Below are 72,089 nucleotides of genomic sequence, written 5' to 3'. Positions count from 1 at the left end.
CAATCGAAGCGGCTTTTTTCATCCCCTTTAAAAACGACGCAAATAGTCCGGCATGGAGACATCGTATATGCGGAAGAAGACGCAGCGTTCCGTGCTTGACTGGACCATCGAACGTTAGTGGGTACCCTTATCAAATACAGAATGAGCTGGTGACTTAAATATGTCCGCCGACCTCATTGATCTACCCCCCCCCCGGAATTTCTCTTGTACTTCCTGTTCCAGGTAACTTTGAACAACTTGTATGTTTGTGATCACAAGACGCCAGAATGTTTTGTGTGAGAGAAGCTGCCGAAATGTAAACGTACTTTGCTCAAATTCATATTTGGTTTTTTTTCTTTTTCTCCCTGTTCTTGGTGATGTAGAACAATTGTTGTTTGAATGCAACTTTAGAGGTGGTCTGATTTTAGATTGTTCCACTCCAGTCTTATAGGTGGCGATAATCACGGACACAATTTTCCGTGTTTGAAAGTGTTAAAAAGAAGTAGTGGTCTTTTATGTTTGCTTTTTTAATTTATTTTTTGCTTTGCCACAGTTTCTGATAAAGATTTACACCCATGCATCATTATGCATTTTTTTTCACATATTTGTTCCTAATATAATATTTAGCATTGGATTTTAGCGTCTCATTTATCGTACGTCTGCACTAAAATGAAATGTGACACTTAAAATGTAATATAATATAATAATATTTCATAAATTAGAATATATATATATATATATATATATATATATATATATACAAGTGGGAGCAGTCTGTTTATTTAGCCGCGGGACATTGTACGTAGCTGCCGCCGCCGCGCATGCTAACTTGTGCATTTTCTAATTTGTCCTTGTCATGTTTATCATTAATCTTTTGACCGCGCGTTGCAATTGTCCACGCGTCCCGAGGGACCAGTCAGGAAAAAAAAGAGAGAACCACATTCTGATATGATAATGGCATTATGGCCTCGTCAGTGGAAACGTGTGTGATATAAATGATGCGATCCGAGCGCGGCGCTGGCACGTGTCGCTCCTGATGACTTCGCCGCGTTCCCTCGACTCCTCGCGAACACTCATTGGAAACCATCAAACGCGCTTCATATTTATTCATAGACGTCGCTTCACGCACAACGTCAAACGTGAGGAATGAATGACGCGGGCTCATTGGACACTTCATTAGGTACACAATATCTTTTGAGTCAACACAAAATTGGTATTGCATTACATCATAAATGTAAATCAATATTTTGTATCAATGTTAGTCAGAAGACCTTGTTTCTGGTCTACGCAAACTCTCCTCAGACAGCACCCATGTTTTTTACACGCCCTGTTCCGTTAAAACTCAAGGCCCGGGGGCCAGAGCCGGCCCGCCAAATCATTTTATGCGGCCCACGAAAACAAATCATGTCCGTCAAATTCCACGATTCTTGCTAAAAGTTTCAAATTGTCCTACATTATAAAATAATTCGACTGAAATATTTCAAGCACCTCTTTACAGTAACTTGAACAATAGTTGAACAAACTGCTATTCTTGACATCTGATTTCAAAACTTGTTTTCCATCAGTTCGCTGTCTAGATGTCATACTATGATGAGGCGATGAAACATTTATGTGTTTTCATAACGGCCCTCAGAGGGAAACTGAAACTACGGTGTGGACCGTGGCCAAAATGTGTTGGACACCCCTGCATTAAACTGTAAACAATTGTATGCTATTGGCCAGCAGGTGGCTAAATGTTTAATATAGCTGTGACAACAACATTTTTTTTTTCTTTTGTACTTCCTGTTCCAAGTAACATTAAACAATTGTATGTTTAGCTGCTCAATGTTGGGTATCAGTGTGACAGTAGCTGCAATGCCAGTCAGAAGACCTTGCGCACTGCATTCTGTTATCTGCTCTATGCAACCTCTCCTCAAGACGCACCCATATTTTGTGTACTTCCTGTTTATGATCGCAAAAAGTCGAGTATGCAGCTGCTGTGTTAGTCAGAAGACCTTGCGTACTGCAATCCGTGCGTGTGCGCTACGCAACCTCTCCTCCGAGGTTATTTTTGTTCGCCCTGCTAATGGTAAACAATTGTACGTTTGCAGTCACAAGGCCACGCAATGTTTCCATCTGATCGATGAAGATTTGCTCTGTCCAATCTCTCCTCATGCTCGCGAGGAATAAACTAGAACTGAAATTTGATTTTGTTTTTCTTTCTAGGGTTTTACCTCAGACCCATGTAAAATATTGCCACGTTATGCATGAAAGACAAATTGGCTGGCAGAGATGAATTAGAGCGGGAAAAGCGCTGGGGGTGGTACTCGCAGGTGATGTGGTGAAAGATGAGGGGGAAAAAAAGGGAACAGAGGCTAAAGAGTTTGGGCTTTGTGCGAAATGGGACAAAGTGTAAAATATATTCCAACGAAAGTGTGGACTTCTCCAACTTCAGAAAGCCATTTAGCTCATCCATCCGCCTGACGCGAGGGGAAATAATATACTTGACCCTTTTGTCTGCGCACTCTGAGAAGTTTGTTAGAATGTAATAATTCAGCGGGCCCTCATGTATATTAAGTAGAACGCAGCCGCCGCTTTTTATGATGAATTGCCAGGGTAACGCCGGGACACCTCTTTTGCATTTCAATGCGACACACAGAGAGAAAGAGAGAGAGTGTCAGATTCTTATTTCATTACCAGGCGACACATTAGCTGATGGATTTTAATTTTGTCGTCTTTTTCTCCCTCTCTTCTCACGATCCACAGAGACGCTTTGAAACAGCCGAGGTTTGAATATGAGAGGAAATGTAATAAATAATTACACATCAGTGTCAAGAACCCTTATTGCAATTTTGAAGCAATCACGAGAGGGGGGCGAAGGACGACTTTTTGCATATATTGGCCGTCCACACGCGAGCGCAGGTGCTGAGTGGACACAATGTGCAGCCTTAATTCAGACTGATGATAACAATCAGCGCGTGCTGGAATCTAGGCCACGCCGAAGAGGGCGTGGCGCCTACTTTGAGTCACACTGCGAGTCCGAGTGTCACATTTCGTACCGATAATCTGATTTGAAAAACGTTGCCTCAACAACACGTTCGATAACTGACGCGAAATTAGATGGGCGCGTCTGTCACGACAGGACACACGAAAAGGGAGTCGGCCATTTTCATTTTTAAGCAGCCATTTTAGGACAAATACCGGGGCGGGGTTAGAAATGTTTTTTTAAAAATGACATCGGTTTCATCGATCGACATAAAAGTGACAGGATGCGTGAAAAAGTCTCGAGGACGCACGCCCGAAACGGAACAGGAAGTCAGCCGCTTTGCGCCGAATTCCAGCGCTCAGATTTCGACCAGCTCCGACAAGGGAATTCGACCAAAGGAGCCAGAACCGCATGCGGGTATCACAGACAGACCGCCGAGGCTAAACTGTGAAGGAATTTAGCCTGCACCGTATCATGTGGGTGGAGCATGGAATCACATTTTGATGATTCAAATTTGTAATTATTATACCATGTGTATTGTACTCCGGAATGACAAAAGGGAGAGGAGTGATTTTAAAGGCAGTGGTGGGACTGTGCGGCACGTTCCCAGCATGCATTGTGTCTACATTAACCGTAGGCTAGCGCAAAAGTAATTGGAAAGAGCCGGCCGGCCAAAGCTTCAATTAACACGGCGCCGTCGTCTCTCTGCCGCCGAAATGGTGGCATAATGGTTTGATGTTTGGGAGGGCGCCCGGTCGCTGACGTTCACGCTCACAATCCCCACTCGGACGTAATCTACATTTTAAGTCGCGTTTCTGATTTCCCCCCCCCCATCTCTGATGAAGACGGCGGCAGCGGTGTCTTTGCGTCGCTCGCGGTCACGTCGAACGGGAGGTGTAATTGACTACTGACGACCACACCGCAGCCGCTCTTAATTATGACTCGGGGGGACGGCGGCTGGCCGGCGCGGGTTCAGCTCGGTTAGCGCTCCAGCTAACGCGCTCATTTTACTCCGAGAATATTGAAATGTGGTTTTGTTGGTCGCTTTTCTGCCTCACACGCCGATATTTGGAATAAAGGGGGCCGATTACAAATAAAATGCTGGCTAGCTATGAGAAAACATGCGGTCATGCGGTCGTTATGATAACGACTGTGTTCGTATATGTATATATTACTGTACACGTTTCTATATTAGGGCTGTCAAAATTAAAGTCTTAATGCATATGATGATTCACAAAAAATGATCGCATTAATCATGTATTAACTCAGAATAAACACAATTTAATTGGCCCACACGGGCTCCTTTACCTTAACCGTGGCTGGACATCTGAAAACCGGCGCCAGGTTGCTATCGGGTCAGTGATCAGGCCAACGTTGACGCCAGTGCAAAGATGAGTGACGAGACTCCGACGTTCGTGCTCAGCGGCAAATGTTGCTTCAAAAGTCGCCCCAACGGGACCTTCGATAACACCAAGGTCATTTGCATATAGTGCAGCGCTGAAGTTTAAAATGCCAGCGCGAAGCAAAATGCGGTATTATGTGTGGTATATTTGGTGCCTGTGATTAATCGCGATGAATCACATTCAAAAGTGCGATGAATCAGATTTTTTTTTTTTTTCAAATGAATCGGTTGGCAGGCGTAATATATATTTATTTCCTGTTGTTGCTCCTGTGGTACTATGGACAGGTTGATTGTAAAACAGAATTGCCCTTCTGGGACTGCAGTAATAAAATACTCTGAATCGGAATATATTGTAAAAAAAATATATATATATATGAGAAGAGTCACTGATGGTGTAATGGTCCACTCGCCTGACTTTGGTGCGGGGGCAGCGTGGGTTCAGTTCCCACGGTTGTCCGTGTCCGTATGTGCCCTGCGACTGACTGGCGACCAGTTCGGGGTGTAGTCCGCCTGTCGGCCGGGATGGGCGCCGGTGCCCCGCGACCCTGACCAGGAGAAGCGCTGTTGAAAATGAGAAGAAAATAAGTCCATGATACATCACGATATCAATTTAACAAAATCAAAGAGAAAAAAAAGGAAAACGAGCATTGGTGTTGTGTGCCGTGTATTTTTATTCGTTCGGTTTTCAAAGTGCGTAAGTAACTCAGCCGTATCGATAACCCTTTCAAGAAGACGTTATTTGTTCTTTTTTTCTCCCTCCATTAACGCAGCGTATGAATACGCACTATGATAGTTTTTTTTGTTGTTTTTCTCCACGTCCCCGGCTGGCCCGAGCACGATAAGACGCAGGCCGGCGTCGCTATAGCGTACTAGCGCGGCGTAATTCCTCCGCTTCCTGTCGAGCGCCTGCCGTCCGCGATACCGCCTCGGCTCGGGCGCGGGCGGATACGGGCGAGGGCGGGCAGACAATTGCACAAAATGGCCCCTAATGTGCTTAAAGAATCTTGTGTCTTTAATCAAAGGCTCGCACACATGCCGGCACAAAAGCGCGGACGCTGGCTCATGGTGGTTGTTGTTGCCTCACGGACACAGCGGGGATTTGGGCCTTGAACGCTGGACGGGAAGCTTGTGTTCTACAGATTAGACGCCTTTGTTTGGTTTGTCATGACTCCTTACAAAGAGCACAAGATGAACTGCCTTCTTCCACACACTGGGATTCCAACCCAGAACTTCTCGGCTGGGAGGCGGACTTGCTAGCCATGACCTCACCGTGTCCCCCTCCCTGGTTTCCTCTGGGGAGAAATTGTTGTTTTGTGTTTAGGTAGCGTGTTTGAGTCACCGAAAGCTGCATTTCGAGCTAAAGTGACAGGAACTTTGGTACGAGTAGTTCACGGAACTAAAAGAGCTGCAGAGCTGCAGACCCTAACCCCAAAGCTTCCTGGACCTCTCAGAAGTGTTACCCTCATCCCAACAGGGTCTTCTTCGAGACAAAAGCGGCAATTCCATCTAGAGTTCCTGGAAACGTCTTTCATTTTAAATTACAGGAACTTCTAGATCTTGGTACTTGTAGTTCCTGGAACGAAAAGGTTCAGAGTTTCAGAGCCCAGCTCAGAGGTTCCTGGACCTCGCAAAAGTACTACCCTTCTCCCAACAGGGTCTTCTTCGGGCCAAAAGCAGCAATTCCATCTAAGGTTCCTAGAAACCTATTGAATTGTATTATTAATTACTGAAACATTTAGACCTTGACACTTGTAGTTCCTGGAATTAAAAGGTTCAAAGATTTAGACCCCACGCCAAAGGTTCCTGGACCTCCGTAAAGTACCGTACTACCTCCGCTCCCAGATTTGTTATCGTTTGACGATGAAAATAAGCATTCCCACCTAAAGTTCCAGGAACTGCAAGTTATAGGCACTCACAATTCGGTTCCAATCGTCCAAGTCCAGAGCTGCCACCCCAAAGGTTCCTGGACCTCTGAAAAGCAGCATGGTGCTCTTTTGGCCAAAGTTTCAGGAACCTCTTCATGCTTTGTGCTTGGAGTTTCTGGAACTCAAAGTTTCAAAGCTACAGACCCCAAGCCCACAAGTTCCCGGGCCAAAATATCACCACAGAATCACCAAATCTTGCGATATTTGATGTTTAGGCTTCATTTGTGTTTACATATATCATATCATATTTGTGTAAATAAATGCTACACATGTATTTAACTTTTGTCTGAAGACACCAGCCGTCAAGAAAACCAAATTGTAGCATTTCTGCTTGAAGTAATCGTGTAGTCAAGCCGTGGTGATGCTCGTTAGCATAGCATACACAGGAAGTCAGGTAACCCGTTCTCCCGGTTCGGTCACGTGACCTTCCGCATATTGCGGACTACCCGAGAAACTCAAAGTCAAAACGCCTTCGTGTTGAAAGAAACGAAGCATTTGCTGGTGGCCCCTAGGTGGCGCTGAGGATGAATGAACAGTCAGCTCCGTGACTTTCGGGGTCGTGGGGGTGAGGTTCACGGTCTCTTTTTAAGTGATTATCTTAAACCCTACGCCGCCATCCCACTTCCTTTCAAGAGCTCCCCGTCTGCAATGTGAGCAGCGCACACATTCTCGGTGACCCTCAGCGTAACATTCCAGAAGGCAGACGGTCCCTTTGTTACCTCCCAACACACACGCTTTTCTTCTTCCTCCTCCTCCTCTTCTTCTTCTTCTTCCTCCCGCCTGGCAATTATCACACACTCCACTCGTGCTGCCCTCCGAGCCAGAGTTGGAGAATAGCTACATTTCTAATCATTTTTTTTTTCTGTGTGTGCCCATAGATTAATTTTCCAAGAAGTCCTGCTGTCATAGGCAGGAGTGGTGGTGGTGGAGATTGGGGCTTTTTTTTTTTTCTCTCCTTGACAGATCATTTTCCATGCGGGGGTATCAGGGGGTCTGGCCGATAATTGGCATGCAGATTGCGGCTGATGGCGTCCCGCCACGGAAGAAAAGAGGCCGGGCTAGTTAGAATAATGAGCCGGCCCGCCTGATGGATGGGCCGAGGAGGAGGAGGTCATACAAAATGTCCCCCCCCGCCCCCCTCACCCCGCAACAACACAAACCCTTACACCCCTCCTACCCTCCCAAATGTTATATTTCTATTCTCCACAAAAGCCCCGATTTTTCATGATTTCCTCCGTGTAGGGCAAATGAGAGCGTCCCGTCGTCCCTCTTTTCTTCCGCCCTCTCTCCCTCCCTCCCGGCGCACCTTTTTTGCTTTTTCCCAGCATGCATTGCACCGGTGAAGCAAAAAAAATAATAAAGTCACAACTCATTAGGCGTCGGGCGGCCTTAAGAGACGGCGGAGTTGTAATTACAGCCCAGGAGTTAATTGCGGGCCTCCCGCCGGATTTGTGTGTCACGCCGTGCCCGTAGGGGGACTCTTTGGCCTTGGTGGAGGTCTGCACTGCTCACTGCAATTCTGGTCAGTTAGTTGGTTAGTTTGTTTGTTTGTTAACTGGTGAAAAAAATTCAAAACACAGTCCGTTTGCATTTGCGTGATGTGGTTGATTGCTCGGTCACTTGGTTGGTTAACTAGATTACAAACGACGTACCCGATATCAAGAGAATTTTGCAGCGGATTAGAGTCCACCTGCATAGGGGCCCACTGGTTGGTTGTTTGGTGAAAGAGTGAGTTAACTAGTTAGTTGCTTAGTTGGTTAGTTAGCTAGTTCATTAAGTGGATTCCTTGGAAAACAGCAAGCCAAAGTCCCCAAAACTTTGTAGATGCGTTACAGTCCACTTGAATGGGGGCCAGGTGGTTAGTTAGTTAGTTAGTTAGTTAGTTAGCAAACTGGATTACGGATCATCTACGCAACCAATAGGATGGACCCATTAAATTTACAGTATTTTTCAATTTAGCATATCTGCCATTATTGTGAAAACAATATGTTACCTTTAAAAGTATAAATGTAACTTATGTATTTACTCTTTAGGGACTAGCGGATTAAAAGTCGCTACCGCTTGGTGCGCCGGTCATCCACACGCACAAGACACAAGGGAACAAATTGATGGTTTCACGAGCATTCTTACGTATCGGTATACAGTACACACGGCCGATCAAAGGCCTAATTGAAGAATAATGATTGGCGCTTAATCACGCCGAGCGGCGGCGGAGGAGGAGGCTAATTGAAGTGAAAACAGCGGCTGAGAAAGAGGATATTGTAAAAAGCTCCCATTGTCTCGCAGATTAAACAGGAGAGAGCTATTAGCCCAGTTAATTGGTTCGCTCATTTAGATGTGAAAGCGTAACGGATGCCGGCCTGTCGTCCGGCGACGGGCGCACTCTGTCATGCTGTCCTGCCGTGCCCTGATTGGTTAATTACTCGGGGGATTTTTCTTTTTTGGGAGGAATAGGTGTGGGGTGGAGGGAGGGGGAGGAGTTTGATGCCATCCTTCAAAGGTAACAGGACGGATGAGTTTGTCTTCCCAGCTGGCCAGGTCGTCGCCATTGTTTGGCTTTCTCGCTAACGTTGGTATTCACAATGATGCTGTTGGTCCACATATCGATACACACTTTCTCATTGATTCCAGTCGATATCCGAATGATTTTTTTTTTTTTAATTACGTCATGAAATGATTTATTTGTAATCAAGGCTTTAGTTACTTGGACTTATAATGAGTAAAATACACTTATTTATATAAACATTTCTTAATTTGACTATGTAAAGTTACAACATCAGTTAATTACGTAATTAAATTATTTCTTTGTGGTCAAGGTTTTTCAGTAAGGTTATTACACTTTATTTAATGTTTTTTTTATTTATTTATTATTATTTATATATATTTTTTAAAAACAGAAAGAAATGCACTGAAGGGGAGAAAGTTTTATTTAAACAATTCTACAATTGTTTCATATACTTAACGGGGGGGGGAGTTGGTTTACTTGTGTTTTTCTACTAAAAATAGTCTTGTAATTTGTTTACAAAAGAAAACAAAATTGTGATTAAAAGAGAAATGTAATTTCTTTTATTTTTCTAATGTTCTTGAGGGATATTTTTTTTTGCATATTGCTCCAGATATAGCCTATACTAATGTTGTCGCGGTCCACTCGCCTGACTTTGGTGCGGGCAGCGTGGGTTCAGTTCCCACTCAGTGACGGTGCGAATGGTCGTACGTGTCCGTGTGTGCCCTGCGACTGACTGGCGACCAGTTCGGGTTGTGTTGTCCGCCTTTTGCCCGAAGTCAGCCGGGATGGGCTCCGGCGCCCCGCGACCCTGACCAGGAGAAGCGCTATTGAAAATGGATGGATGGATGTTCCAGATAACGATACCAACATAAGTATTGATACCAATCCATATCAGTGTGATGAAATTGTTCTTTTTATTTGTATTACTTAATTGAAATATTTGTAGTATACGGCTTTATTTATTTTAACTCTATTTATTATTATGTTTTCAAAGCCAGAAAAGAAGTGCACGAAAGAGATTGTTTTGTCTTTCATAGTTTTCTACTATAAAAATTATTTTTTTGTACCTTTTTTATAATTTTTCAAAAAAATCCAGAAAAGGCACACTGAAGTGGAGCATTTTAGTTTTTTTGTTTTGTTTTGTTTTGCTACTAAAGTGGTTTTGGAACCTTTTTATTGAAGGAAAAGAAAAAAGTTATTCTTGTATTTGAGTAAACACGGCTGAAGTGATAATTTAGTGCACATGTTTTTGTTAAAGACCCAAATATCGATATTAACGTTGGTATTGCAGTATCAAAGGTATTGTACTTCCTGCGGCGTCAGGCCTCCTCTGCCCCCTAGTGCCCGCCTGGGGGAAGTGCACCTCGCACCTCAAAGCATTAAAACCCATTTAGGCTTTTTTTTTCCCCCCCGTAAAGGCGGAAGAAGATAAATGGGACATTTTGCTACCATTTCCTGACACTGCCTTTCATCATTTCCAGCGCATCTGTCGCTCTTTTCTCTCCGTAGTGTTTTCTTATTGTGGCCTGGTGCTAATGGAAGCTCTTGACTGCGGTCCCCAAAATCCTAAGTCGGCGTTTTTGGAAAAACTTTTCCCCTCAGCGCCCGACAAAGACGGCAGAAAATGACGGGAGATTACGCCGCAGCAGGTCCCGCTTGTCTGCGTTGCGGGATGGACTCTCATTTGGGGCTTTTTAGCCTTCCGTCGGCGAGGGAGCGAGCGGGATACTCGTGACAATTTGGGTGGGTGGTAGGAGCGCTATTTTGTTCCAGACACACAAAATGACGCTATTCACATGCAGGAAGGCTTTCAGCTCTTTTGAAAAAAAAATTCAACATTTTTAGTCCCAATGTCCGAGAAACTTTGTAGAGGGTTACTGTCCACTTGCACCGGGGGCCATGTATTTGTTTGTTTGTTTGTTGGGTGGGTTAATTGGTTCGTTAATTAACTGGATTATGGATAAACTACACAAGCGATGTCCAAGTAACTTTGAGAATTGGATTCACTTGCATCAGGGCCGTATGGCTGGTTGGTTAGTTAAGTTAATTGCAGGGAAAGCGTCATCAATAATGTCCAAGAAACTTCGTGGAAGGGTTACTGTCCACTTGCATGAGGGACATGTGGTTAGTTAAGTTAGTTAGTTAGTTAGTTAGTTAGTTCATTACATCTGACCATGTGTTTTGTCAATCAGTTAGTTAATTGGATTGTAAAAAAAAACAACAACAGATGTCCATGAAATTTGCACTCCACTTAAAATCTATCCAAATAGTTGTCTGTCTTGATACGGCTAGTTATCAGCTAACTAGCAGCCCGCTAACTATTAACAAGTGAAGACGCAAAAAGCAGGTAACCTGTCGGAGGCAAAGGTCGATATCGTGTATGTCGTTAACAGCTAATGAGCTAGCCATTACCCTGCTAGCTGCGGAGTCAGAGGATAGCTAGCTTGCGGCTACTCAGGGAGTTAGCAGGCGGAGTCCAGATTCAAACCCTGAACTTCAGAACTGTGAGTCAAACGCGCTAACCACGATCTCACCGTGCTGCCCTTAACGATCGTTGTAGCGGGAAATTTGTTTCAGTTGAGCGTGGAGCGGCCCCAAAAAAACTAATGCTAACAATGGGATGCGTGTTCGGGGCTATCGCAACAGAGATGATCAAAACAAAACATCAGGGAGCAAAACAAGCAATGTGTTGTTTATCCTATTAGCGTTATCGTGGGTAAACGCAGTGGTCATCACGGTTTATCCACGCTCGTACGCTACGTTATCTGCCGGCCTGCAGCACAAGCGCCGCGAATGAGGTAATTGGCGGCCGCCTCGTTTCCGAGCCGTTGATTCAAGGGAGTGAGCGCTTTTATTTCTTTTTTTTTTTTTTGTTAATAAAGGCTTTGTTGCAGCGTGACGAGCGTGTTGCTTCCCCTATCCCTCCGGGAGGTGTCTTTATTTCCCAGGGAACAGACTTTAAAGGCTTTAAAATGGTGCGCGTGAAATCACATTTCTTGATGGGCACAATTAATGGAAGTAATAAGTGTGCAGCGAGAATGGATGAGCTAATTCTTTAACATTTTGTATTATTATATATATATTTTTTAAAGTCTCACCACGTGGAGGCAGGAAGAAAATACCTGGGAGGTTAAAATTTGATATCCCTTACATCGTTCTCTTAATTCAATCTCTACTTAATTAGGTGTACAAAAACAGTGGTTTTCCAACTTTTTACACCTAGTAGCGCCTCAAAACATATTTAGCACTCCAAATACTGACATAATGGCCAACATTAAAATGCAGTTTAAAAAAAATACATCCTGTTGGTATATATGAGGTATTAGTCCCAATAATCACATTGAATGTACTTAAGTTCAACGCAGCTGAATTGTGCTTTAAAAATATTACTCTACACGTGAATTTAAAAATTTCCTGTACTTAAAGTTTAAAAAAACATTTATTGGATTCCTTACTAAAAAAATAAATAAATAAAAGTTTGGAAGCTGTTGCATAGCTACAAGCTTCATTCCATGTTTGATTGTATTTCATGTTTTAAATGTTCCTAAATTGTTAATGTATTCATTCAGTGATTCTTTTTGTGTATCACGAGAGAGGGCGCGCCCACCATTAATAGTACTCAAATTAGTACTCAAATGTTGAGATTCACGCTACGAAAAAAGAAATTCAAAAACAAAAACAAAACTGATTATAGTGTAATGTCTCTGTATGATGCAACTAAAATTGTAATGGAACTGTATGATATATAAAAAAAAATTAAAAAAGGAATGTAATTGACTGACAAGTCATTGTACTACCTGACCTGTAATTAAATATGGTAACTGTGTACTGTAACTGCATGATGTAACGGTCAGTGTCCTGTAATGTAACTCTATATGCTATCACTGTATGGTGTAACTGGCTACTATATGTCACGTGACAATCAATGTGAAAGTATGACGCAAATTACAATCTATTATTATTATTATTGTAATGCATGCTCTAATTGGATGATGTAACTGAAAACCGTTACACGTTACAATGCATTACACCGAAGTCTGTACAATGAGTTCAACATAAACATTTGATAACTCTTAGCCCAAAGCCAACTGAATCTATTAATGGGTTGTCGTTTTCCCCCCCCCCCATGTTAATTTAACTCTGCTGCCATCTAGCGGAAATGACCGCCATCGCACCTGTATTCATCAATTTTAAGGATACCTACTTGTTCGACTGCATTGTATCACACTAGAAGTGACAAAAGTTCTCAGTTTTAGGTAGAAGTACACTCTGGTACATGCAGATGAACTATTTAAATTCCTGCACTTAAGTAAAAGTTGTTGTTTTTTAAGTATAGACTGAAATGTACTGAAGTACAAAAGTAATACGTCAAATTATTGTTTTAACTAGCCTATTTTGACAAAGTAAAGGACAGAAAGTGCATGTATTTGTTTTTTAATATAAGGACTAGAAGTAAAAAAGTCATCAGGGAAACAACTACTCAAGTACAGCTATCTGCAAAATCTGCGGAACTACGGTGCAGTATTGAAGTATTTGTACTACGTTACTTCCCTCCACTGTATTTAATAACATTGAAATATGCCTACCATCGAATGGTATTGTATCTTCCATTTGTAAAATTTAGAAGGTAAACTTATTAAGAGTAAAATAATATGCAGTACGTATCAGACAATAATTATGAATTTGTTTTGGCTCCAGTGTGTGGCGTACTGCAGCTCAAACGCTGGATTATCTTCCTACATTTTCACACGAAGAAGAGCGATGCGGAAATGACGTCACGTACGCGACTTTCTGCTCCAAGCTAACATCCGATCTGCAACACCAAACCAATTGTTTAATTCGCTTTTGGCTCCAGTTTCTTCACGTTCGTATCAACTTCATGTCTAATAAACCAATTTCGGTGGACTTTAAGCTTTCGGCCCGGTCAAAAATGGCCGTTTGTGATCAGAAATGTGAGCATAAAGTTGACAACACCACGAGTAGCATGTAGCACAGATGCTAACAAGTTAAACCCTTATCGAACTGCAGATTTGAATCTCTAATCGTGAGGGCGGAATTATTTTAGTTTGATTTACGTGGTCAACGACACCCAGCAGTGACGGTGCCTGAGTCGGCGAGTCATTAGCGGACCGGGCCGGGGGCTGTTTTCCTTCCTTGCCCCGGTGGTGATGCTCGTCGTGGATGCTTGATGGGGCTCTTCAGGGTCATGATGCCGCCCAAGTTGCAGCTTTTGGCCGTGCTGACCTTCGCCGTCACTATGCTCTTGATCGAGAACCAGATCCAAAGACTGGAGGAATCCAGAGCCAAGCTCGGTAAGATAAGCACTAATGTGCAAAGTTCGAAGTCAGGACTTGGCGATATGACCTTGGTTCTCCACAAAAGTCAGATATTTATTATTATTATTAGTAGTAGTATTTTTTTCTCCCCCTTTTAGCACAAAGAAAAAGCAAATTACATTATTCAAAACAAGTTTTATGTAATAAATAAAATTGTAAAATGAAATACCCCCCCACCACCTCGATACCCTTTATTTATCGTGGAACCAAATACAAACTTTTTTTTTCTTCCCAGCATTAACTTGTATCAACTTACACAGAAAGAATATATATATAAATATAAAGACTATAGTAAATAAGAATTTCTTTCCTGATGATGTTAAAATACAAATGCTTCTTGGAGAAAATGTTTGGGGACGCACAGAGCAACATTCCTCCTTATCCGCTGCGTTTCTCCATATCGATATTGAAATAATTTGGCCGTGCTACTCCGTTTCGTTGCAATAGCCTCAGACCACACATTGCAAACCCGAACCAATTTCAAATGACTGGCCAAACTGCATCTTTTGCAAGCTAGCGCCTTTCTGTTTGAGGCCGTTATAAGTGTAGTAAGCAGTGCTTTAAAGTACTACTGCCACGAAGAAATAATCATTTACATCGATTAATCGCCCAGCCTGAGTTGGATGTTTGGACATGAATTGGATCTACAGGGAGTTCCACTGGTCCTTTAAAATGAGATTTTTACAAAAGGCAACGTTACTTGTTTTTAAAAATGACGCTTAATCCATAAAGTCACTGTTAAAAGGTCTTAAGAATGCACCATCCATTTTAATTAATGGGCAATTAATTAGTTAAACCGCCATTGAAAGGTCTGGAAAATAACACATTGTCATTCCAATTTCTTAGAATATTGTGATAATATATAATAATGATAATATAAACTTAATCAGAGTTGCCTTAAAAAAATATTTAAAGCTACATTCAATGAATCTGCTGTTCGGTAGTCTTAAAATTACATTTCGTTGAGTATATATCTGTATTCTGCATTAATAAATGCTTTTACTGGCAGACTGCAATCTCTATAAAGATGTTTCTTGCTTTATTTTGTATAGTATATCAAAAATTTAATTGCAAAAGGGCTTCCTATACTGTGCCAGTGCATCTAATCATGTGTCAAATGATGTAACATGTTAGGAAATACACACCCACACTAAAGGATTACATTGTGGATAAGTAATCATTTAACGTCCTTATAGTGGCCTAATAGTGTCACCTAATGACGTGAACACGTTTAATATACTTAAAGGCAGTGATTCTCAGTGCGGTGAGCCGAAAAAAAAATCACTGCCTGAGTGCAGTTCAGTTGTATTTAACGTTAAAGTTGAATACGTCGACTCGTTTATCCGCCAGAGCGCGCCATGGCCAGACACGAGCTGTCCGAGGCGGAGCAGCAGCGTCACGGCGAAGACGGCGGTCGCAACCTGTCGGAGGACGCCGCCGCCGACGACACGGTGGTCATTTACAACCGGGTGCCCAAGACGGCCAGCACGTCCTTCACCAACATCGCCTACGACCTGTGCGCCAGGAACCGCTTCCACGTGCTGCACATCAACACCAGCAAGAACAACCCCGTCATGTCCCTGCAGGACCAGGTCTGACCGGATACTCTTCAGGCGTCGATTCAAACTTGCCGCCTTCATATGAGCAGATTTGTTTTGGTGGGGGGGGGGGGGGCTGATCCTCCGTTACTCGTTGGAAAACTACATTGTTTTTGTGCTCAGGCCAAATATGTGTCTCATATATTATAATTGCTTTCGTGCCATCTCGTGTCATCTTTAGGCAATTGCAAACCTTTTGGATGGGCGTCAATTTACTTGCAGATTTTCACTATTTGCGAATGGTGGGTGTTCATTGTACAGGCAATGTTTTTACAAATGTAAAGAAAAGTTTACCGCTGTATAGTACAACTGAAAGTAAGAAAACACATAATTTGAAGACACCTGACAGACGTACAGTATAAGAAAAAACTGACAAAGAAGTGGGGCAACAAAAAGCAATGAGACAACCATAGCAGTAACATATTGTGCTTAGTTTGCAAAAAGCAGTAACAAACGATATGAAAAACAGCACCTGCTCAAAGTTGGTTTGAGAGGAAACAGATAGAGAGGAGACCACAATTAACAATAACAGAAGATAACACAAACAACAATTTTGGGTACTTGATGGGACCGAGAGAAATCCAGCTGCCAACCCTGAGCTCCCAGCAACCAACTGGACACTCTCAGTGGCATGTGAGGGTGGCGACCTCAAGTGGACAACGGTTGTACCTACACTTCACATGCACATTTTGTTGTTTATTAAAGCCAAATCATTTTTTTTTTGCCAATTAATCGATGGGATAATCGTAGAATAATCGATTCTAAAAAATTGTGGCTAGTTGCAGCCTTAAACAAAAGAACAATAGCAACCATAACATCCACTGGTACTGGGAATGGGTCGACAGGGAGAACAGATGACAAAAAAACGACGACGACTGTCAGTCAGCGTAATAATAGCACCTTGTACTCTGAGGTGGCAGTGAAGCAAAAACCAACACCCTGTGGTACTTGGTTACGAGAGCGGACACAGAACTGAAAGCGATAAGAAAACGCAGCAAAGAAAAGTGATTGTTGTCCTTTGAACGCAGATGCGTTTTGTTCACAACGTCACCTCGTGGCGAGGAATGAAGCCCGGCTTCTACCACGGCCACGTGGCGTACCTGGACTTCTCCAAGTGAGAGACGCCACCTTCTCACGTGCTGTTGCTGATGCTAACACTTGGCACGCTAGTAAGGCTGGTTGTGTTTAGGTACAGCGTCAAGGGCAAGCCCCTGTACATCAACGTGGTACGAGACCCCATCGAGCGCCTGGTGTCCTACTACTACTTCCTGCGCTTTGGAGACGACTACCGGCCGGGCCTGCGGCGGAGGAAGCAAGGCGACAAGATGGTGCGCTTGGACGCGTGTGAAAACGGTTTGAAAGCCTCACTAAACGTTTCCTCTACTTGTGCTGCGTCTTTCAGACCTTCGACGAGTGCGTGGCGTCCGGTGGCTCCGACTGCGCCCCCGAGAAACTCTGGCTGCAGATTCCCTTCTTCTGTGGACACCATTCAGAGTGCTGGTCAGCACAGACTCCTACTTATCGTATCGCAAATCATATTTCCCCATTGAAATGAAAGGAAATGTCATTAATCACTTCCAGCCGCACCCCCCTCCACCAAACCCCCCCCACCCCCCAAAAAAACCTAATTTGAGTTTTAATGAGAAAAATAGCAATCTAGATCATATAGTGATGACATAATTAAATTGAATTGAAATAATTAAAAAACTTTTTACACACAATGGACATGGTGCTGCTCCTTGGCAACTTGAGAGCAGTGTAATAAAGACAAAGACACACAAAGAATTTCACAACTGACTCGGTAAGATGCAGTAATATTAGTCGTTCGTCGCAAAGGATAAAGCATATATGCCTGTAAGTATTGTTTCATTGTTTGTCTACATGTGTTGCTCCACCGTTCGTATTCAAATATCCATTGCGTGAAAGGTTGTAACACCGCAACATCCATGCTAAGTTAGCCAGTTGATGGTGGTTTGCACTGTTTGTTAGCCTGAAGCTAAACCGCCTGTCGTAAGGAAGAAGCTGCAGAATTTTCCGAGTCGACCTTGGACTTGACCTTCCATGTTGAGCCACAAACGCGACCTGAGAAAAAAGCTTGCCACGCTCACGTCAATGGTTAATAGAAGAATTGGTTGTGCGCGTTTCATAAAATGTGCAGGAATGTGGGCAGTCACTGGGCGCTGGAGCAGGCCAAGTACAACCTGGTCAACGAGTACCTGCTGGTGGGCGTGACTGAGGAGCTGGAGGACTTCATCATGATCCTGGAGGCCACGCTGCCGCGCTTCTTCAAGGGCGCCACCGACCTCTACAAGATGGGTACTGCCACGCAAATCTCCTCGCAGCCCACAGCTGAGATGATACAACAACAAAAAAAGAAAAAGAAAACAAGTAGTAGCAGCAGATAGACCTGATAGCGCCACGTGTCACAGTAGATGTCATACAGACGTGGTATCTGTAAAGCTGAAGTTTGCTACAACTCATACTAGCATGTTGTCCCAGATGTTTTCATCACACACACACACACACACACACACACGGCATCTGTAAAGCTGAAATTTACTAGGACCGATAGAACCACGTGTCGGGGGAGATGTCATTACTCCAGACGTGCCATCTGTAAAGCTAAAGTACCCGCGCGAGGCCGTCAACACCCTGTTGTGTCGCCCCAGGTAAGAAGTCGCACCTGCGTAAGACCACCGAGAAGAAGCTTCCCACCCGGGAGACGGTGGGCAAACTACAGCAGTCCAAGATCTGGAAGATCGAGAACGAGTTCTACGAGTTTGCCCTGGAGCAGTTCCAGTTTGTACGGGCGCACGCCGTCCGGGAGAAGGACGGCGAGCTCATCGTGCTGCCGCAGAGCTTCTTCTATGAGAAGATCTACCCCAAAGCCACCTGAGCAACTTTGGGGAGGACCAACACATACATGCTGGATTCCACGATTGTTTACAGGTAAAAGTGTCGGGTTTTATTATGGTGGGACAAAACTGGACTGTGAAACGGAAAAACGACTTTAGAGTCGGCTAGCGCCTTTCAAGCGCCCGCTAAGGAACTGACAAACTCATCAAAAGTGATGAGGATTTGTTTTATACGCCACATTTCTCGAGCTTGTTTACAGAAGCGCACCTCAAAGACAGCAGTGGAAATCTGTACGGACTGCTCTTAACGGACCAAATATTAGCGTAGTAAGCTCACGTAGAACCACACGGGCGTCCCGATGGTGAATTGCACAAATATGTACCACGTAGGCAGAAGTATTGAGACACGGCTCTTTCATGCATCAATGTGGGCGCAGGTGTGGCATCTGTAGGCTGCTGTTGACTAAAACCAAAACCATTTGGTGTCTTTCAGTGAGAGATTTAGGAGAGCTCTGATGTCTCCACGACATGAGGTGGACTGTGTCCCAATACTTGTGTTTTGAGTGTCACGATGTCATCACTGGAGATGGCAGCGTCCATTTTAGATCAATTTTTGAGCGTGGCGATGCAAGTGTTAAGTACAGGGTCGTACAACTGATAGTGCCTTTTTAGGAGGATTATGATCATTTATTATGATTACACTTGTGTTGGCACGCTGAAATATCAATTTTGTTCGTATTCATCACGTCCGCTTCCATTTCAGACATAAACACCTACCTTGGAATGTTGTGTTTGAACTTTTTATTATACTGCTGTATAAAACAAACAGGAGTCTTGTCTTTAGACGTAAGGGGGGGAAAAAAGCTACATACATTCAAGAGTTATGGTTGTTCGAGGGAAAAAGTCATTTTTCAGAAAAAAAAATTAAAATTCTTTTATTTCCACGAAAGAAAATGTAGGCTATTTTAGAGAAACTAATACAATATAATTTTGAGAAAGACATTCAGAATATCAGGAGAATTCCTAATTAATTTCTCCAAGAAAAATAAGTCATAATAATATGAGGGGCGGGGGAACGGCATATTTTCAGGATTTGTTTCTTTTTTTTTTTAAGGTTTGAGAAAAAGAGTAAGTAGTTTTTGGGGGGGAGGAAAAAGGTCCTGAGGTTATAAGGAAACGTAAGAGGAATTTTTATAAATATTTTGCAGAAAATAAGTAGTACAATTTGGAGGAGCGGGGCATAAATCTGAATAATCTTAGCTGGATGTTGTGGAGAAAAAAAAATAGAATTTTTCTGGAGTAGGATATTTCCAAGAGAAAAAAAAATATTTTTCAAGGAAATAATTCATAAGCTTACAAGAAAAACAATGTTTTCGGTATTTCCGAGAAAAGTACAACCTCAATTCCAATGCAGTTGGGACATTGCGTTAAACAAATTAAAACAGAATACAATGATTTGCAAATCACGTTCAACCTGTATTTAATTGAATACACTACAAAGACAAGATATTTAATGTTCAAACTGATCAACTTTATTGTTTTTAGCAAATGTTGAGCAGAATTCCTATTTTTTTTTTAAGGAAAAAGGTGTAATATTAGGAGAAGAAATAGTATATTTTTAGGGGGAAAACTGATCATGTGAGGGGCGGAAAATAAGATCACAAGGAATTAAGTAGCTACATTTCAGAGGACAATAAATTGTATTATTTAGAGAGCAAAAAACTGGTATAATTTTGAGAAAAAAGAGGTCTTAATATTCGAATAAGAATATTTCAAGGGGGAAAAAAACTAAAATTAAAAAGGATCATATTTTTTGTGGGGGGAAAAGTTGGAATATTACCAAAAAAAGACATTTCAAATTAAGAAATACTACACGCACAGACACACATTAGCTGTATTTATTTGTATTTTCGTTCGATAGCAAACTTTTTCGAAATACAAAAACATTCTTCTCTCCAAAACGTCCAACTTTGTTTTTGTAACATTTCAACTTTTTCATTTCTGGAATATACGACTTAATTCTCATCAGATTACATCTTTATCATCGCATAAATCTTTAGTTTTTCTTTTCCGTGTGGCCCTAATCCGCCTTTGTCATTTAGTCCCTCCTCATGGCTCAACAATGTCCTCCTCACTAATAATATCTGCATGTCAGTCATCGGGGTGCACTTGACCAGCTAAAAACCTCAAACGCCTCCCACAGGATGATCCACAAAAGTCCGCGAGCGAGCGAGGTGTCCGCTCGGCGAGTTTAACGCTCCAGCGGGCCGTAGCGCCCGTTCGCCAGCTTTGAGGCTGCAAAGTCTGGACCGTACCGGGGAAGAAGGGGGGGGGGGGACTGGAACTCAATTAAGCCTTCTGCTGCAGGCGTATTGGAACATTGTTTCATTAAGCAGACGAATGCAGTTTGATAATTACTCTGTCTCAATTAGATGGAAAAACTATTGATTGTGGCTGATGAGCTTGAAGGTTAACATTTGGCACCAATTCAATCATGGTTTCAAGGCCTCTTCAGTCAACAACAAGCTACTCTCTGCTTCCATTCAAATCAACCCAAATTATATTCCCGTTTTGTAACCCTTTCATGCACATCAGTCACTACAATGGACGGCTATTCAAAAGCTGTTGTAATCAATACAGATGTTTTCAAAGTGCATCAGTCACCACAGTGGACACCTTTTCAAAAGCTTTTTTCTTCGATATAAATGTTTTGTAAGTGCATCAGTCACGGCAGTGGAGAGCTATTCAAAAGCTGTTTTCTTCGATGTGTCTTTGTTCATCAGTCACTAACTACAGTGTGGACATCTTTTCAAAAGCTGTTCTATATGCAGGAGTCTTGATGTCAAAGTTGGTCATCAGTCAATATAGTGGATGCTAGTGTATCATCCTAAATGCTGCCACCCATTGGTCAGCTGTTGTAAGTCGTGCTCTGCTGTCCACTGCAGTGACTGATGACTTCAATGACTCATGCATTTAGAGTAAAATAGCTTTTGAATAGCTTTTTACTGTAGTGACAAATGCTCAACTTTGACGTAACGACTTGTGTGTTGTGGAAAACAGCTTTTATACAGCTGTTCACTGTAGTGACACATGTAAAACTTTGACATCAAGACTCAGACGTGTAGAGGGGGAAAAAAACAGGTTTTGAATAGCTGGCCACTGTAGTGACTGATGTGCAACTTTGACATCAAGACTCTCACATCTACTGTAGTGACCAAAGCGCAACTTTGACAAAGACTCGCATCGAAAAGACCACAACCTTTGAATAGCTTTCCACGGTAGTAACTGATGCACAGCTTAGGCATCAAGACTCTCCTGTGTCCACTGTAAGTGACTGATGCTTAACTATCAAAGAGCCTTGCATGTTGAAGAAATACAGGTTTTAAATAGCCGTTTACTGCTTTTTAAATAACTTTCCACTGTTGTGATTGACATCTGATTCGGGATTCGGGAACACCTCACCGGACGCCTCCCCGGTGAGGTGTTCCGGGCACGTCCCACCGGGAGGAGACCCCGGGGACGACCCAGGACTACGTCCTTCGGCTGGCCTGGGAACGTCTCGGGATCCTCCCGGAAGAGCTGGATGAAGTGGCTGGGGAGAGGGAAGTCTGGGCTGGGCGTCCCTGCTAAAGCTACTGCCCCCCCAACCTCGGATAAGCGGTCGAAAATGGATGGATGGACGGATGGATGGATGTTGTGATTGATTGGCAATATGGTTTGGTGTATTTTCAATGCATTTAACGTTCATGGACAACTAATGTGTTCATGTGTGGTAAATAATATTTTCATATAATGTTCATGTCATTTACAATTTGTTCAGTGTTGTCACCCCCCCAAAAAAAGAGGAGTGAGGTGTTGTTCTGTTGTCTGCCACTAGAGCTCGCCGTGCCTCTGCGTGTGGAGTCTTGCTCTTGACTCTGGCCTGAAAAGGTTCAGCGAGTTCGTTGAATGCACCTGAGCTCAGCTCAATGGAACACACTAATAGTGCATTAGCATCAATGCTACAAATGACGCCATTAGGCGCACTTGGACATAAATACGCTCACTTGGTCTCGGACAATTTGTCCCGCCGCTTTGCGTGTAATGACGCCTCCACCGCCGGTGTAGAAGCGGGAGAATGTTCTGTGACCAGACACTTTAAAAAATATATAAAATACTGACGAGACACTCCGACATGAGCATACTGGCTCTATTACGCTTTACCTCGCTTGCTTCAAAAAAAGCTGGGGCAGGGTCATGTTTACCACTGTGTTACATCACCTTTTCTTTGAACAACATTCAATAAACATTTGGGAACTGAAGACACTAATTGTTGAAGCTTTGTAGGTGGAATTGTTTCCCATTCTTGCTTGATGTACAGCTTCAGCTGTTCAACAGTCCGGGGTCTCCGTTGTCGTACTTTGCGCTTCATAATACGCCACACGTTTTCAATGGGAGACAGGTCTGGACGGCAGGCAGGCCAGTCTAGTACCCGCACTCTTTTACGACGAAGCCACGCTGTTGTAACACGTGCAGAATGTGGTTTGGCATTGTCTTGCTGAAATAAGCAGGGGCGTTCATGAAAAAGACGTCGCTTGGATGGCAGCATATGTTTCTCCAAAACCCGTATGTACCTTTCAGCGTGAATGGTGCCTTCGCAGATGTGTAAGTTACCCATGCCATTGGCACTAACACAGCCCCATACCATCACAGATGTTGTTTTTTTAACTTTGCGTCCATAACAGTCCGGATGGTTCTTTTCCACTTTGGCCCGGAGGACACGACGTCCACAATTTCCAAAAACAATTTGAAATGCGGACTCGTCGGACCACAATGCACTTTTCCACTTTGCATCGGTCCATCTTGGATGAGCTCGGGCCCAGAGAAGCCGGCGGCGTTTCTGGGTGTTGTTGACAAATGGCTTTTGCTTTGCATAGTAGAGTTTCAAGTTGCACTTACGGATGTAGCGCCGAACTGTATTTACTGACATTGGTTTTCTGAAGGCGTCACAGTGGACGACTGGTTAGAGCGTCAGCTTCACAGTTCTGAGGACTCGGGTTCAATCCCCGGCCCCGCCTGTGTGGAGTTTGCATGTTCTCCCCGTGCCTGCGTGGGTTTTCTCCGGGCACTCCGGTTTCCTCCCACATCCCAAAAACATACATGGTAGGTTAATTGAAGACTGCCCGTAGTTGTGAATGTGAGTGCGAATGGTTGTTTGTTCGTGTGTCCTGTGATTGGGTCGCGACCGGTTCAGGGTGTACCCCTGAACCGTGTGTGTACCCCTGAACCGGGTGTACCCCCTACCCGAAGATAGCTGGGATGGGATCCAGCACGCCCGCGACCCTAGTGAGGATAAAAATGAACGGTATTGAATTCAAATTCAATTGCATTCAGTTGAAATGGAAGAAAGAATGTCTCAGAAGTCCTTCAAAACACACCCAAGTGCTTGTTTTTATTGCTTCATTCCTACAAAAGGACATACACCAAAGCTCATATCTGATTGCAGATTCCAGTCAGTGGACAATAGAATTTTAATAAAGAAAGTACAGTAGAGGAATTCAGCAGACAAGGAAGTGAGTTGGGGATTTAGACGGTGATGTGACAGAATAAAGGTGCTGTAGCGGCAGCGGTTTTCCCACACTGAGACACCATCAAGACAACATGAAACTCGTGCTGGTCACAACATTGCTGCTGCTGCTGTGTAGCACTCAAGGTGAGGCACAATTTCATAATCATACCTAAAAATGTAAATTACATTTTGTCAGTTTACCACATAAAAGGTAAATTGAACATGAGGTTTTTATGTGTGTTTAATGAATAAAATACAATTAGGCATAACCAGCTGTTGACAGAAGTCAGGGATTATTATTTTTTTTTATTTTTTTATTTTTTTTATTTTTTTTTATTCGTTGGAGATTCTAAATTGCCCGTAGGTGTGACTGTGAGTGCGAATGGTTGTTTGTTTGTATGTGCCCTGTGTTGGCTGGCAACCGGTTCAGGGTGTACCCCGCCTCCTGCCCGATGACAGCTGGGATAGGCTCCAGCACGCCCGCGACCCTAGTGAGGAGAAGCGGCTCAGAAAATGGATGGATAGATGGATGGATGGTTTTCTGAAGTGTTCCTGAGCCCACGTGGTGATATCCTTTACACATTGATGTGGGTTTTTGATCCAGTGCTGCCTGAGGGATCGAAGGTCACGGGCATTCAATGTTGGTTTTGGGCCTTGCCTCTTACAGTGATTTCTCCAGATTCTCTGAACCTTTTGATGATATTATGGACCGTAGATGATGAAATCCCTAAATTCCTTGCAATTGTACATTAAGGAACATTGTCCTTAAACTGTTCGACTATTTTCTCACGTACTTGTTCACAAAGAGGTGAACCTCGCCCCATCTTTGCTTGTGAATGACTGAGCAATTCAGGTTAGCTCCTTTTCTACCCAATCACGGCACCCACCTGTTCCCAATGAGCCTGTTCACCTATGGGATGTTCCAAACAGGTGTTTGATGAGCATTCCTCAACTTTCTCAGTCTTTTTTGCCACCTGTCCCAGCTTTTTTGGAACATGTTGCAGCCATAAATTTTTTTATTATTTACTGAAAACAGTAAAGTTTATCAGTTTGAACATTAAATATCTTGTCTTTGTAGTGTATTCAATTAAATTATAGGTTGAACATGAATTGCAAATGATTGCATTCAGTTTTTATTTATGTTTAACACAACGTCCCAACTGACTGGTTAGAGCGTCAGCCTCACAGTTCTGAGGACCAGGGTTCAATCCCCGGCCCCGCCTGTTTGGAGTTTGCATGTTCTCCCCGTGCCTGCGTGGGTTTTCTCCCAAAAACATGCATGGTAGTTTCAATTGACAGCTCTAAATTGCCCGTAGGTGTGAATGTGAGTGTGAATGGTTGTTTGTTTGTATGTGCCCTGCGATTGGCTGGCAACCAGTTCAGGGTGTATCCCACCTCCTGCCCGATGATAACTGCGATAGGGTCCAGCACGCTCGCGACCCTACTGAGGAGAAGCGGCTCAGAAAATGGATGGATGGATGGACAACGTCCCAACTTCATTGGAATTGGGGTTGTATATAGAAGCAGCTTTTGAATAGCTTTCCATTGTTGTGACTAATAGGGGTGTCCTGATCCTATCTTTGAGATCGGAAATCGGTCCCATGTCAGCAACAAAACGAGGATCGGATGGGAAACGAAAACACAAAATAAGTAAAGTATGTATGATTAATGCTGATATCGCATCGACCGATATCGGTATTGGTTATTGTATTGGTAATCGAATCAGAAGTGAAAAAGTTGGATCGGGACATCCCTGGTGACTAATGCACAACTTTGACATCAATGCTCGCGTGTGTAGAAGAAATCAGCTTTTAAATAGCTGTTCACTGTAGTGACTGATGTGTAACTTTGACATCACGACGCAACAGCTTTTGAATGACCTATTCCGGAAATTCTAAGTGTGTCACTATTGATATTGGATAACGACGTGTATATAAAAGAATATTCACTATGCGTGGGTGTCATCCAATACTCCTTAAAATGTATTTCATGGAATTTAATGCCTCATTTAAAGTGCGGGGGGGGGAAATCTTGATCTTTTTTTTTTTTTGTCTTCTTGAGTGCAGACTTCACACTGCGAGCTCCTCCTGCTCCATAAAGCAAACAGAGCAGATCTGCGACAGCTTGTCGGGCCCCCGCATGGCCAAAGGGGACCAGCGGCCGGTCGCTGGATGGGTCGCTGGGTGGCGTGTACGACTCGTGTTTTATGCAAATGTGGCCGAACGGGAGGCAAAATGGAAGCCAGCATGTCGGAGGCAGCGGGCCAAGAAAGCATTGGTGGAGATGATGGATGGAGCTGGGGAGGGAGGAAGATGATGGACGCCATCATAAAGCTGGGCCAAATTCATCCCTTAATGGATACTTGCCTTCTGGTCTGATGCATATTAAAGGCCCCCAATAGGATTAACGGCCGGCTACGCTAAGGCTACACTTAGAAGGCACTGAGCTAAATGCTAGCATCAGTAGGCTAATCATTTGATTATCCACTAACATCATATTTCCTCTTTTGGATGTTTAAGTGATTCATATGCGATATCAATTAAGTACTACTTAGCATCATCCTAGCTTGTAGCTCCTCTCTTTCCTATCTTGCCAATACATTGCCTCGCAACATATTTTGCTGGTAGCTACTCTTCAATGTTGCTATTAGATTGCCTACACAGCTACTTTGTTGGTATGTACATCACATGCTAGTGATATAGGTGAGTAACTATTAGTTAGGTTGCTAAGTATGTAGCTAGGCAACATGCTCAGGACATTGGTGAGTAGCTACCAACTAGGTTGCTAAGTAGGTAGCTAGGCAACATGCCAATGACATAAGTAGCTACCAGCAAAGTTGATCATTAAGTTGGCTAGGCAACATGCTAGCAACATAGGTGGGTAGCTACCAGCTAGGTTGCTAAGTAGATAGGTTGGGTAGATAGCATAGGCTGAGTACTAGATACATTGCTATGTTTGTATGTAGGGAATCTAATAGCGACATAGGTAAGTAGATACCAGTTAAGGAGATAGGCAAGGCGTCATGCTAAGGATATAGGTGAGTAGCCAGCGCTAGGTTGCAAAGTAGGTAGGATAGACAACATGCTAATAACAAAGGTGAGCTACCAATAGGTAGGTTGGTAAGTTGGTATATGGGCCCTAATAGCAACATAGGTGAGTAACTACCAGCTAATTCTGCACCTCCTATATGCTAAATGCAAATGTAAAAGAAACTGTTGTATAAATTGATTAGAAAGGAATATTTTTAATTATTATTTCAATTGCCTTTTATGTACAACACTTTCTTCCAGCTGTTGTTGTTGTTCAAGTGCTCTAGAAATACAAGTTGTGTTGTGTGGATATGTAGGCAGTCTAATAGCGACATTTGAGTATCTACCAGCTAGGTTGCTAACTAGGTAGGCCTGGCAACATGCCAGCAAGACCGTGAGACTCTGGACAGCGCGAGTTTAAACAAAACTTTCATTGCCTAAAAATGTAAAGCCGTGCACAGTTTTCAACTGAGAAATATGAACCAAAGTTTAATTTATATCATCATCTTTTTAGTCGACATAAAAAGTTGTCTTATTTCAACGGGTCAATGACCAGCGTCCGGCAAAGGAAGCATTAGCGTATTCAAAACGGACGACTTTATGGAAACACGCTTATCAATTAAAGCGGTGGAGGAAAAGGGGGGCACTTAATAAGCGTCTGTCATTCACTGACAGACGGGACATGATGTAATAGCTAATGGACAATACGAGCCTATGTGGTGAGGCTGACCCGGCACGGGAAAGTCTTAATTAGATTGCTCTATTGTCGTTTGACCTTGGCGGAAGAAGACACCCAACACTGCTGCTTTTCCTCCGCTATCCTCCACCCCCCCCCCCCCCCCCCCCACACACACTTTTTTTTCGTCCTGCTGGATGCTGGCGGAGAATCAGCAATTGAATCCATTGTGTGTCGGTGCTGATGAGCTTTGCAGAGTAGATAATGGATTAAATTATTTATCTGCTATCCCCCTCCATCCCTTCTCCTCCATCCCGCCTCATTGTTGCCTGCTCTTTGTGTTGCTGCAGCGCGACACGGGCGCAGGCTGAAGGCCTTGATCACTCGCCGCCTTTCATAGATCTAATTTTTCTAATTAGCGCCTGAATGCCGAATGGGCTCTCGCCCACTCTCACCCTCCTCCTACTCCGCATCATACTCTTGGTGAGATACATTCCATGACACTCCGTCCTCTTTGGCGACCTTAAATGATTCTGCTAATCATCTAATCAGTACGTCGTGGAAATGGCGAGAACGAGGCGAATCCTTGAAATGATCAGTAAACTTTGAAGGTTTTGTTTTTTTGTTTTTTGCCACGCAAAAAAGCGTTTAGTGTGGATTTGGGCGGCAACTGCTTTTTCCAGGATTTTTCTGAGGAAGGGAAGCTTGGCGATCGGGGGGTGGTTATTGGGGTCATCCGTGTCCATGGCTGGATTTTTGAGGAAGGGGGTGACTGAGGCAGTTTTGAAACTGGAGGAGACTTCCAGGTTGAAGGGAGCGGTTGATAATGTCCATTATGATGGGGCAGGCAGAGAGTGGGAAGAGATGCGTTAACCAGGGCTGAGCTTATTTAGTCAAAAGAGCCAGTGGAGGACGTGTCTGTGGAGACCAGTTGAGCAAGGGTGAAGGCATCCACAAGGGAAAAGGAGGAGAAGCAACGCTGAGGAGGTTGTCCAGCGGAGGGGGGCGTGCCGTGGGACAGGGGTGCAAGTGAGGGGAGAGACGCCTGTAATTGGTGGATGATGTCGTCCGCTTTGGCTTGGAAGAAGTCCGGGAACCTGGCACAGAGGTTGGAGGATGCCGAGGGATGGGGGGGCAGTGAGGGGACGGAGTGACCGATTTCTGGTGGAGAGCAGCATCCTGGGGTGCTTTTGCACAGTAATGTTACTAAGTGAAACTGGCTTCAGGGGCTAAATTTTCCACACACAAAAATCCCTCAGACAAGTTTGTCTTTGAAGGACTGCTGGAAACAGCCAAAATGAGCCGAACATGTCTGCTTGAAACCAAAATGTCAGACTTCCTGTCTTTTCGTGTATGGCTTCTTGAGACTTTTTTTGTGGCTCTACGCATGACAAATATGCATACCAAATCTCATGTTGCTAAGTGAAACAAGCTTTGGGAGCTAAATTTTGGTAGCAATTTGGCAAAATCTTTCGGCCAAGTTTGCCTTTGAAGGGCCCCTGGAAATGCTCAAAATAAGCTTAACATGGTCGCTTGGACCAAAATGGTGGACTTCCCGTGTCTTTCCAGGCATGGCTTCTCGAGACTTGCCGAGTCGTGCCTGTACTGTAAGTGCGCTTCCAATGCGGCCTGCTTGTGTTTCCTCCTTTGGTGCGGACCGCCGCGCCCCCTCCCTCCTGACAACTGGCAACAAAGGGCCCATTGAACGGCCGTGGCGGCGGCGGCGAGGGTCTTTGATGGCTAATCTGCGTGCGTTTGTACAGGGAAACTGGAGCCAGCTTCAAGGAAACAGGTGGAACTCATTACGATATCCCCACTCTGGATTTCCTCCTACGTTCTTTTTTTTGTTTGTTTTTGTTTTTTATCAGGATTTTTTTTCCCTCCCGCCAGAAATTCCCTGGTGAGTCCTCTGTGGGAACACACAAAAACATGCCAAGTTTTGCTTCGTCCTCCGTTTCAGGAACAAAGTTTTGTTTTCTCCTTTTGCTCTCTCTCTCTCTCTCTCTCTCTCTCTCTCTCTCTCTCTCTCTGTCTCTCTCTCTCTGTCTCTCTCTCTCTCTCTCTCTCTCTCGCTCTCGCTCTCTCTCTCTCTCTCTGTCTGTGTCTGTCTGTCTGTCGTACGTACGTACACATTTTGATTCGAGGTTTGTCGTCACTAACTGGCCTGAACACTAGCGAGTGAAAAGTCAGCAGAGCTTCCAAATGTTACTGAACGTACGAATTTTGTTACGGAAATCACTGAACATTGAGTTGTTACGGCCGTAACAGTGATTGTTCTGGATATTGGGGGAGAAAAAAAATTCAGCGTCCGACGTTACCGGCCAGTACGGCGCTGTGTCCGGCCACTGTGACGATAAGAGAGAGGGGGAAAAAAGCTGTTAGGGGGGGTTCGCTATTTTATTACGCAAAAAAAATATTCCCATATTATTGAACCTTTTTTCTCTAAGAAATCTGACTTTGCCATTATATCACTTTCATTCTCAAAGCCATTCAACTTCATTTTCATGTTATGACTTTTTTCATAATTATGCAGATTTGTTCTTGTAATATTCATAAAACATGACTTAAAAAATTGTCATAAAAATATAACTGGCCTCAAAATATGACTTTTCTCCCCTCAAAATAATACAGCCTTGTTCTTGTAATATTGATAACACCTCTTAAAAATGTAAAATCTTTATTTAACGTTATTGAATAAATGTTTCTTTTTGGTCTTTAAATGTAATTTTTTTTTAAATCCAGGAAAAATACAGTATTCTTCTAAAGTTTTGACTTTTATACTTCAAAAAATAAAACTGATCATGTTATGGCTTTTTATTTATTTTTTATTTTTTTTAAACTTTCGTCTTGTACCGTTATGATTTTTCTTTCTTCTAAATAATATAACTGACCTCACATTACAAGGTCAAATCCAACTTTATTTTTGTAATATTACAGCACCCCCCTTCATCCCGGGGTGGGGGTGGGTGGGACGACAGCAGTGTAGTTTCCTCATAATGACCAGACGACAAACCCGGCGAGTAACCGAGACCCGGCAATTTTCTGGTAAGATCAATAAATTTAGGGCATCATTTCTCTTCCCTTCAGGTGCTTGATCCGAGCTGTGGCAACGGAGCCAGTACTTGTCGATAAAACTGAAAAATAAGCCGCTCAAAACAAAATACGTGACGTACATAAGCAGATTTTTTTTTGTAAGAAGGCTGATCTTCGATTTGGCTGTGCGCTCCATCGGCTGGAGCGATTTCCATGCTTCCGGTTTAGCAGTTTTAGGGATCTCGTTAGATTGTGCAGGTGTACCTAATGATCTGGCCATTGGTTGTATGTACACTGAAACCACATCATAATTGTCAATATATACCACACTAAATAGGTTTACATTACATTATTCATTTTTTTAAGGCCGTATGCACCCATATTACTGTACAGTACAAAATTGTCGTTTTCTAGTTTTTTTTCCGTGGCCAAAAAAAACAGTACAGTACAAAGTTATTGTAAAAAAAACATATTTGAAATCATAGGCGAGTCGTACTTTCATGAGCCGCGAGGAATTAGTGTGCTTCCTAGTTCCAAATATGTTGCCAAAGACGAATGGTTTGCCAAAAAAAGCTGTCACTGGACCAAAAATAGCATGTTCTAGACTCCAGACTTGTGTTTTGTATTCGTCAGAGTTAACACACCAAAAATAGCATGTTCTAGACTCCAGACTTGTGTTTTGTATTCGTCAGAGTTAACACCGCAGCTATGCCGCTCTCGCTCGACGCACAATAGACAATAGATCTAACCATCACCACATGGCTGCGATGTCAATGTGCCACATTCAACATGGCAGCCACGTAGGTATTTTTTGGAAATTGGATCGAGTAGTATTGTATATCTGTGACCCGGAAATATGTCAGTCCCATTCTCTGCCTGCGTTGCGCCACAGCGCCATTAAACAACAGGGGCCAACTCTGGAACTGACAGTCTTTGTCAACGACAGTTTAAGTGACAAATGGAAACTATTTTTGAACACATCGTTCAGTTCCGATAGTCCGTTTTAGCCGACATTCGTGATATCGGGGTCCGTTTGATCGAGGTTCCATTGTAGTGAAAAGCCGTGGATAATACGCCATTATAATTCAATTGAAGAAAATATATATATATTGAGTAAGCAAGAATAAACTACCAATAAGGGTTTTCTGGATTGGTTCCCTACCCCCAACTTGTTGAACGTACAGTCAGAAAAAGCAAGAGGAGAAGGGGAGGCAGAATTGCTGGTGGGCAAGGTAACGTCCCGTAATGAAAAGCAAAGCAAAACAAGGAGCCGGCTTTTGATTGTTTAATTCAATAATGTGGCGCACGGCGGGAGAAACATTAGCTGCGCACCTCAAAGGCCACGCCGTGTTTGAAATGCATTAGCGCTCCGACGTGCGCGATGTAGCGAGCCGGCCGGCGCGTCCCAGCTGGCCTCGGCGTGGATGAGTTGCAGATGTGCCTGGCTAAAGTCATGAGCGGGCGGGCGAGAACGCTTTTGTTACCGCGCCGCCGTTCATTGTTTTGCTTTCTCCGGGCTAATCTGCGGCTGAAACGGACACTTTGGAATGTCTTGTTTTTCTGCTCGCCCCACCTGGCCTAGCGTCGCACGGCACCACATATTACCACCAAGAAATTGTTAACATCGCCGGATTAAAGTCACATTTCTTTCGAGAAGAAATCTGCGGTGTTATGAGATTCAAGTCGCATTTTTATGGACGAAAAAAAATCGGACTCTAGCGAGAATACGTTTTATTGCAGAAGTCTCGCTATTAAGCAAGTACAGACGTATTTATTTTCAGAATTGTTTTTAAAGAAAACATTTTGTGCGAGAGTATGTATGTTAATATGCAATTTTTTTGGGGGGGGAGAAAACAGACATGAAAATAAAGTTGTAGTTTTAATGAGAAAATAAATATGAATAAATATTACAATAACAAAGTTGTATTTTTTTCAGAAAAATGTAATGTTACAACAATGAATTTGAATTTTTATTTTTTTTTGCGAAAAAGAGTCAATATTACGAGAATAAAGTCTTATATGTTTAAGAAAAAATATAAAACGAGAATAAAGTTATATTTTTTTGAAAGAAAGAAATTGTCAGTAGAACGAAAAAAGTCTCACATTTTCATTGAAAACGTTTTTGTATCGTAATCATAAAGAGAAAAGAAAGTTGGAATATTCCATGTATAAAGTAATATTTCTAGGAAAAAGCCCTAGTATATGAGTCAGATTTTTATTTTGGAGGGGGGGGAGTAAAAATGCATATTTTGAGGGGGGGAGCTATGTTCAAGGATAAATTTGTATTTTCATGGGGGAAAAAATTTCAGTAAAACACGAATTAAGTCTTTATAATCTTTAACAAATATATTTAATTATTATTATTATTATTACATTATTTTAATGAGAGAAAAAGGGTCAAAATGTTGTACTACAAGAGTTTTTACAAAGAAGACTTATGAGAATAAAGTTGTATTTTTTGAGAAAATAAACTTGAAATGTTACAAGAATAAACTCTTATAAAATATGTAATATTATGAGAATGAAGTCTAATTTTTCCTTAGCAAGAACAATATAAAAATATTTATTTTTTTCTGAGGAAATGTCATGGCATAAATTAAAAAAAAAAAAAAGTCAACAAGACTATCAAAAGAAAAAATATTACAAGAATCAAGTCTTACTATTGCTATGAAAAATCTTTTTTTTTATTATAATTTTTTAACAAACACCCACAAAAAAGTCTATTGTGAGATTAAGGTTCAATATTTTATAGGAAAAATCTCTGTGAAGGTCAGTCATTTAAAAAAAGTGTTATTGTTGAGAGTTTAATCAAAAGAAATTGAGGAGAAAGCTGTAATATGAAAAAAATACTTATTTTAAATTTTTAAAAAAGCATAATAAATCTTTTTAAGAAAAAAAGTTGATGTTACCAGAACAAAATCATATTTTTACAAGGGAAAAAAATAGTCAATGAGAATAAAGTCAGGCTTTTTGTAGGAAAAAGTTGTCTATGAAAATAAGGTCAGATAATTTTGTGTTTAAAAAAATGCATGTCGTATTTTTCTGAGGAAAAAAACATTTCAACATTAAATTCATATTTCAACAAGAAAAAAACACTCAAAATTTAGAGAATAAAGTCGAGCTATATGAAAATAAGGACAGATTTTTTTTGGGGGGGGGGTAAACAAAAAAAAAACTGCAAAGAAAAAAAAGCTATATTTTCCAGAGAAAAAAAACATGTAATGTTCCAAGAATAAAATTGTAAAAAAGTCAATATTACGAGTGTAGTCTTTTTTTCCCCCCCCAAGCAAATTGTGCGTAACTGGTCTGGGCAGTTTTCTGGCCAGTGGGAACGCGTGTGGCGCTTCCCAGCGTTCTCAAAATTCTCAGACAGATTTTGGCTGGAAAGCAGAAGCGTCGGGACAATCCAAATTGGCCCGTTGTCATCGAGCCTCACTATGATCTTCTGTGATCCCCCCTTTTCGTCCGTCAGCGGGCCGTGATAAAAAACGAGAGCGCGTCCCTCGCTTTCCTGTCGGCCAGGAAGCAGCCAACAAAGGCCTGCCTCTTTTCTTCGCCGAACGCCACACATTTTCACCGCATTAGCAGCCATCTCGTCTTTCCATTTTGAATGAAAGAAAGTCTTGTTTGGGTCCTGGTCCAACTGAAATTAGTCGCTACTCTCTTGTCCTCAAACAGGAAGAAGACGGACAGTACAAAGATGAGCGTGATTTACGCTATTTTGTAGGTAGCATTATTATATCCTACACTCTACAAACGTACCATTCCAATACAGTGGAATTCCGCGTATCCTCAAATTCACTTATTCTTTAGTCAATATAGTGGAGTACAGTTTAATTTCTTCCGTGACTATGATCGTATCTCAAATTAACACTCCCTATTGAAATGAATAGAAATGCCATTAATCTGTTCCAGTGCCCCAAAAAGACCAACAACAACAAAATTACAATGTGTCTCATCTAAGCGTTCGTAATATTAGTTGTTTTCCGCAGAGGATAAAGAATATATGCCTGTGAATGTTGTTATATTGTCTGTCTGCATGTGTTGCCGTACCGTTTGTATTCAAATAGTGATCTGCAAAATAGGTTAAAAATCATGTAGAAGACTTGATTTGTTTTTTGTAATTTGTAATACTTTCCACCCCCCAAAAAAACATCCATTGCTAAAGGGTTATAACTACCGCAACATTAATGCTAGTGTCGTTAGCCCATCTATGGCATGTCCCATTATGTAATGCATTAAGCTATCAGACTTTGGATAAGCAACGTTAAGTGGTTTGGTTAAATGCACGTGCAATTCTCTGTTTGTTTAGTTTGACAGTCAACTTCAAGTGGGATTGGCAGTTAACAGGTTGAAGCAAGCACACGTGGCCTCTTTTTGGCAGAACTGTTTGTGAAGTTTGCCGGCACCATCTAGCACTCATAACTCGAATTTTGGCCCGTAATTCAAGCCGATTGAGGCTTGTATCTGGAAACATTTGTGGTGCCACCGTAATCATTTAACATGCTTATTGTGGCCGACATGTCATCTAATGATGTAAAACTGTTTCAGAGACAAAGACAATGATTCTCAAAGTGTGCTATCGGAAGAAAAAAAACAATCTTTTGTAGCTGTACAAAAGAATGACATTTGAATTTTCTTGGGTAACCAAAGGAAACGTCAATTTTCGGGGTGAAATAATGACATTTCGAGTGTTTGTTTTATTGCTGTCAAATATCAAAACGCGTTTAAGTGTTCTTGCCATTGTTGGTTTTCTTTGTCTCCTTGTCTGAACATGGAGGTAAACGGTGAGCGTTCAAAGATAGATTTCATAAAGGAGGCCGAGCAGCAGACCTTTGCGTTTGTGATTCTGGTGTTTGATTGACAGATTGAGCCGCCTGACCGTGACTGTTGAGGCAGCCGCCCTTCCGCACGCCCGCCACGCCGGTCCGAATAGATTGATGTAGCGACGCGCCATCTGCGGGTAGTTAGCTCCCATGCTCGCAGACGCTTTCACGATTGCTTATTGTTTTTGCTTGCATGAAAGATGATGCATTTTGTAATATATAATCCCGTTAGGGTCATCTGTCAAACATTAAACATTAATTTCAATGTTTATGAAAACACAAAGTGTACTTTAGGGTCATCGAAGTGTAAATTGTCGACATGGAAACGAGCAATTGAGAGCAGTGCTGGACAAACGTTTATGCTGATTTTCATACAAGTTAAAATGTAATCGAAACAAGAGTTGCAGTATTAAAAGAGAGTTTTATATTTCCAAGATTTTTCAATGACAAAGTTTTAATATTGCAAGAAAAAAAGTCAGCATATATATTTTTACAAGAATACAGTAAAACAATTTAAACACCACAGTCATAGGTGTGCAAGAAAGTTTTATTTTTGTAAAAATAAAGCCGTAATAGTGCAAGAAAAAAAAGAGAAAAAAAGTCGTAGTTTTTATGGTAATGTCACAGTTGAATGTCGTAATACTGCAATAGTTTTTAATGACAGTAAAGTTATAACATTGCACGGAAAATGTCAGCACTTTACGACGGTCACAATGTAATGACAAGGAAGTTGCAAAAGTACGAGAACAAAGTCAAAATTATAAGAGAAGTAAAAAAAAAAATAATGTACAACAGTCGTGGTATTACAAGAAATACATTTCATATTTACAAGAATTTTTTTACTTAAAAGTTGTAATATTACAAGAAAAAAGTCAATACTTTACAATAATAGTCATAATGTTATTAAAGAAAGTCGTAAAAAGTACACAACTGTCGTGACAAAAAATTCGTAATATTTGAAGAATTTTTACAATAATTCTTTAAATTATATAGTTTAAATAGTGTAAGAAAAGTTAGCACTTTACGACGTCATAATATAATGAGAATAAAGTTGTTTTATAGGAATAAAGTAAAAATTCAACGACAAATGAGTACTAGTATTACAAGAAAAAAAAGTATTTTTTCAAGAAATCCTTACAATAATCTTTTAAATGGCAAAGTTGTAATTTTTGCAAGAAAGTCACCATTCCCTGAAAGTGTGAGACGGTGCTTTTCTTTCTCGTCTCCAAGAACAACCACTTTGCGCTCATTTGTCAGACTTAGAAGACGTTTTTTTTTTCCTCCTCGGGTCCATCTGTGTTTTCTCGGACCGCCCGTGCGACACGGTTTTCGGGGGGATCACGCGGGGGCGACGGCCTGGAGGTGCAGAGGAAATGAAAGCAGGGCTTGTCTTTACTTTGGCCACAAGGTTGTTTTCAAGGTCGGGGGGGGGGGGGCGCGGTTACAGAATCAAGGTGCCGCCGAGAGCGCGTTGACTATGGCCGCAAATTGTGTCGTCAATGGCACATCTCTGGAGAATTTTGTGTTCATTTTAAAATCACCACCTCCACTGTCTCCGTGATCAAATCAACAAATTCTATTTTCAGCTGTTGCTGAGTACGTATTCCAGGGTTCACAGGTAACACATTAATACAGCTGTACAGTTTCTGATGTTTTTGTAAACTGAGTCAACAAACATATACTGAAAAAAAAAAGTCCTTAATTTGATCACGTACATCAGTTGCCCAAGTTTAAAATGTGGTCGACTGACATAATTTCCCCTTCCTCAAAAATAATAAAATAACATACGTCAGTTGACCACAGATGAATCACGTGCAACCAATGAAAATATTGGAATTATGTAAATTCAAAGGACTTTTTTTCCAGTGTAGATTCTACAAAGTGTAGGTTCATCTGTAAATCATCTTTGTTTACGAAACATGTACATTAGCTTCCTTTGAAACTCGAAATAGTTTTTGATGTTTACAAAAACGTGTACATTATGTTCATATGTGACTAACGATTACGACAACGCGGCCGTTCTGTTCATCTGAGCCTCAAAACTATCTTTGAAGTTTACAATGACAGTGGATACTCTACACAGTCTGTAATGCTTACAAATACATTACGTTCATAAGACATTAAATTGTCTTTATTTATGAACACTACGTTCTTTGTTTATGAAACCACGTACGTTAGATTCATCTCAGACTAAAAATAATTGATTTTTACGAAAACATATGTTAGGTTCATAGGCAATTTATGTCCATCCGGTGCTCGAAATTGTCTTTGTCGATAAAAAAACTGATGACAAAACATCCCAGTTTTGGTAAACATTAGAGACAGTTTAAAGTATCGGATGTTTTCGCAAACAAAACGACAATTCCGACTCTCAGATGATCATAACGTACGTTTCAGTGATCATTTGTCACAGTTTAGAGTATCCGATGAACATAACGTATGTTTTTGGAAGCATTATAGACAGTTGAGAGTCGCCAATGTCTTTGGAAACACCAAAGACTATTTGGAGTCCCGGATGAACCTCGTGCGTCATATTTTTGTACATATCAAAGACAATTTAGTCTTCATTGGACCAGCTGTTGTTTCTTGAGTTTTCACAAAGTGTTGAGTGCAAAGTCACTGGAGTCTTTTGGAGGTTTTGGATCTGTACGCAGTCTTGACGGGGCTCCTGGACAGCCCCCCCCCCCCCCCCCCCCCCCCCCCCCCGCCTGCCTCCCTGCTCGCCCATTGTGGAGCTTTGTAATTGGCTGTGTGTTCATGACAAAAGAGGCTCATGGAGAGACTCTGATGAGAAAGTGCCTCAATCCAGCGCCTTTGTTTCTCGATGGCCTTAATTAGAATGGCTGTAAAGAGCCCCGCAGCCAAACAGAGAGCCTATTACGCTTTGCTCTCCTCCTTTGTTGTACTCACGTCCTCTTCCTTTTTTATTTGAGGGGTAAAGGAAATCTAGCTTGAGCATTGAGAGGACGCCCCCTATAATGATGGCCTGAAAGAAGGCCTCCTGAGAACTCCCGAAGGAAGAAAACGTTTCTTGTTAGGGTCCGCACTCGAGATTGTCTTGAGTCATTAAAAAAGTGTCTTTTTATACATATACATATATTGTATGTGTTTTGCTGTTAAGAAAACATTGGATGCTCAAAAGTGTCTTTGTTGTTCAGGAAAACGTGAATGTCAGCAAATATTCCAAATGGTAAAATGACACGAAGTAGCTTTTCATGTTTTCACCGTAAAGCAAGTGTTGGGCGTGTCATCCATAGAGCTAGCAGGCCGCCAGCCAATCAGAGGTCCTCAAAAAAGGAGGGGCGGCGCCCGGTGCGAGTCAGCGAAACGTTCTTAACGAGGCAACGAGGTTCTGCCAAAACTAGCGCAGATAATCACTTGACACCAGTGGCCGCTAAAAGTAATAATCTACCTGTCCGACTTTTTACACAGGAGTCAATCAGCAGCCAACACGGCGGCGGGGCGGCGCCGTATGAGGGTGATGGGGTAATCAGGCGGTGGGGGGCGGGGGTCCGTGGTGGGGGGCTTCTCGGTGGGAAGTTCCCGCAAACAGAGCGCACCCACTTTTTCCAACTCCATTTGTCTTGTTAATGCTTCCCTCTGATTACCTGATTGCACTGGATGACTGTGGAGAAATGTGATTGCGTCAAATTATACACGGCAAACTTTTGATTGGGGATCTGGCGAGCGAGCCGCCATTGACGCCATTGACGGCCTTTGTCAAATTTGGCCTGGCTGATTTCAAATCAGCTAAGTGTCACGTCCTGTAATTGTAATCACGACTTAATTTTTACCTTTTTTTTTTTCTGTTACATTCTCCTTCTGCAGCACAGAAGTCTCGATATTCTCACTAACATTTGCAAATGCATTTTAAATCTCTGTTATACTTGTTTAATAACCATTCTCTCCAAAGTATACAAAACACGTACGTTAGCTTGATCAGCCTAAATTGATGCTGATGTTTTGACAAAAATGTGCATTGTTTATAAATGGGTCTTCCTTGTCTAGGAGGTTTACTAAACAATACACTCAAAGTTGCCGTTGTTTTTAACCAATATATTATCAAGATAAAATGAAAATGTTTGTTTTAGTACAGCTCAAAGACAATTTTGAGTCGCCGCTTAACCTGGCGTATGTGCGTTTCATAAAGACATCAAAGACAATATAGTTTCTTCATGAACCTAATGACAATTTGGAGGCGTCAATCAACCGAGCATACTTGTTTTCGCAAAACACAAAAAAACAACTCAGTCTCATAAAAGCCTAATGTGCGGTTTTGTAAAGACAAATTTGTGTCACCGATTAACGTATTTTTGTAAAAACATTAAGGACAATTTAGAGTTGTCGATGAACATACTGCATCAAAGACATTGATTACCCTAACGTAGGTGTTCTTGTAAAAAAATTTAAAAAACATTTAGTCATAGATGAACCTACCAAACATAGGCTAGTCAAACACTAAAATTTGTCTTTGATCCATACAACAATAACATTTTCGTAAAAACATCCAAAAGGATTTGTGGTCTTGCACAAACCTATGTAAACATATGCACTGCCCTAAAAACATCAAAGACAATATAGAGGCTCGGATTAACCTCATTTGCATTTAAAAAAACAAAAACAAGACGATTATGAGTATGCTGAACCTAACGTGCTATCAGAAAAACATCAAAGACAATACCTTCTCTATAAACTTTAATGTACATTTTTATGAAAACAAACAAAACTATTTGGAGTCATAATGAACCTAACGGACATATTTAAATGGCTTGGATGTTTATGAACACGTATGTTAGCTTCATCAGCAACTCCTAATTGTCTTTGATGTTTACGAAACGTACGTTATATTAAACTAAAATGGTTTGGATGTTTACAAATATGTAGATTAGGTTCATTAGCCACTTCAAATTGTCTTTGATATTTATGAAAACTTGTATGCTGAGATCACCTGTTGATGTTTTATACAATACAGTGCTATTTTAGCTTCTGAAAAATAATTGTTTTGGGTGCTGGAATAGATTATTGGCATTTCATTTCATTTCATTTCAATGCGGTATAACGATTTGACATACAATTGCGTTAAAAGTCAAGGTACTGTACTTTGACAAACTTCCGTCCTCTCACGACGTGCCAGATGTCTCTCAGGCAGGCTAGTCATTGACGCTAAATATTTCCCGCCTTGGCACAAATGAGACGTTCAAGGTGAACCGGCGTCGAAGCATTTTTTTTCTCACACTGATGTCATTCAACGATTGAAGCACACACAAAAAAAAAGGCCCGCATTTGCAAATCCATACTCCAGCGCAGTCCTCATTAATTAACCGGCTATTGATTAGTGACCTTGCTACTTGCACTTATTTCCATTTGGCACATTGGCGTACAGTGTGCCGTCGCTCTTATCTCCCCAAACGCTCACCTTCATTAAAACAGCCATTAAGTTGCGGCCGTGGATTATGGATTTCTCCCGCCTCGGGACCGTCTCTCGGTTCGCCGGCTGGAGATGGTTTGTACGAGCTAAGTGCTAACGTGGTGGAAATGTTGAAAGGCTATACGCTACACACGTGGACATAAATGTGACAGGCATAATTTTATCAAAATATAACTAAAAGTTGTAATTCTATGAAACTGAATTTGTAATTTTAATGAGAAAAGTTTTGTTTTTACAAGAAAAACGTGGCAATTTTACAAAATGATGTAATATGAGAAGAATAAGGGTAAAATATAATAAGACTAAAGTCTAAATACGCTGAAAATAATAATTTAATGAGAAAGTCAAACTGTTACAAGGATTTGGAATATGATGGGGGGGGGGAACAATATATTTTTGAGAATTAGGTTGTGATAGTGCTAGATATAAAGTTCTCAGTTTACGAGAAAGAGGTTATAAGTAATACGTTTATAATAATATTAGAAAGTTAAAGTAAAACGAGAATACATTTCCGTATTTTGAAAATGAAATCAAAATGTTTCGAGAAGCTGTAAAGTCACGAAAAAGTCATCACTGTATGAGAACATAGTCATAATTTTACAAGAATGACATAAAAGAAATTACAAAAACAACTCATATCTTTTATGACAATAACATTGTAGCATTGTAAGAAAAAACTATAACCAGAATGGGGGAAGTGAGAAAGTAATTCTACAAGAAATACTATAAGAAAAAGGCAAAATTGTATCAAATGGTTTTACAGAAATGAAGACAAAATTTAAGAATAAAGTTCTAAAATTACAAGAAAAAAGGTTGTAATACTGCAAAATAAAATGCCATCACTTACGAAGAATACATTTTTAATTGTTTTTCAATGAAGTCAAAATATTACCAGAATAGTCCGATTTTTTTCAGAGAATTAAATAATGGTGTATTTTATCATTTTAAAAAGTCGTATTATTGCGAGGAAATGTCGTAATTTTACAATTACAAAAGTATCAAGTTGTAATACTACTAAAGTAGACTACACATTTTCTTCACGCTAACCACGTCGAGCAATGTTTTTGATGCTAACCACCGCGTATGACGTTTCTTCGCGTTAACCAAGTCGTACGAAGTTTCTTCATCCTACCAACATATGTTCCTCAAATGGTACGCTGCGCAAATAGTCGTAATTTTACGAGCGTTTTTTTTTTATTTCTACGAAAACAAAGTTGGATATTTTGGCTTAAAATATGAAAATGTAATGAGAAAAATAAGTTACAAGAATCAAGTTGTAGTATTGCAAGAAGAAGAAGTCACCAGAATAAAAGTGAAGCGTTATTAAAGTGAGGCGCTAGAACATAATAGAAGCAGTCAGTACCGTCATAGACAAGACCACAGAAAATAATCATAAATCAAATTTGCATTGCGCTTTTCATAACACTTAAAAACGCTTATAAGAGGACTCAATTTGATTAGATTCCTTTTTGCAAAGCACAAATATTGAAGTTTGGGTTGTTTATTAATGTGAGACTTAGTTGAGCCACATTCAGCTTGGAAGAAACCTAGAGAACGCTTGTGAGGTGGTGAGTGAAGACGAACACAGATGTCCAAATAAAGTGTCAAGGATTCATTTTGACAAGATTAGCCCCCACCCCCCACACATGTCTTGATAAATTGATTTTCTCAGCCTGAAAGACAAATTAAATGGAAATGCAACACAAAGAACAAGAATGTGTGTCGGTCCACCTCCTTCGCTCGCTCTTTTCTTCCACCTCCATTTTTTTTGGTCAATTTCCCATCTAAAGTGATCCCGAGTGTTCAAAGTTAAATTAAGATGTTCAGCAATGATAAAGAGTTAAAAGCAGTGGTCGCCATAGTGACGCCATGCTGATTGCATTCTAATCCCATCGCAATCAAGTCTCAATGATGATAAGGAAGGCTGACATTTTCTCTTGCTTCCTCTTTTGTTGCTTATTTCTTTGTTGGCCTGCCTGGAATTTTATTTACTTATTACGGTCTAATCAGAACCACGGACAGCCTGAGAATTTCAGACAAACATGGCGGCGGCGCCAACAGAATGGGATGAAAACGTGAGCTTCATGCTTACCACGTCGTAGAAAGTTTCTTCATGCTAAACATGAGATATGTTCATGCACACGTCGTACAAAGTTTCTTCATGCGAACCACATTGTACGATTTTCTTCATGCTAACCACAGATTTTCTTCATGCTAATCAGAGCATACGAAGTTTCTTCGTTAACCAAGATGTTTTTTCACACAAACCATGACGTACGAAGTTTCTTCAAGCTTACCACGTCATACAATGATTTTTTTATTTTTATTTATTTGGACGGACATTGCACTTTAATAAAACAAATTTTTGGTTCATGCTAACCAAGGTGTAGCCGGCACCGTGTATTTATGCTAACCATTTCACACAAAATTTCTTCATGTTGACCATGTCGTCCGAAGTCTCTTCATGCTAACCACGTTTCTTCAAGCTAACCATGTTGTATGATGTTTCTTCATGCTAACCACATTGTATGACATTTCTTATGCTAACCATGTCATACGAAGTTTCTTCATGCTAACCACAGTTTCTTCACGCTAACCACATCTTATGTTTTTTTTTCATGCTAAAACACGTTGTACAACATTTGTTCATGCCAACATCATACGAAGTTTCTCCATGCTAACTACAGCATACAACGTTTCCTAATACTCACCACGTCGTACATCATTTGTTGATCTAACGACGGTGTATGATGTTCTTCAAATGGTATGCCAGGTTAAAGGATGAGTGACCAAGTGTTCAATCAGAAAATTAATTTTTCAGAAAAAACATCATTACCGCCTGGTAAACGTTTACCTTTATTCTCACAATGTTAAGACTTTATACTCATAAAAATACATGTTCTGTTATTATTACGATATGATTTAATTCTCGTAATATTACAAATTTAGTCTTGTACAATAAAACATTTTGCTTGTAATAATATGGTTTTGTACAAAAAAACACCTTCTGTCATAATGTTACAACTGTGTACTCATAAAACTTTTTCCCATACTACTTTTACTTCATTTTTGCCTTCATTCTCATAGTTGGTTGTATTACTTTTTTGTAATTTTAAAACTTTATTCTCCTTAGATTTTGACATAATTCTTATAAAATCAAACTTTTTGGGGTGATGTTTTGATTTTATTCTCATTATAGTGAGCATTTATGCTCGTAATATTACAATTCTATTCCAATACATTTCTCCTCATGTTGTTTTATTTTGGTAAAACGTTGCCTTTGTTCTCTTAGTATTACGGTGACAGTACCGTATCACTCTTGCTATTCTCTCCTCGAGTTTTACTTTATTCTGTTTTAAACTTTTCTCACTGAACGACTGAAGTTGGTTGAGTTTGGCTCAGTGTTTGAGGAAGCAGCTCGGAGCTTGTTGCTATAAATTTATATATATATATATATATATATATATAAGCAGTCATTTAGTAAAGTGAACTGGGAGACAAATGAAATATGCACTCAATTATGGCAATGCTTGTAAGGAGCTAATAAAGCCAACGTCCCGACAAGACATCACAAACCCTTAATGGATGCCAACTCATTTGCCTTGACTGATGGCTTTCCCGCGCCGCTCGTGCGGGGGCTGAATAATTATGAAATTCATCACCAGGCATCGAGACTCGTTAAAGGATTCACGACGGTTCATTAAGGCAGCGTCGTTAGCGGCTGTTTGTGTGTTTGTACGCACACGGGAGTCGAAAATAGTGCGAGGAATTAATTATTTGCCGATTAAAACACATGAAGGGGGGCCGCTCATTGACTGGCTGCCTTCCATTACTTACCGGGATGTTCCGCACACTTTTATTTGCATCGAAATGGGCTTGTGGCAGCTTTGAAAGATGCCACTCAGACATGTTAAATCATGTATCAAACTGATCCAGTAGACGTGTCAACTTAGTCTTTAACTTCTGTTTGGTATGAGGAAATTCAAAGCGGTTTAGGGGCAGCTCTTGTTTGGTCTGGCAGGACAACCTTTGTGGTAACAATGCGGTACGAGAAATTGTCTGAAATCAACGCCTGAACCTGTCTTCGTCTTCCCGCTAAACCCACGCTTGAACTAGACCAGAACCAACACCTGAACCGGCCTTCTTCCCCAAAACCAAAATATTAACCAGTCTTCTTTGCTGCAACCAATAACTGAGCTAGTTTTCATCTTCCCTAAAATCAACACCTCAACTAATCTTCTTCCAAAAAAACAACACCTGAACCAGTCCTGGTACTCCTAAAAATCAAGGCCTAACCAGTCTTCTTCCCTAAAACCAACGCTTGATCTTTGCTACAACCAATAACTGAACCAGTTTACGTCTTCCCTGAAACCAACACCTCAACTAATCTTCTTCCGCGAAACCAACACCTCAACTAATCTTCCGCGAAACCAACACCTGAACCTGTCCTGATATTCCCTAAAATCAAGGCCTAACAAGTCGTCTTCTTCGTTATAACTAAGACCTGCACCAGTCATCATCTTCATCCCTAAAACCAACATCCAAACAAGTCTTCTTTCCGAATACCTACACCTCCACCTGTCTTATTGTTCCCTAAAACCAGAACCAGTCTTCTTTGTCCTTACAACCAACACCTGAACCAAAGCCAAAGCTTAAACCAGGTTGGAACCATTCCCTGAACCATGCTTCATCTTCTTTAAAAGTAAGACCAGAACCAGTCTTCTTCTTCATCCCTAAAACCAACATCTAAAAAAGTTGTTGCTCCAAAAACCAATGCCTAAACCTATTATGTTATTCCCTAAAACCAAAAGCAGAGCCAGTCTTCTTTGTCCCTAAAAATCAATGCTTGAACCAGTCTTCTTCTACCCTTACAAACAACACCTGAACCAGTCTTCTTCGACCCTGAAACCTACAACTGAAACCAACCTTTTTGGTCCCTAAATCAGATGCCCAAATCATCATCATCAGAATTATCGTCTTCTTCTTCTTCCCTAAAATCAATGCTTGATATTTAGTCTTTGTCCTTTGGAAAACAAAAAAGACTGGTTCAGGCGTTTGATGTAGCCTGGTTCAAGTGTTGGTAATTGGTAAGAAGACTGATGGTGGGTGCTGAATAAAACTGGTTCAGCTGATAGGTCTAGCCTGGTTTCAAGGAAGAAGACAGGTTTATATGCTGAACTGAACAAAAAGTCATAAAGTGAGTTCCGCCCATAGGAAAAGTTACCCAGAGACTTTGAATGCGCCAGGTGGGTTTTACATGACAAAACATGTTCATTATGAGATGCCCCCGGCCTCATTGGAAAGACATCAGATGTATAAAGACAATCTTTTCCTCCACTTTAATTGTTTTATTATTCCTGGATCTCCGAAGAGATGCTGCTGCGCCGAGCTGATTTCCCCTTTGGCAACCAGGCGACGCGAGCCCACTTTGCTCAGGAGCTCTCTTGACAATCTCATCAGCCGAAACAAAAACACGGCAGAAAGATGGTGGGGAATATTTTTTCCAGTGTGCGATGATTAATTGATTTCAATGATTAAAACAGAGGGAAATTACGAGATGAGTCTGAAAAGAAGAGGGGGGCTCGCAGGGAAAAGCTTTGTGTTTGTTCCGAGCTTGTTTTAATGAGCTTCTCATAACACAGAGCAGAGAGGAATTACTCTGAGTGGTCTTCTTCTTTTGCGCCTTTTTTTTTTCTTCTCTTCTCTAGTAAATAATTACGGCACGTCGTTGCGAGGGTGGGAGCAAGAGGAGGGGTCAGCGAGCTCTGTGTTTGGAGAAGGGGGGGGGGGCATTCCCTCTTGGAAAATTGATCATCTCTTTTTCCCTGACCCAGTCTTCTTGTTCCCTAAAGCCAACGCCTGAACTAGTCTTTTTGATCTGAACTTTTCTTCTTCTAAACTAATAACCAGTCTATAACCAGAAACTAAACCAATCTTATTTCCTAAAATCAATGCTTGAGTAAATTATTTTCCCTAAAACCTACATCTACTCCAGTCTTCACTCCTAAACTAGTCTTCTGTTGGTTTAAGGCCCTCCGCTCTCCGACGCGGCCCAACTGACTGACTGAACTGTCGCGTGTTCAACAACTAGTTTTTGTTTGTGGCTGTAGGCCAGGTGAGCTTTAAAAATGTTATCACCGGTTAACAGCATCACAATATCGCAGATGTAACTGCCAAACAAAAATGCACGAACGTACACGTTTAATAATATACGTTTCCAGGTACTAAGCGTAAGCGAGACTTCCGTTGCAGCGCGTCTGTAGATACTCAGTGCTCAATCGCTTGCTGTGGTGGTGTGAGTCGCAAACATTTTTTTTTTGGTTCTGTTTTTCGCGATGCTCCACCTCACTCGCGTTCGGCCACGTCGCTCGATGCGCAGGGGGTCTAAGGGAAGAAGAAGACTGGTGTAGGTGTGGTTTCTAGCCTGGTTTAAGCATTGTTTTTTTGGGTGGAAGACTGGTTCAGATATTGATTATAGGGAAAAAGACAACTGGTTTCGATGTTGACTTCAGAGAAGACGGAGACTAGTTTAGGTTGGATGCAAGTTTTGACCATCTTCGTCGCTTGGCACCTGCATTTGATGCTAAGCTGAAGCCCTGCCTTTAGTATGCAGACAGGAGAGTCGTAGTAAGCACGCAAAATGATATCTGGGATTCTTCAAGTTGTGTGGATGTCTTGAAGGAAACAGACTGTTAAGCATTCATCAGCGCAATACCCTTAAATCTCACTTTGTTGATGTTAGCATTTAAAAAGAACGAGAGAGGGGGAGGTTGAAATTGTTGTTCGGTCAGCCCTCATTGAAGCTGTAACAGAACACAACTCCAGCGTGAAGCTAACCATCACCATGAATTCTTGTGCTCTTTTTCTTCCTCGCTCCCCCCGGCAGGACAAGCGTCTTCATTACGAAGCGCCGCGGTTTCCTTTTCACCGGGGTGAGATCAGCCCTGTGGGGAGCATCCAAACATCTGAGGCCGGCTCCGCCATCGTCTGCTTCATAGTGCAGCTGCTCAGGACAAAAAGGTGCCAAAGGACTCAAAGATCTCAGCAGAGAAAAGCGATGATCAATTTTCTGAGGCTGGGAATGCCTGCCCGCACACACTTCCCCACAGTCGTCTTATTCTTCCCTAAAACCAACACCTGAACCAATTGTCTTCTTCCCGAAAAAAAAAACTGGCTAGAATCAACAGATAAATCAGTCGTCGCTTCCATAAAACTAACACCTGAATCATTTTTTCCTTTTTCCAGTCTTCTACTTCCTGGAAAAAACAACAACGCTTGAACCAGTTTTCTTCTTCTGTTCTACCAATGCCTGAACTAGTCTGCTTCCCGACCGGAATTAGTCTTCTTCCTCAAAACAAACACCCGAAAGTTTTCTTTGCTAAAACCAACACCTGAACCAGTTTTCCTCTTGCAGGGTACCAACAGCTGATCAGTCATCATCGTCCCTAAAAACAACTTTCGAACCAGTCTTCTTCCTTAAGAACCACACCTGTCTTTGTTTTCTTTGAAACCAACACCTGAACCAATCTTCACTACGAAGGTGTTCTTCATCTCTTTGTGCTGCTTCTGCTTCTGATTCTGCTCCCATATGCAGGGAGAGATCTAGGACCAGCTCCTGCTTTTATGTCCCCAATTGGCACGTCTTTGTTTAAATGTTAAAAGAGCGGGTGGAGGTTTTGGGAGATGTTTCGTTTTTTCCTCTCTTAATCTTTGGACCAAAATATTCCAGAAAGAATAAGCGGAGCTGCCAAATGTTACGGAACATCCGTATTTTGTCACGGAAATCACTGAACGTTGACTCGTTACGGCCGTAACACTGACTGTTCCGGATATATTAAAAAAATCCAGCGTCTGACATTAGCGGCACATCCACATTGAACAGCTGCTGGGTGCACGCGATTGTATTGCATTTATGTTTGCATCTGCTAAATTGGCAATATAGAAAAGCAGAAAAAACAAGTTGCTTAGAGCTGGTTGAACTTGGTGTCAGCCCACCTTAAGGGGGAGATTTTAAATGTCTGTGACCAAAGCCACGCCCCTCACTGACGTCCACGAGACTTGCACTGTAAACAAGCAGATGTTAGCCATGGCTAACGCTGGTAGCAGGACTCATCCAAAATGGGGTGTTACTATAACACGAAATTAAATCGGTTTGAAGTTGTATTTCTTGCAATGTACAGACAATTACAAATCAAAAAGAGGTGATAAACGTACCTGTCGAGCAGACATGTTGCTAGGGGCGTGTAGGTTCTGAACTCTCTCAGCTGCCTGTGGCCCCTCTATCCCTAAAAGGCAGCTTTTAATGTCACCCTTGTGTTGTCTCTGAATCCCTCCTATTGCTTCTTTTTGTTGCTAACCGCAGGTGGATATTCCACCGTAGTTTCGGCAAAGCTGCTCAAACCCAACGTAAGTGGTGACAGCGCAAGGCCGCGAGGGTATGTGGACTGTGAGTGTGCCCACGAGCGCATGAGAATAATGGACACCTTGTCAGTCACGCCTTCTGTCTCTGATTGGTTGTTTTTTCTCAGGTGCGGTGGTTCCGTCAGTCAAATGACAGGTAGAAAATGGGACGAGAGAGGGTGGATTTTTGTGTCTTTTTTAAGATCCTCTTCCTCATATACTGGCATGTAAGGTCAAACTGACAGTTTGAACAAAAATGACAAAGACGTTTTGGGTTTTTTTTCTAGTTTAAAAAATCTATTTTTCAAGTTTTGTCATGAAGTGTTGTAAATAAAGTGTCATGAAAAGTCTTAACAAATTGCACTCTGGCCCTCACTTGAATACCGGGGCCTTGTGAAAGTGGAACGTGAACGTGAAGGTGAGGGTGGCAGTGGAGTTTTGCTTCCGGGATATTACGCAGTCTGTCCCAACAAAATAAGCTCAAACGCAGTGCTACTCTTGGGTGAGTTTGGCGTCATTAGTAATTTTGTAACAGTGTCTTTATGTTAATATTCTTTTGTTAAGAAACGTGTTTTTTCTAAAAGACCCCACGAACCGGTCTTCGCCTTCTTCTATCCTAAAACCAACGACGGCAATGATCACAGCCAATGGGGTCTAGCCTTCCACCCAACCCCCAGAGGTCTTTAATGAGGTCGCAAATGACAGACGAGCGCCTCGCTGCAATTACCCTGTGTGCCAGACGATGGCGCCACTCGACGCAGATAATACATGTACACGTTGACGCGTGCCTTGGTACGCCACACTTCTGGAATGTCACGTAATTAACGCATTCTGTGCGTTTCCAATGGAGAAGGTAAGTAGGGACAATGCGATCCCATGGAGAATATAATTTCAATATTGATATCAATCAAAAATGCATTGACAGTATTAACAATAGAGAGAGAATAATTGCAATGTTTTTGTGCTCCAATAATGAGCTCCGCTCTCTCACTCTCCCTCGCTCTGATTGGCTGGCTGTCGCCGATCCACATCGCCCCTCTCCACTATCTCGGCTCCGATTGGCCGTGTCACTGACGTCACGCAGTCAGAAGGCATTTTTCCAGGCGCTCGCTTCCTTGTCAGAGACGAACAACGCGAGGCGAGTTGTGGCCAAGCAGCTTCCGGACCGGAGAGAAAAATCAGCGGTGTCATCCGCACTTCGCAAGCCGTCAAAGGCGCGCTCCGCTCGGTGTGAGGACCTTAACGGCGAGGCGGCAGACTCCCGAGCTTCCTTCCGTCATGGACTCCGCGTGTTCCCGACACAATCGAGCATCGAGGCAGTAGAACGGTGGAAATACTTGAACTCAAAAACTCTTTACTTTTTAAAATTAATTTATTTATTTATTATTTTTTAAACCCGTCAACGAGTACTTTTTGGACTGTATCTCCCGCTCGTTCACTTCACAACCCTTTAAACTAGGTGAGTTTCCTTTTGTTCTTGTTGACTGAGTAAATGTTTAAATGTGGTTAAAGGCTTTTTTTTTTTTTTCGGGGTTTTTTTGGGGGTGGGGGCGAACGTCACTTTTTTTTTTTTTTTTTTTTTTTTTTTTTTGGATAAAGTACGCTAGCTGACTTTTGCTAGCATGACGTTTTTCGTCCACCATCTAACAAGACGGCGCACTTATCCTGATTAATTTGACTTTTAGCCCACGTTATCTGCCGCGCTCTTCAAATTGCCCGGCCGTGTAATTACCAGAGCGAAGTTAAAAGCTGCACTCCACCGTCCTCTCTCTCGTCTCCTTCCCCTCTCTGCGTGAAACTTGACGATGGCTGCGTGTTGTTTACCCGGGGAGTCACTTTCAGGTCGCCTCCTTCATCCTCCTCCTCTTCCTCAGGTGTAATCAGCTCTCAAGGTAGGCTGCCTGCTTTGTCCCAAAGAGCCATCGCTAATGGCTTCGGTGAATGCACCCCCCCCCCCCCCTCCTCCTCCCTCCTCCTCCTCACGCTCTCCTCTTCCCCAAACCCAATTAGCCTACCTGCCTTGAGCAAAAGATTTGGCTTCCTCGCCAAATCGGAGGCGGATTACACTTTTAAATGACATTTAAAGGCTGCTTGACGTAAGAACGCTTGACAGTCTAATTACGAAGAGTCACTGCAAAGGATGTCAAATCCCGGTGAGGAACGAGACCCCGAAGAAGGGCAGAAATGACCGATAAACTCCTCCCACGAATAGATGCCTCACTTTCCTCAGCAGGTAGCAAACAAAATAACAGAACAAAGTCTTGTATCCAAAAGTGACGGCGATGGATGGAGAATCGCGAAGGAGGGCAGATCGGTCCCGGAACGCAGAATAGACTCCTCCGTCAAATAGACGCCTAACTTTTCCTTAGCGGGAAACGAGCGAAACAACAAAAAGTCTTATTTGGAAAAGTAACAGCGAAGGATCGCGAATCCCGACACATCCAGGTGAGGAACGAGACGGCCAAGAAGGGCAGACAGCAATAATTAACGCCTGCCTCAAATAGACGCTTCACTTTTTTCCTAGCAGGTAACAAAAACAAAACGGCAGCAAAAAAAAGTGTAAATTCTAAAAGAAATGGCAAATGATGGCGAATCTTTGCTCATTGCGTTGAGGAGCGATACAGCGAAGAAGGGCAGATCGGTCGTCGAAACGATCAATACACGCCTCCCTCAAAAAGATGTCTAACTTTTTACTGGCAGGAAAGAGAGCAACCATTTAAAAAAAAAATAAATAAATAAATAAAAAAACACCAGGGAAGGATGGCGACTTTCACCCGCGACATCATCCCCGATACAAGACGATGAAGAAGACCACAGATGACGATTAAACGCCTCCCTTTAAATAGATGCCTCACTTTTCACCAGCTGGTAAGAAACGCAACAATGACAAAAAAAAATCTTATTTCGCATAGTAACTGTGAAGGATGGTGAAACCCAGCACATCCCTTTTAGGAACGATACAGATCGGTCCCTAAAACGATAATTAAAAGCCTCCCCCAAGACGGGCTTTCCCATCAGGAAACGGGCATTGTTGTACTTTACAGCGTGAAATGCGGAGCTAACCAAAACAGCAGTCCCTACTGTCTGTGTAGAGACTTCCTGCATGTCCCTTACACACTATTGAAGATGATCTCTCACTATGTTAACGACAGTTAGTTCTGTTAAATTTGAATATACGGCCACTCCACAATGTTATGGCGTCCAACGGTCTAAAACAGCAGCTCCTATCATCTCTCAAATTAATGAAAGTTTGGAGACTCTTTCCAAAGAGTTGTTGATCGGTACCCTGCGAATAGTCTATCGTGACAATTAGCGTTCCTGTAGGCTCTTTGTAGTCACTCCACAATGTTGTGCATATCCATTTTTGTGGCTCATTGCTAACCGGAGCAGCAGGCTTATAAAGTGTCACTCAAATGAAAGGAATGAATGCAAAGTATTTTGTACTGCAGTTAGCGCTCCCGTTGACTCGGATGCGGGCACTCCGCAATGTTGTGCATTGAAACGGCAGCACCTGTCGAGGCACCAAAACAGCCTCTGGCGAACTAAAGTGTCGAGTGTTAAGGATGATCCTGTGCTTTGCGGAGATGGAATCCTTGGTGAAGATTAGCATTGCGACACAATGTTGTGTGTTTCCATGTATATTTTCAGGGGACCTACACAACTTATTTCTCCCAACCAGTCTACCTCAGTTCTTGTTTCGCTTCAATTCCCAAAAATAATTCATATTTTCAGTAGATTCTGACATGATGGCTCCACAATGTTGTGTACGTCCATGTTTATGTTCCACAGGGCAATGCCACTTACTAGTTTGGCCCTGTTATCCTAACCTTTTGACATTCTGCTTCATTTCCCCCAAATCTTTTTAATATTCTCTTTTTTTAGTAGACTCTTGACACGTGGTCACTCCGCAATGTTATGCACATCCATGTTTCAATTCCAGGGAGTGATTCAACTTATTAATTACGCCCAGTCTGCCTTGCTTCTAAACGTTTTGCTAAATTTCTCCAACATAATCCCTTTTTGTCCAGTAGAGTCTGACCTGTGGTCACTCCACAATGTTGTGTGTCAATGTTTATATTCCAAGGAGCTAAGTTATCCCCCAGTTATCTTATTGCCATTTCACTTTATTTCTCCCATATAGTTCCTTTTTCCATTAGACTCTTAAATGTGATTTCTCCACGATGTTGTGTACATTGTTTGTGTTCCAGGGAGCGCTGTGATTTACCCGATTAGCCCAGTTTACCTTGCTTCTTGACGTTTTGCTTAATTTTTCCCAAATATTTTAAACATTCATCCTTTTTTTTCCCAGTTTTTTTCTCCGATATGTGGATGCTCCATAATGTGGTATATGTCCATGTTAATGTTTTAATTACATAATTTATTAGTTCTACCCAAATTCCCTCGCTGCTTGGCTTTTCTTTCAAGTCTCCAAAATATTCTGGTCTCCCTTTTTCTTGTAGACACCGACCTGTGGTTACTCCACAATGTTGTTTAAGTCTCTTTTTATGTAAGAGCTAACCCACTTCAATGTTCCTCCCAGTTTGCCTCACTTCTTGACGTTATGATTCATCTCTCAAAAATATTGTAAATATTCTTATTTCTTTATTTTTGTGGACTCCCGACGTGCGGTTGCTCCACAATGTTGTGTAGGTTCATGTTTTATGTTCTGCTGAGCTTCTTTGTGACTTAATACTTTCCTCGTTTCTCGCCAATATGCGTAGAGGCTGTCTTTAGTGACAGTTAGTGTTCCAGTCGACAACAGATCGCTCCACAGTGTTGTGCATGTCCATTAGTGATAGACCGATGTTTTAGGCCTGATATCGATTATTAGTAATCAAGGGGGCCGAAATTCGTTTTGCGGTAAAAAGGAAAATATTGGCATCCAAATTTGAAAACCCTTGACTTCATTTAAATGCCTTGAAGTACATTTACTAAACAGCTTTTCAAATTTGCAACATGTTACTTTTTTATGATTATTATTATCATCTGGGAAAGTATGAATATTTGTTTTAAAATTATAACAAAAAGTGCAGGGAGCTCCCAAATTTAAATGAGTAATTCCCTAGAGTTTCATAAAGTCAATAGAGAGTTTTGAGCTGTTGCGTGCACCACAAGAGTAGGTCCCCTTTCCACCTGTCGATGAGTTTCAGATGTAGCTCATCCTCAACGCGGCTACTGGCTAGCAGCCGATCACCAGTGCGAGCCGAACGTCTCATCAACACGACTGTCTATTGTAGCCGTCTCTGTCATTCCCACGTGTTCATATGCAGCTGCCTGTTGCAGCAGAAATAGTTCAACAGCCATTATTTCCACACAGTTTTAGACATGAATGCTTTGCTGTCACACATGCACACAATTCTCTGGCAGTCCCCGCAACGGTTGTGCTTCCCTACAATAAAACAGAATATTTTTTTCTCTCTCTCTCACACGCATTCTTACTTTTACCAGACTATTTCCCTATCAGTAATTAGCAACCATGTTTCAAGTGGTTAACCTCTGTGGTTGACGTGGCAAATTAGCAGCTAGCTGTGTGTGGGCCCGCGAGTTAACCTCTTCCCCCATAGTCTACTAGCGGGGGTTAGCTCAAGGCAAGGCACTGGCAGCTTTATTTATACAGTGCATTTAATACACAAAGTAGCTCATGATTGAAACTACATTTACTCTAAGCATATTCGGGCAATTAATACTAACCGGCACACCTGCAGGGAGTGCGTGTGTTTATTTTATATAACCTTAATGGGCTCATAGTAATGTTACAAGTAGTTGTGTGTTGTAGAGGACGAGGCTTTATTCCAATTTATGTAGTCTGCTGCCTTAACTTCCCTTTGAAATGTATCTCATGTCTCCATTTGGTCAAACTTTCATTTCTCTGTTCCATGTGTGTGAGACTGAGAGCATTGCTCATGCATTGCACGACTTTTACTTCATACTGATTGACTGTTACCCGTGCAGTGGCTGTACAAGCCGAACCAATCAGGTGGGCGGTACAATGCTGGAGAGAGAAGTCTCATACAGAGAGGCTCGCTTCGGCAGCATCAGAGCCAAAATAACCCAGCCTTAAATTATCGGTGATCAGATTGAGGGGGGGGCGGTGGGCGATGCCGATATGAGCCAAAATGCCAACTATCGGCCCAGCCATTAATCTGTCTATCACTAATGTTCATGTGTGTTCTGTGTGAAGTTTTTCTACAAAAGAATGAATGGCAGCTGGCACTGCTAACGAGGAATCGCGTCTATTTTTTATTTTATTTTATAGGGACGATGGTGAACCCCGGAGGAAACGGCCAGCAGCAGCAGCAGCCGCCGCCGTCGATGTCCGGCGGCTCACTGCCGTGGAAGCGTTGCGCCGGCTGCGGCGGCAAAATCGCCGACCGCTTCCTCCTGTACGCCATGGACGGCTACTGGCACAGCCGCTGCCTCAAGTGCTCGTGCTGCCAGGCGCAGTTGGGCGAGATCGGCACGTCGTGCTACACCAAGAGCGGCATGATCCTCTGCCGGAACGACTACATCAGGTACAAACGAACCGGCTCTCCCGCAAAATTGAGCCGTAGCAGAAGGAGACGCCTTTTACGTGCTTTCATGCTACGACGCGGCATTGTTGCAACAATGCGTTGTGCGCATTGTTGCTTGTTTCCATTGCTAACCAAAACAGCAGTTCCTGCGGCAGCATGTAAACAACCACTCGGCTGAATTAAAGTGAATGTAAAGCACACTTTGTGGCAATTAGCTTCCTAGGAGACTTGATATGTGGTCGCTCTGCAGGGTTGTGTGTGTGTGTGTGTGCACGCGTGTGCGTGCGCGCGTCTGCTTGTTTGGTTGCTAACCAAAGCAGCGGCACCCTCCGCGCTACATTTTGTCTTAAGTGGTCGGTCACCAAAAAGTCAGTCTTGGTTAAAAATGAATTTGAAAGCAAAATATCGCCTCTCTTGAATAAAACGCGTATGCTCGCTTGTTCAACAGGATCAATGAAAACGTCTTTTACTTGTAATGTTTTAAACATGCAAAAAACGTAAAGACCGTCACAACTTGATATTAAAACATTGTGTTGTCTTCTTGGTGACGTGTTAGGCCATAGCTCCTGAAAGTTTACTTTATTTCCTCCAAGCTAAAATAAGAGTCCAATAAATCACGGTGATATGATATTTGAAAGTGAGGGCAACGACAAAGTGTTTTGTCATGATACTCATCTGCTTCCATGGAGACAAGACATATTACAAGTGATAATGTTTGTTTTATTTGAATACTTTTTGGTTTGCAGCAGCGCACCGAATTTGTCTCCGGGGTCTTACCTTCTGCCTTGTTTAAATGTGTTTGTCTACATCAATAATGATATTAAAGAGTTGAATGCTGAGCCAACTCTGTCGCTGACCAAAACAGCAGCACTGTAAACAGTCCCTCAGCCCTATTAAAGTGTGTCTTAATGCATTAGTTGGCGTTCCCTTCGGAGTGTTCGAGGTGATCTTGCATTACGTTTGCGACAATTAGCATTTCAGTAGACTGACGTGATCGCTCCACCTCTTCGCAAACACGCTTTTTGAATCAATTAAAGTGATTGCTTCGTGTCTTTACCGGACAACTGAAGTGATTCTTTAACCCGCCATTGCTTGCCTTTCTTTTCTTTGAAGGTTTATGTCAGGCTGGTCAACTATCCGTGTCATGGTATCAGAGCAGTTTTTCCAGTACGAGTACAGACGTACAGTGTCGGTCACCACCGATACTGGTATCGGTATCAGTGCATCCCTCTTCGTGCCATTACTGAAAAATTGGCTACGCAAATGTAGCGCACCTTCTCTAGTAACGGTCAGGCAGAGGACATCATGATTGTGGCTTCTAGAAAAGGTGGGCTTCTTTTTCTTAGCCAGACGTACCAAGTTTGTAATGGGAATCATCTTAAACCCACTAATTAGTACAGTAAATCCCTGTAGTGTCACGGACCCGCTATATCACGGGGGTGGGGGGGGTCTAGAACGTAACCCCCCGCGATTGAGGAGGGTTTACTGTACTTCCTGTGAACGTTAGACCTATTTAGTGGCCACTATGTAAAATTTTGAATCTTTCAAGTTAGTAATGTGTGTCCGTAATTGAATTGAAACCCCCCCCCCCCCCCCATGTTATGTCTGGGGCTCTGTACGTAAAGTATGACAGGTATGGTGTCGCGGCACTGGCGACTTGAACGCATGAAGAAGAAGTCAATGGGACACTTGATTCGTAATGGGACGGTAACGCCATTAAAATAAGCAGGAGGAGGGTTTAGATCCACCTTTCCACTTGTAGCCAACTCAAACAAAGCTAAATGCATGTGATGGAAGCGTGGGATCTACGCGGAGATAAAGCAGGCATCCGACAGTGAGTCTACACAATTAAAAGCTTTAATTATAGCCGCACCCCCCTCCATTTCCTTTTAGTCCTGATGGGTTTTATCTAATGAGATCTGCTCCCTGGCTTGTATCCGCTCGTGCGCTGACGTGTCCGAAATGAATGAGAGGCGCGCGGGCAAACAAAACATTTAATTAAGCAAATTGGCTTTTGAGAGGGAGCAGCAGATAGTGAGGACGGATTATTGCCAAGGCCATTTGATGCTTTTTTTTTTTTTTTTTTTTTTCTCTCTCCCCCCCCCCTAACCTTCCTCTCTACCTCATCTTAAAGGGACAGTAATGTTGATGATTTTTTTTCCATTCCTCGTCTGGGTTTCCCACTTCAAACCGCGTGAACCACGCCACACTGAACGTAGCGGCCGTTTCATCCAGAAGGAGACTTGAGGACCGCTGCAGTGAAGTGGAGACTGTGGAGTACAATAGTTTGTTCAGTAGTTAGCTGGCAAATCAATTCCAGTATAGGGAAGGCTCTCGGCAGCTATTTGAGTATAATTTCAGTTGCGAAGGATGGAAGTTTCTCTGTCAAAGTTATCAAATTTTCAGTATCAAAGAATCGAAATTTCCGTATCAAAGGAGCGACATTGAAGTATCATAATTTCAGTATCGGTTCATATCGAAGGAACTGTATACCTGTGTATACCACAGGGGTGTCAAACTCCTTTTTGTCCCTTAAAGGGCCGTTATAACTAAAACCATATAAATGCTTAATCACCTCTCATATTCTTACATATACACAACAAATTGATAGCTAGTTTTGAAATCATAAGTCAAGGACAGTAGTTTGTTCAACTATTGTTCAAGTTACTGTAAAAAAGTGATTTTGGTAAGAAAATAATGCTTGCAATATCTCAGTGTTAGTGTTTATTACATATGGCAATTTGAAATGTTGGTACCGATTTTAACAAGAATCACTGAATTTGATGCTGAAAGTTGGCTTATGTGGACATAGAAAATGATGTGGCGGGCCGGATCACCGGGCGTTGAATTTGGCACCTTAAGCTAGATCCGTTTCAGTATCGAGAAATAGATTTTTGAATATCGAAGGATCAATGTTTTAGTATCACTTTTTATTTAAGTGTGGAGGTGTCATTTCGGCATGAAAGCATAATTATTTCAAAATCTTTTTCATTGTTGAAGTATCATTTCTCTCAAATTATTTCAGCGTCACAGCGTCAATATTTTAGTATCGCAGGATCAATATTTCAGCGCAGATTTGTTTTCGTTATTAAATTACGCTATTGTTATTTCAGTATCGAATTGATCACTATTTCTATCTGTTTTTCAGGATCAAGGCGGTTCTATTTCGTTATCGACAGATGAATATAAAAAAAAGTATCGATATGTCAATACCGATGTAATGATATTTCCGAATCAAAGGATCAGTAGTTACTGAGACAAACTAGTCTTGCGCGACGCTAACGTTAACACTGGCGTATGTGCTCACTGCAACGCGTTTGCATTAAAGTGCCTGATTTCAAAATCCGCCTCGAATCCTGTCAACAGCCACCACAAGCAAATGTTTGGGGATGGTAACGCCTTCTGTCTCTGAGGGAATTAATTTGCTCCTGGATTCAGGAGAGAACACCGCCTCCCACCCCCCTTTTAATTGAATAAGCCGAGGTAATTAAATGGCACTTTTCCAATGGAACGTGTGAGGTAAATCTAATAGTTGGTTATTTAATATCACTCTGAAGCCTGCTCGAGCGCCGTGACAGCGGCGGCACGACGTGAACTATTAGAGCCCGGGCGAGCGCGGGATCTCAGGGAATTAATTAAATGGCCGCGCAATTTAGCGGGAGCGTTTATCTTGATTTGTCATAACGGAATTAATTCCGAGGGCCTTGCACTCGCTCGGCGGGGGCCCGATCTGTTACTCTGAATCAAGCGCGTGTAATTTGGCCGTCCGCCGCAGCCGCCCTCCTCCCCGAAACACGTGCACAACACGCACGCACCCCCGCCCCGCTAACCTTCCCCCCCCCCACACTCTAATGCACCTCCTGCCATTATGCAAAGCCGCGCTTCAGTTTCAATATGGCCTCGTGCTTTTAAGGTGCTTTGGCCGCTGATGCACAGAAGCCTTTTTAATGGACTGTGTGTGTGTGTGTGTGTGTGTGTGTGTGTGTGTGTGTGCATGCGTGTGTGCGCGCGCGTGCGTGTAATTTTACCCCGCTCAAAGGCAAAACTGAATGAGCCTGGCGTTTACCTGACAGCCGCACTGTTGACAGGCTGCTCGCCGTGTTTTCTTCTTCTTCTTTAATTTAATCCTCACATCAGTCAAGATCATGTTTTAGTAAGAGAGGTGAGGTGGGGGATGGTTGGTCTAGGGGGGATAAGAAGCCCAAACAGATGTGTCGCCGCAATTAAAGAGTCCCTCGACGTTAATTACGTCGTCCCGGCGTTTGCGTGCCACCCGGGCGCTGGAGTTCAGTGGCACTCGAGGCCATTAGAGCCCGACTTCAAATATGGATGACCGCTTAATTGTGCACACAAGACTCTTAGGCTGGATTTACACTGAATGTCATAATGCCCACTTCTCATTCAGGCCGGATTTACACTACATGGTCCAAGCCACAACATTCCCAATTTTTGAGCCCAGTTCAGTATGTCGCAGCAGTGTTTAAAAAAAAAAAAAAAAAATCACGGGTGTCTGGAATCCAAATCAGGCCTTAATTATGCGTCTGATATGAATGGAGTATATTATGTCAGTGCCATCCTAACATCAAAGTAATCTGATGTATCTAAAAGTGTGGAGAAAATCATCTGCATTGCACGCAAAAACATCCCCTTCTGAAATCACAATTTTCTAATGACCTTTAAGAATATCTTATTAATAATTGATATTCATTTATGTGAAGACAGGGATCATGTTAGTGATTTCTCACAAGGGTTAGAAAACACAAGTATCAATATGCAGCAAGTTTATTTCTGCGAAAGAATTGTCCTCCAAATATGGTTTAAATATGGAACATTTAGACTTCAGGAATTAAACCAACATTTAAGGGAGAAGGGGGGGCACGAAGGGACTTGAGTTGTTGCTGTCGGGTTTGGGTGGGGGGCCGCCAGTCCCGTCACGTTTGCGTCACGTTTGTCCCAGTTGAAAGCGCCGAGTTGGCACCATTGTCACCATCAGCCTCCAGTTAATTAGTTTGTGGAATTGAGTTTTGATGGAGCCTTTCCAAATCACTCCGAGACTAAATTTGCTGTTGTCTTCTTGAAAGCAGCCCGCCCCCACCAACCAGCCGCCACCCCTTTCCTTCCTTGCTGTTCGCTCGGGTTGTGGAACCTCGTATTAGCTCATTACTGTCACGTAAGAAAAGTCTCTCAATATGTCCGAATTTGAAATGGGTGGGTTGGGGGGGGACTCTTCCGTCATGTTTACGCCAAACAACTTAATCTGATCCCGTCTGTCCCCCCTTTCTCCTGCCTCACCCCCTTTTCTTTTTTGCCGCCCTTCCCGTCGAAGCATGTCAGATGCCGCGCTCTTATTTGATTGCTTAGGAAAAGTGGTGTGATAGAGCAAACACCCGTTGAGATATGATGACAAATGGCTCCAGATCCCAGTAAATTACTTTCTGCTCAAATCGAAATTTCATTCAGTTTGCTGCTCACTGAGATGAAGTAATCTAAATTGTGGACTCAGAAGGAAGATAGAAAGGAAGCCGTAGCAAGCATTTCATTATCAAGCGGGGGGGGGGGGGGGGGTCGAGTATGGAGGGAGGATTGGAGGGGGTTGACGAAAGAGATGAGTAGAAGCAAATCTAAAGTGTTGACACCGTGATTGAAAAGGTTAACCCGTGCACGATATATCAAGCCCACTAGCCACGGCTTTCTAATAGAAACACGGCAGTGAAAGAGCGCTCCAGACGTTCCCAACGCCTGCAGCCGCCTGGACGGGCTGAGGACGTTCCTGCTGCGACACGTTATTAGCTCGTAGGAACAACGCAATTTTGTGTTGGTGTCGTGATGATGACAAATGGCAGCGCAGTAGTGACAGAGCGTGTCTAATGGCCGCTACCGCCTGGACGGGCCGCAGACACTTCTGTTCCGACGGATTATTAGTTTTGCGACGGTTTATGAATCGCCCTTGACAATACTGATCATTGCAACCGGACATGGCCACCACCGCCTAGACGGGCTGCAGATGCTCCTTTTCCAACACATTAGCTGGCAGTAAGCCCTTATTTTTGAGTGTTCCTTTCCATGTTATGATAATGACAAATGTCATCTTTCCAGTTAAAGAAAGGCAGCAACGTATAATCTTTGATATTCCTAATGGCCATTACCGCCTGAACGGGCTGCGGATGCTCATGTTTCGAGGCATTATTAGCTCGTAGGAACAACACACTTTTGTGTAGCAGTGTCGTGATGATTTACGGCGTGCCATTGATAGTCCTAATGGCTGCAACCCAACGTCTCTGCCTTGATGGGTTGCGGATGCGTCTTTTCCAACACATTATTAGCTGTCTGATTTTTGTTTGTTCCCTAATCAAGATGATGAGAAATGGCAGCTTTCTAATGGAAACATGCCAGTGTCAGAGCGCTCTAGCGAGTCCAAGCGGTTGCGTCTGCCGGGATGGGCTTGGGACGCTCCTGTTTAGATGCATTTTTAGCTCACACGAACGTCAGGTTGTAGCGTTACGATGCCGTGATGATGAGAAATGGCAGCTTTCTTGTGGTATTGAGTGGGGGTCCTCAACAGCACTAATGCCTGCCAGTGCTTCTGTTTCAATGAATTATTAGCGCCGAGGAATGTTCAGATTTAGTGTTAGTGTGATGGTCATTTAGCGATTGCCCTCCACAGTCTCGATGGCATCAACCAGACGCCGCCGCCCGGATGGGCCGATGAGGCTCCTGTTATTACATCACCGTAACGTCAAGCAAGATTTTTGAATTGCCGTTTCGTCATGAATTTCACTAATATCTTAAAAGGAGAATGGTGTAGTTCTTGGATACCGTCGGCACCCCTGATGGCCGCAACCAGACATTGCTGCCTAGATGGTCTCAGGGCGTTTTGATGCATTGTTAGCTCGTAGGGTTGTGGACTCTCCTGTTAATAGCTGGCAGTAAGAATGTTGCCATGTCTCGGGAGGAGAATGGCCGTATACCTACATACACAAACCACCTTCCAGTCACAATCCTAATAATGCCCACAAACCGACCTCTCTGATTAGACGGGCTGCGGGTGCTTCTGTTCCGACACAATATCAGCTACCAGGAACAGCTACTTCTTTTTTATTTTAATAATAACGTCATAGGATTTATAAAGCACCTTGACATTCTCTATGTCCGCAACCTGGCATATCTGCCTCGACGGGCTGCGCACGTTCCTGTTCATAACTCACATTGACGTCCCCTCTTCTTTCCCGTCAGATTATTCGGCAACAGCGGTGCTTGCAGTGCGTGCGGCCAGTCCATCCCCGCCAGCGAGCTGGTGATGAGGGCGCAGGGCAACGTCTACCATCTCAAGGTAAACTCTCAATATACATCCGTCGCGTTTGCGTCATGACAGCAAAAAGTTAGCTCAGCAGCAGATGCACCAAGCCACGTTTCCACCAAACGGTATAAAAAAACGCTATAAAAGGGACAATTCTCTCTTGGCCAATCTGCAGATAGCAGTGCATCTAACTGCACCCTTCACAAGTGTGCCAAAGTGTACGAGTGCGTTTAGCATTACTGAAATGCGGGACTGTTTGGGTAGGATGCTATAGGACTCTTTGCAATTGGTAACATAATAAAAACAAAAGTGCATCGTACCATACTCAACCGAACCAGACCGCTTGGCGGTTTTTGAAAGTCACTTAGAAAAGGGATGTTGATTGCTGCTTTTATCTGTGTAGTGTTTTTGAGGTTTTCTTTTCCAATGGACTATGCTTTAAAACTATATTTATTATTATTTAATACCATAGTAAATATATATGGAATTAAAAGTTATTTAATTTCATTTTACGAGGTATTAAATTCTTATTTTTGGCCAGTCAGTCTGTGTTGAAATTTGTAATGTTACATAATGGAACCATGTACCAGAATTTGGTAACTTGCTGTATTGTAAATGAAATAAAAAAATTAATACTGTAAAGATAAAAGATTAAAAAATGAATTATTTTATTATAATTGGTTATTTTACATGCATTTTAACATTTATTTTCTACCCTTGACCCAGTTTCCGCCAAAGATGGACATTTAAAAAAAAAAAATAATAATAATAGTTTTTTTTTTGGGGCTGTGGGGGTTTGTTTTTGTAGTTGCCGGTAGTTTATTGCAATATAAAAAATTTTAAAAATATTTTGTAGTTTAAGCCTTAAAATACCCTCCCACATGCTGTAATCCCATTGAAACCTACAGTATTTGACCATAGTTTCCGACCATTATTAAACGTATTTCAATACAAAAATCATGATCTAATTAACAGAGAAATCACGGGATTTAGCGGGGCTGCGATATTGTGTGGATTCCTGACCACTTACTTTTACTTCGAGCCTGCTGGAGCCTTTACACGGTCTATTCACAAAAGTTTGGGCATTTCTGTGCCAATGATGTCATCTATTAATAGTCTACAGAGTTTGTGTAGCTGTGGAAGTCAAAACCGGTGCGTGAAGGTGACCCGTTTAGTCGGAAACCCCTCATGAGCCTCATTAGCGGCTCCCCAATTGAAGGTCGTTAGTTGGAGGTAGCTGTTTTTTTTTTTTTGCTCCAAGGCGTCAAGACCCCCACTACTCTCTCTCTCTCTCTCTCCGCCCCCCTCCCCTGTCTCTCCAGTGTTTCATTTGCTCCACCTGCCGGAACCGCCTGGTGCCGGGCGACCGCTTCCACTACGTCAACGGCAGCCTGTTCTGCGAGCACGACCGACCCACGGCGCTCATCAACGGACACTTGAGCTCGCTGCAGACCAACCCGCTACTGCCGGACCAGAAGGTGAGACCCTCGCGCCCGCCCGTATCGCCCAGCCCCTCAAGTCCTCCAACAGTGCTTGAATTGGTTCCGTGACCATGCTCATAACACAAATCACTCCTGTCTCATATCAACTTTCCTCATTGAAATGAATGTTATGCAGGGATCCCAGACCGCCGCTATTTAGTGGAATTCTTCTATTAATAAAAAAAATGTTTTTTTTTTGGTGGTGGGTTCGGGGGTGTTAATCCGCACAAACAAATTCTGTGCCCTCAAAGTTGTCGTGCGTCTCCCAGGTGCGGCACCTCTAGTGAGCCACCCCCGCCTGTCCCCCCTGTTGACGAATAGTTTTTGCCCGGGAAACTATTGCAATTTGGTTGGTATGTCAGTCACCACAGGAGGCATGAAAAAGTCTCAAGGACCCATGGCTGAAATTGAACAGAAAGTCGGCCATTTTGGTTGAAATCAGCATTTCACACTCAGGTGGTGCCCCCTGGTAAGTTAGAGAAAAGAAATCAGCCCCGGACACCAGTTTCGCCCATCAACACGAAATCTGGTAGACATGTTAATCATAAACGGATGAAAAAAGGAAGTTGGCCATTTTGCTTGAAAGCAGCCATTTCACAGTCTGTCGGATCACCTAGTAAGTTGGAAAGTCAAAATCAGCCCCACCAGTTTCTCTGATTAACATGAAATATGGTGGACGTGAGTAAGCGGGATGGATGTATGGATGTCTGCCTAGCACATGTCTAGCTAGCCAAAAGGAACTCCTGAAAAAGTCTCAAGGACCCATGCCGGAAATTGAACAGTCAGCCATTTTGGGCAAATTCCAGTGTTGAAGTGTGACAATCGTTTCGAGGAGTCGCCATGACGTGCGTAACTTACCCTCCACAAGGTCATATCTTGAACTTCTGTCCCGTGGCGGGAATGACGTGTTAATGAGCGTCTTTATCCGTTTTCTCTGCCCACCTAGGCTAAGATGCGTAGCCTGGGGGCGGCGTGATGTGATCTGTACTCTGCCATTTGAAAGCAAAACAGAAGACTAATCATACGCGAAGGACGCACCGGTTCCTCATTACGCCCGCAGCAGATGTAATCACGTCGGCCAGGAAGAAAAATTACATTGCGGTTTCACCTTGAGTGCTTCGGAGCGGAGGCGGCGGCGGCGGCGGTGGCGGTGCGCCTTTAAATCCTCGGCAGCGCGGCGGCCTTTTCAGGGGCCCGCGGATTGAAAGTGCTACGAAGCTTAATTGTGGATGTCTGTTTAAGTAGTGCTAAACAGCGGGGCCTTGTTGCTTATTGATGCGCTCCACGTCCATCGGAGTGAAATGTGCTGCATTATTGATGCTAAAGTGCACTGCGACGGTGGATATTGGCCACGCTGCTTTAATTATAGCACACATGCACACACTTATTAAATAAACACAGAGACCACAATTTGTGTGACTCCAGTACCCCCCCATTTGTGTCACTAAAATGAAGCGGCCATGTGATCTTGCTAGTTGTCTAAGCTAGCGCAAACGGTGTATGTAAAAGCACTGCGGCCGTGCTAGCTGGCAAACGCAAGCAGTGTTAACGAAATATGCCCTGTGATAGCACAAGCTGACTAATGCTAACAGTGTACATATAATTCGAGGTTGACTTCCATTGTGCTAGCTGGCTAATGCTAACTGTGTGTATAAAATAGCAGCGTGGCTAAGACAAAAACCTGACTGACGCCTCCCTTCTCCCTTATTCAGGTGTGTTAAACGGATGCCCCGCAAGAAAGCAGGGACGTGTGCCTTCATTTTAGCCCCTCACTCATCCACACCACAGACATTTTGTGGACCCTTTTTTCCAAACTCTCCCCAAACCTGGACGGGATACTTGCACTTAACGAGGCGGGACACCTAAACAAAGAGACTCTCCAGGAAGAGATTCTGACTTTTTTCCTACATTTCGACGGTGTCATGTTTTCTATTGAAGCGACATGATATCATTTTCATGATGTGGCCGGATTGTGAATTTTAAATTTTTTTAGTTTATTTTTATTTTTTTAAATTGTTTTTCTTATCTGTTGTGTCAAACGATGGCCACGCAAACATACTTTGTGTATTTGTATGTACAGCATGCATGTTAATGTCGTCGTCCCAGCACCTTCCTCCCTTTCACACCTGAAGAAATCTGAACAAATGCTCCTAGTCAGTCATTCAGTGGTGTAGTCTCCCGACATTTAAATGCCCGACAAAAGAGATGAATTTATTTGTGATATTTTCCGAGATATTTGCTCCTCTGTGGTGTATTTAATTAATAAAAAAAAATTATATGGCCAGTTTACTGTATTTTGAAATGGCTTTATTTATGAACCAGTGGCTGTTTTTGTAGTTTACCTTCAACGAGCGCAGGAGTGATGTAAGAAGGATCAACACACGCACACTCATCCACAGCAGTGAGCGCCACACCAAGTCAGCATGATGTCAAGCTAGCAGCCAACGTTAGCCAACTTATCTTCAAAATTGCAGAGGTATGATGAGACGTGAAATGTCTTCAACCAACGAGAACAGTCCAGTTGCCTTGATTGTTGCAAGACCTTTACAAGATCCGACTGTCTTTGAGACCATGAAGGTGTCTGCGGATGTACTAGCGTGTTTTGCGCACGTTTTGTGAGACTCCCCGACTGAGGCATAAGTGGAGGCGACTCCACACTGGAAATTTAGATCTGGAAAAGCCTTTTGGGTTAAAGGTGAAAGATCTTCAACAAACAAGAACAGTTCAGCCTTTGCAAATTTGCCAGTGACCATGCTACTTGTCTCATTTTTAGTCAGATATTTCCACACACTTGAGGCACCGTTGCCAGTTTGCCGTGCCGACCGTCCGATTTCAGTGAGGAGTCTGTGTTACTGATGCCAAAGCACGTGATTGGCAATGAATCAACTATAACCTGTAATCGTTGTTGCGCTGTGGTGAAGTTGACTAGTCTGTTCAACCCCCTGGGATGAGCCTTAAATGATTCATCCAGGTTGGTTTCAAGCATTCGTTTTGGGCCCCAATTCCAGGGCTTCTATTTTGATTCCTACTAGTAAATTTGCCCGAACGCGCCCTGATCGTAACCAGATATCCGGCATCAAAGTTTGGTTTCGGGGGCTCGCCGTGCAGCGGTGGTCCTTGCCCATTGGCCATTTCTCCAGCTCCGACTGCACGACCACGGTGAAGACTGATAAGCACGCGTGGCCTCTTTGTGCTCTTCGCCATTCATCACCCGACCCGGCCGACACAAATGGAGGAAAATGTCCCTTTGAAAATTCAATTAGAGCGAGAGGGAAGAGTCTTTCTCTCGCTCCCTCTTCCTCCCGCAGCCGCAAATTGAACGTCCTATTTGCACAACAAATTGCTGTTTGACGTCCTCGCAGGACCTAATGGGTCTGAAGGAGGAGCACCCCCGCTAATGGGCCGACGCTTATCTGCCGCTCGCACGGGACGAGACCTTCATGTGAAGTGTGCAGCCCCTTGACACGCGGTAGGTAAGAGCGCTTTCAACTCGCCCGACGAGGGCTTACTTTCTTCGCCCTCGGATAGAGGAGACATTTTGAATATTTTCCCCCGGTTAAACAGTTCGCTGACGCTTCGTGAAACGTCCGTGGTAAAAACGGCCCACGGGTCAACAATTGGAGCAGCTTCTCGAAGCGGCCCTGTTCAGAGCAGATGGAAAGTCCTTCGCCAATTCACATGTGGTAAGAGCACTTAAAACGCATCAGTCGATGGGTTGGTTTCTTTGCGCGCGGTTAAAGGAGACATTTTCCCACAAACTAAAACGTTTGCCAGGGGGCTTCATGAAATGCCAGTGGTCAAGAGTTGTAACGATCTCTTTGAACGGCCCATTGGAAAAGTTGGACCCCCAACATCAGTTTTACCCATCGACAAGAAACGGGGAAAATATGTCTATCATAACGATGCAGGAAAAAGTCTGAAGAAGCCACGCCTGAATTTGAAAAGGAAGTCGGACATTTTGGTTTGAAGCAACTCTTTCGCATTAAATTCCGAAGGTCGTAGACTGAAGAACTCCGAATAGGGACGTGGCTGTGGCGTGGCAATAAAATTTGATGATCATTATGATAATCGGCACGTCCAACAACACTGCAGCTCTGCTTAGCTTTTGGTTTTGACGTGACAAGGAACTGGGGCACCCAAACTTGCTAAAATGTTTTCTTTGTAGTTGGTGTTTTTGGACAAAAGTGAAATACATGTACAGTATATTATTGACTTACACGATCACGAATGAAGCCTAAACATGGAAAATATCTTTGTTAGCGCTTGAAGACACCTTGTGTAAAACATTTGAGACGTTTAACGTTTCTGCAGTTGCGTTGTCCTGTTCTCCTGCCTTCAAGGCTCCGCTGCCAGTCACCTGAACGGGAAGGAGGTGCTTTGACCTGTTTTGCCGAATGTGGAAGTTGGTTGCTCTTTTCCACTATTGTTCGACCAAGAAGATTGTTCAGCGCTGGGACTTTAGCACATGCTACTTTCGGGGACACATGATAACCGTTAGGCGCTAATAGACGTTAATCCCGTGATGCGTTGGGTAAGTCATCTGTTTACACTCAAACATGAGTGTTTAAACCGGGTGGGTAAACGACTGTTGAATTTCTCTTGTGGCTTTAAAAAAAAAACAAATAATAATAATAATAAATTCCACATGGACTTCTTCAAATTATCACTTCCTGTGTAGTTTTCCCAAAATAAAGCCTTACCACACAGTCTACATTCAGCTTGTTGCAAAGTACAGAAAATCGAAACAGCCATGTTGCCACATGAAGAAAGAAACTTTCCAAATTTGGATGCTCCAGTGCCATCGGTTGCATGACGGGAAGTGGAGGCAAATTTCTACTTGGTCAGCTAGACTCGTGCTAACTTTGGAGAGGTATGCGTTCATACAATTTTGTACGAATACGTGGACAAGTAAAAGTTGACTTTTTATTAAATAAAAAAAAAAAAAAAAACCACGGAAAATAGTGATGCTACAATATACTGAAGACATTTGGGTTTTTCAGATCAAAAGATGAGTATGAGACAGAAGGTCAGAATTCCATATTTTCATCTGTTGTATTTTAAAGAAATACAAAATAGGCTATACAAATAACAGCAATAGTAATTTAGTATATAATCAAAACAATCAACCATAACATGCAAATCATAAAAATACTAATGTAATAAATATAGATTTATAATACTATGACAAAATGAGATTTTTTTTTAAATTAAAATAATACAAAAAAATATGTTATTCAAAAATATATAGAAGTACAACATAACACGAAAGACATTTGAAATATTGCCCAAAGTGTTTTATCGGTATTGTTGTTCTCAGCATAACCGTGACTGGAAATGGACACACGCACACCTAAAGCCAAGTCACAAATGCATTAAGGTCGACTTGATCCCAAATCAAACAATCTGACGGGATAATTCCGTGTTGAATTTGCACTCTGGCAGCAACGTCCGGCGACCGCTTAACGCCAAAACTGCCCTTTTATCTATTTTATTTCTTTATTAGTCCGCATTAGTGTGCGTTCAAAAGACTTGGGAGCATCGTCATCATCCTCATTTAGCTGAGCCGCTGATTTCGACCGCTCACCAAAAAGCAAATGGAGCACTCGGGTGCTTCGTGGCGGGCCGACTCCACGGGCTGCGCCAGTGTGACGTGAAAAAAATCATCATGACAATAATCTTTCATGTTTATTTTGGGTCCGATTTGGACTTTGGTTTGTAATCCACGTCCTAACAGCATTATGTCGTGCCGCACCACGCTGGATTTTTCCATTAAGAAATCCGCTTGCGTCCATTAAGCTGTTTGCGCGCGCACTCACACACACACACACACACACACACACACACGTATTCACACTACTTTTTGTCAAAGTCTACTTTGTGAATGAGTGTCTCAAGTTTTGGTGCAATTGAATACCATGTAATTGAGACACATTTGGATTTTTTGCATTTTAAGTAAATGAGTTACACGTTTGTGTAATGAATTTACCTGTTTGTAATTTGCATTTTTATTTTTATTTATGTAATTCAAATATGTATTTGGATTTTCATATCTGGGTTTAAGTCTTTGGATTTTCGTGTAGCTGTTTTATTTTTATATTATTTTGGGGATTTGCAGTATGCATTTGCCTTTTTGAGATGTTTGGATTTAAGTATTTGCGTAATTGATTTGCGTGTTTGCATATTCAAGTTACGTGTTGGGATTAACGTTTTAAGATATTTGTTTGGATCTACACATTTGTATTTAAGTATTGGTATCTTTGATTTGTTTTGTTTCTTTTATACACGTTAATAATCAGGTTTTTTGCATCTGATTGTTTTTGTTTGGACATACGTTTGTGTTTCTCAAATTGGGATTTATGCATTTAAGAGAGTACATGTTGGGATTCACGTTTGCGTATCTGAGAGATGTTTTTGAATTTACGTCTTGGGATTGTGAAAAGGTTTGCATATATGGTTTACGTTTGTGTAATTGTTTATATTGTTGTTGTATTATTGTTTACATTTAGGGTTAGTCTTTTACAACCAAATGTTTTTATTCCAAGAATAGAAGTGGTGTTAGGGGTGAGCCCTGAGGCACACCCTTGGTTACAAAGAGGGAAAATCAGGTGAGTTAAAAAAAAACCGGGTCAAGATTCAGGACTGTAAGGCGAGTCAATCGTGATGGCGAGTGTCGTCTTCTCACAGACGATCTGTCAGGTCGTCGGCTTTGAAGCCGGGCGGCGGTGTTACCCGAGACCCTCAAAGACGCCCTTAATGCTCTTGATGATTGTCTGGTGGTGGACAAGGTGGCGTTAAAAAAAAAGTATTGTGAGTTTGGCCGAGAGCATGACACAGAAACTGGATCCGTCCATTATGTGCGCTTTTTACTAAAAAGGCTGCTGACAAAAAAAAAAAAAACGGAAGCTCGTCTTACAGCATTGAAGGTGGAAATGTACGCACTCAAAGACGGCAAAAACCAGCCGCTCGGATACGTTTACTAACACTGATATGTTAAAGAAGGTCACGAGTACAAAGTTGAAGCGCCATAATAAAACGCTGGATTTACACGTTTGGTTTGATGTGTTTGCGTAAGTGGATTTACAAACCCCAATTCCAGTGATGTGTAGACGTGTAAAATGTTACTAAAAAAAGAATACAATGATTTGCAAATGCTTTTCAACCTATATTCAATTTAATACACTACAAAGAGATTTAGTGTTCAAACTGATGGTTTTTGTTGTTGTTGTTGTTTTCAAATATTCCCTCATTTTGAATTTGATCCCTGCAACACGTTCCAAAAAAGGCTAACTTGCA

General features: G+C 42.4%; 2 protein-coding genes across 6 annotated transcripts; both read left to right on the top strand.

The window, feature by feature from the left end:
- Positions 1-13,539: 13,539 nt before the first annotated feature.
- On the top strand, positions 13,540-49,918 carry hs2st1b (heparan sulfate 2-O-sulfotransferase 1b). 3 transcript variants are annotated; one of them, XR_009769022.1, is made up of 8 exons: positions 13,540-14,089; positions 15,464-15,705; positions 16,740-16,825; positions 16,901-17,039; positions 17,114-17,211; positions 17,870-18,027; positions 18,381-18,660; positions 47,993-49,918. XR_009769022.1 is itself a non-coding variant. In XM_061683325.1 (7 exons), the coding sequence occupies exons 1-7, from the start codon at positions 13,966-13,968 to the stop codon at positions 18,605-18,607; spliced, it is 1,074 nt and encodes a 357-aa protein (XP_061539309.1). In that variant the 5' UTR covers positions 13,540-13,965; the 3' UTR covers positions 18,608-19,634. The 3 variants fall into 3 exon arrangements, 1 of the variants encoding a protein (XP_061539309.1); XR_009769023.1 differs by lacking the exon at positions 47,993-49,918 and adding an exon at positions 26,181-27,960; XM_061683325.1 differs by lacking the exon at positions 47,993-49,918 and having other exon boundaries at positions 18,381-19,634.
- Positions 49,919-50,366: 448 nt separating this feature from the next.
- lmo4b (LIM domain only 4b) lies at positions 50,367-67,105 on the top strand. 3 transcript variants are annotated; one of them, XM_061683326.1, is made up of 5 exons: positions 50,367-50,965; positions 55,763-56,018; positions 63,252-63,348; positions 64,638-64,793; positions 66,509-67,105. In XM_061683326.1, the coding sequence occupies exons 2-5, from the start codon at positions 55,768-55,770 to the stop codon at positions 66,515-66,517; spliced, it is 513 nt and encodes a 170-aa protein (XP_061539310.1). In that variant the 5' UTR covers positions 50,367-50,965; positions 55,763-55,767; the 3' UTR covers positions 66,518-67,105. The 3 variants fall into 3 exon arrangements, with proteins under 3 accessions (XP_061539310.1, XP_061539312.1, XP_061539311.1); XM_061683328.1 differs by lacking the exon at positions 50,367-50,965 and adding an exon at positions 51,221-51,398; XM_061683327.1 differs by lacking the exon at positions 50,367-50,965 and adding an exon at positions 51,883-51,951.
- The last annotated feature ends 4,984 nt before the right edge of the window (positions 67,106-72,089 follow it).

The sequence above is a fragment of the Phycodurus eques genome, chromosome 8 (genome assembly GCF_024500275.1).
Source record: "Phycodurus eques isolate BA_2022a chromosome 8, UOR_Pequ_1.1, whole genome shotgun sequence".
Classification (NCBI taxonomy): domain Eukaryota; kingdom Metazoa; phylum Chordata; class Actinopteri; order Syngnathiformes; family Syngnathidae; genus Phycodurus; species Phycodurus eques.
This window is presented reverse-complemented; position numbering and strand designations above follow the sequence as displayed.

Bases quoted from the DNA above. Each gene is read 5' to 3' on its own strand.
- hs2st1b (XM_061683325.1), top strand. From the start codon at position 13,966: ATGGGGCTCTTCAGGGTCATGATGCCGCCCAAGTTGCAGCTTTTGGCC. The intron at 15,706-16,739 runs GTCTGACCGGAT...CTTTGAACGCAG, and splicing joins TCATGTCCCTGCAGGACCAG to ATGCGTTTTGTTCACAACGT. The intron at 17,040-17,113 runs GTGCGCTTGGAC...TGCGTCTTTCAG, and splicing joins GGAAGCAAGGCGACAAGATG to ACCTTCGACGAGTGCGTGGC.
- lmo4b (XM_061683326.1), top strand. From the start codon at position 55,768: ATGGTGAACCCCGGAGGAAACGGCCAGCAGCAGCAGCAGCCGCCGCCG. The intron at 56,019-63,251 runs GTACAAACGAAC...CTTTCCCGTCAG, and splicing joins TGCCGGAACGACTACATCAG to ATTATTCGGCAACAGCGGTG. The intron at 63,349-64,637 runs GTAAACTCTCAA...CTGTCTCTCCAG, and splicing joins GCAACGTCTACCATCTCAAG to TGTTTCATTTGCTCCACCTG.